We start from the raw sequence: 72,089 nt of genomic DNA, 5'->3' as shown, positions 1-72,089 counted from the left end.
TGTGGCAAGAAATTTGGGAAAATTAGGGTTAGAAAGGAATTTAGGCTTGCGAATCTAACTTGTGGGACCATGATTTTCTAGGGGCCCGAAGTAAGAAGGATCGGAATACTTATAATTAGTAGTCCAGTCATAGACTCAACGACTTCTATCACAAATTTGCAGGGACGAATTAGCTATACCACCATCATCCTGATCTAGATAAGTGAGCAAAGTCAGTCAACTTCATCGAGATTGACCATTCTTATTTTGCAAGATACAGAAACCTAATCCCGTATAGATTCAGCCATGTTTCTTATATTCTTGAATATTCCTACAATATAGGCATTTTGCATACGCCACAAGTAATCACACTCTTAAGATGATGCAATATCTACTCTTAGATATCATTTGGGATTCTTCCTGTTTGATATGGATTCTGTATCCTAAAAGGGCCCTCCTCGACTGGTATAAATACGCCATTCTAAGATTCATCTCTAGTAATGCAATAATTGCATACTCTGTTCTCTTACTTGCTGCTTGAGTTTCATATATTGCTTACAAACTTGAACATCGGAGAGCCTTTGGCCAACACGCCACTGTGCCAAGGTTACTTTACATTTTGTTCATTGTTTCACACTTAGTTGAGTTTGTGCATCTCCTCCCTTTATGGTGGTGCACGAATTTCATTTCAATAATTGATGCTTTCATTGAGAGTGAACCCATATACCTCGGACCAAATCACTTTACCACAATCATGTCTGCATAAGAAAGTTTAGTTAACACTGGCATTAACATCACAACGGAGAACAATCCATTGCCCACCATCTCTACTACTCTCGGCGTGAGCAATTAGGTCCCTGACACCTTGGCCATCTTAGGGAACACCAATGCTCCCAATGCTAGAACCCATCCCACCATGGATCAGATATTGAATACCTCACAGAATATCAAAATTGACGAGTTGTAGAAGACCTACACAACTTCTCTAGCAGATAACCACACTCCATTTGTTTGCAACCTAATAAAACTTAACGTAAGACTGAACTCCAATGGTAAGAACGATTTAGGGTCAGGTTAGGTTGACTAACAAAACTATCAAATTACCAAAGCATGGAGTGTGCACATACACCAATCTATTTTGGCAAAGTTGCAAGTAGTTCAATGAAACTCATAAGCCAGAACTATATCAACTAGGTACTAAGATTACGATACAATTTATTCATACCGAGTGTAATACTATGTATATTAGAAATTAATTATATAAACACCAACTTGTATTTGACACCATGGATGAGATGCAAGTCAGTCTTCTACTCCCACTACTCAATAGCTCCCTTATTGTGTAAATAGGTCTCAGTAATATCTTAGGGTTTTTCACACATGGGAGCAGGGGCTTGATGCGAACTAAGTAAGCACACAAATTAAAACATTCTTGTGACAATTGTAGTATATGAATAAGTAGGGATCGTTCTTAACCGGGGATTAGGAGGGATTGCAAAATCACTTGGAAACTAACTCAAAAACGTAAAATAAAGTTTGAAACACTAAACTAGACTCAAAGAATGCAAAACTAACAATAAAACACTAAAACAAATCAAAAGACTCAAAACAGCCCCCAAACACTCACAACTGCCTTAAAAAAACTTTATGGGCAGTTTTGAGCACTTTGGTGAATTTGGACGAATTTGGGTAATAAAATGAATCAAAACACTTATAAACACAAACTAAGACACTTTCTAACTAAATTGGACACAAAAGTAAAGGGGGATTGAGTTTTTTACGAAATTAATTAAAATGCACAGATTGTAAATTAGGGCAGATTCTAAATATGAATGTAATGAGAATATGGATGAATGCTAGCTAGAAGGTTCTTCTCCACACATGTCACACTTGCATACACTTTGATTTTCAGTTGGTCTTTCGATAAATTATGAAACTCAACACCCCGGGTTAATTAGGTCCGCTTAAATTAACCGTCAAGTTTTCCTTAAGTTAATGAATTGGATGGGTTAGCGCAACGCAATTCAAAACAGTCTCTAAAAGTCCTTTACGTGAAAAGCACAATAAAGATACAATCAAAGATCATTAAGCATCATGAAAACTATAAGTGTTGACGAGGCATTCGTTACTATGATGAGCATGAAACTAGTGCCAAGAATTCATTTAACGCGATTGTTTATAAGCAACCTCCACTACGTGTGAATATAAGTTCATAACTATTAGGTGAAACTCACTTATATTCTAGCGTCATATTCATGCATGAAAATTAAGCGTGCACTCTCAATAAACATACATAAATAAGTTATCAATCAAACAGTTAAACAAATTGAATCCACAACTTATGAAATTCCAACCAAATGTAATCAATTCATATTGCAAGCAATAACATGGTTTTAAATCACCCCCTAGCTAATTAGGGGTTTAGCCTCTCATGTTCACAGAAAGAGAAATACAATTGAATTTAAACATAAAGCACAAAGGATTGATTACACCTAGAACGCCCAACGAATCCACGTGAATTGGTGCGCGTCGAAGCTCCTCTTTCCTCTTCTCCTTGCTGCGGCAGAGATGGTTTTGGATGATTTTGGGTGAATTTCTGGGTTATAGATGGGTTTAGGGTGGTTTAAGGGTGCGGCAATGGTGGTAGAAGGTGGGGGATGGTGTGGAATTGTGTGAGGAGTGGTGGAGATGGTTGGGGCAAGGCTTGGAAGTGGCTGGAATGGAGGGGAAGGTGCACGGGTTTTGGGTTGAATGGGAGAGATTCTGTGATGGTGGCTGCGGATTGAATGTATGAGAGATGTGTGATGCACGGGTTTGAAGGATGAAAATGAATGAAAGGGGGGTGACGGCTTAGGGAATTAATTGGAGAGAGTGGCTGAATAGCTTAGGGTTAATGGGAGTGACGGCTTGTGAATGAATGGGGTGTGAAGGTGGCTGCTTAATAGAATAGATGGATGAGATTCTAGGTTGAATTAAGGGGTGCGGCTGAGATGGATTTAAAAGGCTTAGGGTTAAATGTGAATGATGGTGACTTGCGACTGAAATGGATTTAATCAAATAAATGGATGGGAGTGTGACGGCTAGAGAGGGAATTAGGGTGGTGGCTGAAAATATGAATTAAAGTGAATCAATTAGGTCGGCTAGGGTGAAATAAAAGGGTGAAAATCTGAGATGGTTGTGGGGTGACGGCTAGGGTTAGGTTAGGGTGAGGGAAATAGGGTTTAAGTGAATGATTTTGGACACAAATGCCCCCCTTGCACGGCAAGGGAAGGGGAGAAAATAAAAGGGCACGGAAAAGGGTTACAAAGTGGCTAGGGCCTTCGTTTTGTGTCCTAAAGCGCCTACAAGGACTTCAAAGTGGCTAGAAAATACGGACGTTTAAGATTAGGAAAGGTTACCAAAACGGGAAACTTTGGGTTAACTTTCCTAAAATAGGAAACCTTGTTTGAGTAGGATTCCTCGTTTTGGTAAGAATTCATCGTTGGAGTAGGAATTCGTCGTTTCTTTAAGTCTTCAACTCATTCATTCCTCTTTCGCTCCAAAAGACTCCAATTTGCATCTTCTTGCACACTTTGGCCTTATAATCTGACAATACACAAAAGTGGCCTTAAACACTAAAACAACTAAGTAAACACAACATAAATGCACGAGAACAAGCTAATTAAGTCGCATGAATATGCTCCTATCAGGGCTATAACTTCATATATATACTGCCAAGGTTACACAACCGGCCTATTAACAGTTGTGTATCCTTATCACCTTAATAATGAATGATTTGTATCATGATTCAATATCTTTGCATTCAATCTTTATCAGGATTTCTTTAAGTTAGTTGCATGGAATTAAGACTCCATAGTCCTTACGAAGTAGAGATTAACTATACCACTTGTACCACAAATAACTTAAGAATCAAGTTAGCTGTTATCCAAGTAATATCAACTAACACTCATTGTCATTCACTAGGACTTTACATTCTCCCACTTAAATGTCAATGAGAAATCTCAAATCACAAGGACTCATGGTGATCACTGAGCCTTAAAAATTTGCAACCAACTTCTCTTGACAACGTGTCACTAAAAATTGAATGTCGAACAAAAGAAAACAAAGAACAAGTCGGTTGCACTCTATGATTACATGCACATTTAACTTAAAGCACAATGTTGCCATCAAAGTCATGATATCAAGAACCATTAACCAAAACAATGGTTCACAAAATAAGCACATTAGCTATTAAGATAAAACATGAATGAAAATATCAAAACATATTAGCTGCTAATTGAACAGAAATAACTAGAGTACTGACTAACAAAATAAACATATTCAAGCATGACTATCACAGTTAATCTAGTGCTTACTCCCACTCATTAACTGATTCATAAATCTCTCTAACCCCATTTTGAAAACATGATTCTTGAATACTTCCACTAGTAGGGCTTTAGTCATGGGATCATCCACCATAAGAGTCATGCTTATATGTTGAATGTTTATGGTCCCCTTCTTACTTTCATCTCTCACCTTCAAATACTTCATGTCCATCAGCCTGTTTGCCAAAGATCTCTTGTTGTTTTTCGAGAAAAATACAACTGCTTTATTGTCACAAAATAGCTTCAATGGTTTGTCAATTTTGTCCACAATTTCCCATATGTGGATGCAAATTTCTTCCTCCTTGATCTTGGACAAAATTGCACCTACAAAACAAATAACACCTTAGGTCAAGGCCAAGAGCCTCCACGCGCCCACGATGAATTGGGGGGGGGGGGGGGTGGGCTTTGGCGGAAGAACCTCCGATGCCAAAGTTAGAATTTAGAGAGAAAAGTGTTTGAGAGTTTTGGAGAATTTTAGCAAGAGTGAAGACCTAGCTTTTTAGAGAAAAATGGGGTTCAATATATAGAGCATGGCCGGTCCTCTGTGGAGAAAAGGTGGTCGGCCCTTTGGGGTATTTTTGGTGTGTAATGGGTGATTAATTGGTATAATGGGTGATTTAATTGGTGATTAATGGATTAATTAGGAAATAAATCCATTAATTAACCAATTAACCTAATTTTTATGGAATGTTGTGAAGGTTATGTAATGATTGCTTTGTAGAGAATTGGAATGAGGAAGGATGAAATAATTTTGAATTTGTTTACCTTCTTTGGGCACTTTTGACTTGGTTGAGGGATGATTGCCTGCTGCTCGCGCGTAGGAATCCTATTATGCCTCAAGGGTATTTTTGTCCTCCTTTATCCAAAAATTCATGTGTCACCTTGTGATTATTTTTGGCTCCACAAATGCCCCCGCACCTGTTGGGTTGCTCACAGGAAAGGTTAGCAGCTGTAGAGATCTTCTTGCTTTAGGAAACTTAAGAATGCTTCCTATTTTGATATAGATTCCCTCTTTAATAGGAAATTAGATCCTTCTAGGAAATGGAAATAAATTTGTCTCAAAGCCTATTTAAGTCCACCTTAAGTGGGTTATTAAATCAACTTTGAAGAGCAATTTATTCTACCCTACAAAAGAGAAAGAGCTTAGAGGATATTTGTTCCCCCTCCTCTAGCAATCTTTTACATCTTGCCCGTGCAAATGACCATTTTTCGTTGCTTTCTTCATCTTCTCCATGCTGCACCGATGTAAGAAAAATTTAATTTTTCTTGTCTTCTTCTTGGATAGTGCTGTCGTGAGGCAGCCGTCGGGGTGGTGTGGCACGTCGGCTAGCAGAGGCCAGGATTTGGCTAGGCATGGGCCAAAGAGGTGGTGTGGCAGGGGCCATTGCTTGTGCTGCTCAGCTTGATTGAAGTCAAGGATTGACTCGGCATAGGCTGAAGAAATGGCGTGGCATGGGTTACGATTTGGACTGCTTGCCAAAAATGAGGAAACTGCTTGAGTTTGATTTCTTAGCTGCCATAGATGGAGCAGTCAAGGATGGAACGGCCAAAATCGGAGCTGCTGAAGATGAAGTGTTGGATGAGCAAATTGTTAAATGCAAAAAATGGTTGCTGCCCCCTGACCATTTTGCTTCCTACTGGATCTTCAAGTATTCGATCCTTTAAGCCATGTGGCTTTCTCGCACTGGAGAACTTACCCAGATGGGTGTCAGGGAATTAGTTTACCCTCTCGTACTGGAGAGTAATTAGTTTACCCTCTCGCACTGGAAATCAATTAGTTTATCCTCTCGCACTGGAAAGCAGACCCATATGGGTATCGGGGAATTGGTTTACCCTCTCGCACTAGAAAGCAATTAGTTTATTCTCTCACACTGGAGAGCATACCCTTTTGAGTGTCGGGGAATTGGCTTACCCTCTCGCACTGAAGAGCATGGAAATCATTGTCGTGAGTACAGCTGAGGAAAGCTGGACTGCTGGGACAACCGAAATAATCCTTAGCCTGCCCCCAATTCTTGGTAGTTAGGCTTGGTGTGTCCTTTTGGTACTCGTTTCTCCCCAGCGTGCTATTAGGCTAAACTGCTACATTTTTCGAAACAGAAGTAGTCTTTATATCTAGCAATCTATATGAGGTAGTCCCTTCTGCTCGATCTTGTCATTGAAAGATGACTCGCTCATGTTGGTCATGTCTTATCGGAGCGTCTTGTCAATAGCTTGGTTGCGAGGGAAATTACGTAATCACTCGGTCATGAGCCTTTCTACTTCTTCTTGAATTTGCCTTTGTTGGAAGTGGCAAAGCTCTCGGCTGCCCTAGTCTTGACCTGCTGGTCTAGGCTGCTCTTCTACGTGCTCGGCTTGTCTATGCCGCAGTAGCGGTGCATGTGGTGGATTCTTAACAGGCGAGGGATTTCACAGGCTGCTAGTTGAACATTAGCGGTGCATGGGTGATTAATTGGTATAATGGGTGATTTAATTGGTGATTAATGGATTAATTAGGAAATAAATCCATTAATTAACCAATTAACCTAATTTTTACGGAATGTTGTGAAGGTTATGGAATGATTGCTTTGTAGAGAATATGGAATGAGGAAGGATGAAATAATTTTGAATTTGTTACCTTCTTTAGGCACTTTTGACTTGGTTGAGGGATGATTGCCTGCTGCTCGCGCGTAGGAATCCCAGTATGCCTCAAGGGTATTTTTGTCCTCCTTTATCCAAAAATTCATGTGTCGCCTTGTGATTATTTTTGGCTCCACACCATCCTTTTATCATATTCCTCAACCATACTGCTTGCTTGGTTATTGTGTAACAACCAATGAATTTAGCTTCCATAGTTGACGATACAATCGACTTTTGCCTGGCACTTGAACCACCAGTAAGTAGGAATAGATATCCATTAGTGGATCTCCTATCATTGACACACCCTGCAAAATTTGAATCAGTGTAGGCCACCAATTCCAACTCATCAACTTGATTGCAAATAAGCATAAAATCTCTGGTCCTTTTAAGATATCGCAGCACTTTCTTGGCTGCACTCCAGTGAGCTACCCCAGGATTTGACTAAAATCTTCATAGTACACTCATTGCAAATGCTAAATCCGGGCTCATGCATACTTAAGCATACATTAAACTGCCCACAAGTGATGCATAAGGCTTGTTTTTCATGTTGCCTCTTTCCAAATCATTCTTGGGACTTTGATCATTACTGAACTTGTTTCCCTTCCCAATTGGCAATTCACCACTGGAGCAATTTTCCATATTAAATCTCTTGGCTATTCTGTCAATATATAGTCTTTGAGAAAGTCCAAGACCTTTTTACTTCTGCCTCTAATGATCTCAATTCCCATAACAAACTTGTCTTTTCCCAAATCCTTCATGTCAAAACTGTTAGCTAACATCTCTTTTGGTTGATTGTAGAAGAGCCATATCTGAGCTAGCGATTAAAATATCATCAACGTATAGAACTAAGAATACAACTTTACTTATCTTGAGATACACACATTCATTCGTCTTATTTTCTCGAAAGCCAAATGTTGACATGACCTGATCAAACTTTTTCTTCCATTGTCGAAAGGCTTGTTTCAATCCATAGATGGATTTATTTAATTTGCAAATCATGGACTCCTTCCCCCTTTTAACAAATCCTGGTAGTTCATGCATATAGATATCTTCCTCAAGATTGCCATTGAGAAAAACGGTCTTGACATCCATTTGATGAAGTTCTAGGTCAAAGTGAGCAGTTAAACTAGAATCACTCGCATATAATCTTTTGTGGACATGGGAGAGAAGGTTTCATTGTAATCGATTCCTTCCCTTCGAGCGAAACCTTTAGCCGTTAACCTTGCCTAGTGTTTGTCAATATTGCCTTGTGAGTCTCTTTTGGTCTTAAAGGCCCACTTGCAACCTACTATTTTTGTAATGCCTGCAGGTTTTGGCACAAGGCTCCAAACTTGTTTTTCTTCATTGATTCAATATCTCCATCCATTACTTGGTGCCATAAAGGTGTTCTCATGCTGGTAATGGCTTGGTGATATGTTGCATGATTGTCTTCATCTCCTAAACTATATTTTGCTTCATTTAACTATACAAAATCTGGAAGCATAATAGTTTTTCTAGTTATTTAGGACCTTATAACATTTTCAGCAGCTGGTACTTCAATTGTAGCTTCATTTTTTGCAATGGGAATATCTAATGGATGCACATAAACCTCTTCATTTGTGCCATTGGTTTCAGTGACATCATTTGAAGTTGCCTCTTCAGTGAATGAAACCGGTGATTCAGTATGTTTACTAAGTGGGATTGTTGATACCTGCAATGGGAGAATTGTTGGCGTCTGCAATGTTGTTTCTTGCTGATCAAGCAATGAAGTGTAATTGTTGCTCAATTCTTCGAATTCAAGTGGCTATGAAGTGGTGGCACATAAACTCAACTCCTTAGATTCTTCTATAAACTTTGCATTGTGAGTTTCCATTATTCAAGAGTGACCTTAAGGACAGTAGAATTTAAACCCTTTCAATTTTCCGAGTAACTAATAAACCTGCAACTTCTTGTCCTCAAATCAAATTTCTTTTCATTTGGATTATAAAATCGTGTCTCAGCTTTACAACCTTATATGTGAAAGTAATTAAACCTTGGTTTTCTTCCAGTCCAAGCTTTAAAAGGCACTACTGTCACTGACTCACTTGGTACTCTATTGATGATGTAGTTGGCAGTTTTCAAGGCTTCCCCCCACAGAAATATAGGCAACTTCGATTGTGCAAACATTGATCGAATAATGTCTTTTAGGGTCCTATTCCTCCTCTCCGCCACCCCCATTTTGTTGTGGAGTCCCTAAGGTGGTGTTTTGGGCAACTATGCCATTATCTTAAAGATATGTAGCAAAGGGACCTTTGTGTTGTCCAACTTCAATATACCTGCCAAAATACTCACCACCTTTATTGGATCTTACTATTTTAATGTGTTTTTCCAATTTTTTTCAACCTCTAACTTAAAGACTTTAAAACAATCTAATGCTTCAGACTTCTCAGAAATCAAATAAACAAAAGCAAAGTGTGAAAAGTCATCAATGTAAGTGATGAAATATGACTTTCCATATATAGTTTTGTTTGGAAAAGGTCCACAAATGTTAGTGTGAATGATTTCAAGTAAATGTTGACTACGCGTTGAACCCATTTTTCTTGTGTTGGTAAGCTTCCCTTTAAAACAATCTGTGCAGGTTTGAAAATTGTCAAAATTCAATTGAGGTAATAAGTTTTGTTTGCTCAAAGTGATGATTCTTTCCTTCAAAATGTGCCCCAACCTCTTGTGCCAAAGCATAGAGGATTTTTCAGGAGTGAGCAACCTCTTAGAACCAATGCTTTGAATATTAAAACATTCATACACATATGAACATTCCATTTGCCGCATATTAGTTTGTAAATGAGCAATACCAAGCAAGGAATTCAGATTATTTGATTCGAAAAACCTTACACTTTTATCATCCCCAACAAAAGAAATGCCTAACTGAACTAATTTGGATGCAGAAATTAAACTCCTTCTCATTGAAGGTACATAAAGTACTAGATTCAAATCTAAAATAAAACTAGACGACATAACTAATTTGACACTCCCAATATACTTGACAGCAACCTTGCTCCCATTCCCAACATAGACATTGTAGACTTCATTGTTTACTTCCTTTGTTTTTTAGAAGCCCTGAAGAGAATTAGTTATGTGAATGGAACATCCAGTGTCAAACCACCAACTTGAGGAGGAATAAAAATTAAATCGGACTCTACATAGACAAAAACATTTGTTATTTTACCTTTCTTTGTAAGCCAATTTTTGAAACCAATGTAGTTCTTTCTTAAATGACCTGACTCTTTGCCAAAATAGCATTCCTTTTCCTTTTCTATCCAGTGTTCACTGGTTTAAGTTTGAAAGATCCTTTAGAGGTGTTAGCATTTTAAAAAGAAAAAGAAATTACATTATTCTTCTTCATACCAGCAGTAAACGATTAACCAACCTTGAATGACTTGGTCCCTTTCTCCATTTGCACCAGATTCAATTCACCAGTTTTGTCAGCTTTAAGCCGATCCTCTTCTTGTACACACATTAAGATCAGTTCATTTATACCCCATTTATCTTTTTGTGTGTTATACGAGACCTTTAGCTACCATAGTAATAGGAAGTGAGTTTAAAGCCATATGAACCAAGAATTATCAGTCATAGGTACCTCTAAGTCTTTTAGCTTCAGAGAAAGATCGACCATTCTGAGAATGTGCTCCCTCAACTCCCTGTGCCATCAAACTTCAAACTTCATGGAAGTAAGCTGAGTAAGGAATGTACCTGTCTCAACCTTTTCTGACTCCATGAATTTTTCTCCAACATCAGCCAAAAGTGCCTTGGCATTGTCAAGTTTTGGAATCCCTCCTTTGACAGGTTGTACCATGGCTTTCTTCATGATCATTAGAGACATTCTATTGGCTCTATCCCACTTTTCAAATTATGATATTTCATCAGTTGTGCTCGCATCTGTTAAAGCTGCAGGTTGGTTTTCTCTCAATGCCAATTCAAGGTCCATGAGCCCCAAAACAATCTTTACATCCTTTTCCACTTCTTAAAGTTGGAACCAGTAAGGGTTTCGATATTGTTGAAGTTAAGAGAGGTCACGTGGAGCTACAAAATATAAAAATTTTCTGTGTGTCATTAGTTTCTATCAACATTTTAACAAGCAGTGAGAAAACTTTCACATAATGTTTTCCCTTCTCATCAACAAGCATATGAACACAGCAACATCTTTAGACAGATGTTGTTAATATTAATTTTGCATGGTTGGAAAATAAGATACAAGGTCAATTTACATGTTTTCAATACTTTTGAACAGATGAATAATGTAATCTTGTCAATCTCATGTTCCACTATACATTGAATCATTTAAATAAACTGAATAATAAACACTTTTGAGTAGATTATCATTCAAATACTTTTAAACGAGTCACCATCTCAATATGTTTGATTCACAAGTCAAAACAATAAACTAAACTCTTTTGAGTAGAATAGGTATTGTTTTCTTGTTTTAGTTGTTCATGTGTTATCATGATGATAACATGAACCCTATAGTCTTGCATATCTCCATTAATGTCTTCGAGTAGTCATCTTTGCCATTGTTAGAGAATATGTTCCTGATAAAACTTGAACAAGCATATCATTCTGATATATATATTGATAAGGAATTTAAAACTTTATTAGTTTTGATGAAAAGTTTGCAGCGGAACAATCAAGATCTCAAAAATATATTCAATAGCGTAAGTTTTAGTATGAACCCTAGCAATGTTGAGTGGCTCTAATACCACATGTAAGCAGTTCAATGAAACTCATAAGCTAGAACTATATCAACTAGGTACTAGGATTACAATACAATTTATTCATACCGAGTGTAATACTGTGTATATCAGAAACTGATTATATAAACACCTACTTGTTTTCGACGCCATAGTTGAGATGCGAGTCAGTCTTTTACTCCCACTACTCAATGGCTCCCTTATTGTGTAGATAGGTCTCAGTAATATCTTAGGGTTTTTCACTTATGGGAGCAGGGACTATAACTTCATATATATATATATATATATATATATATATATTGCCAAGGTTACACAACCGGCCTATTAACAGTCGTGTATCTTTATCACCTTAATAATGAATGAGTCCTATCATGATTCAATATCTTTGCATTCAATCCTTATCAGGATTTCTTTAAGTTAGCTGCATGAATTAAGACTCCATAGTCAAAGTAGAGATTAACTATACCACTTATATCACAAATAACTTGAGAATCAAGTTAGCAGTTATCCAAGTAACATCAACTAGCACTCATTGTCATTCACTAGGACTTTGCAAAGGTCTTTCTTCTCCTATATTCTAAAAAATAGCATTCATCCTCATCATGTGATATGATGGATTACGAGGAAAAATATAACAACTCTTGGAGCCGAATATCTATGAACAGGTTCACCGTCATTTCGGTCTAATAATGTAATGCATGTCTAGAGTTTCCCTCTAGACATTATTAACTTTTGTTGTTGTGGAATTTTTAATAGTACTACGATATATCAAATATTACACCTAGACCTTTTAATTTATTGTATCTTCGATCAAAATAAAAAAGGGAGCTTTAATGAAAAGGGCTTGGGCCAACAAATATTAACCAAAAACCATCCAAAATATTATTTAACCAAAAGGGTTTAAAAGTTTAATAAAAAACCAGCCAAAACTATTATCCACGGGTCAAACTTACAAGCTAAACCCACTACAAATCTACACTTTCGTAAATACCCCTAAATGATTTGATATTGTCTTGATTCTTCACCAATCTCAACCCAGCATGAAACCGCCATAATAACTCCCTATCTTCCTATCAAATCGAATTCCCCCATTTCAAAAACAACCAAATCAAAGTTGGAAAGGGAAGCATTCATCGAAACAAAGCCGCTGAAACAAGTTCAAAGAAGTTTAATGGCATAAACCAGAGAAAAAGTGTCTGAAAAAAAAAAAGAACCAAAACATAAAACTGTTTCTGGATAACCCAAAACATAACACTATTTATGAAAAAAAATCAGATATAATGTTTGTTTGTCTGTGCACAAACAAACATTGTATCTGGAAAGAAAAAATCAAAATCCAGAAACAGAAACTTAAATTCCAGAAACATTAACTCAAATTTCAGAAACAGTGACTTAGATTCCAGAAACAGTGACTTAGTTCCAGAAACAATCTATGTTTTAACCTTTGACTGTTTCTTTTCTTTCATGCATCAGTTGATTATATTTAAGAAACAGAGTGCTTATTTTGCTTTGAATTCAAATACAGTGAATTTTATTATTTCTTTTGGATCCAGAAATAGTGATTTAGATTCTAGAAACATTGTTACTTAAAATCCATAAACAATTTATTTTTACAGTCCAGAAACAGTGACCCGTTGTTATTATTAAATATCATGCAAATCTCAAATTTATTTTCTGGAGAAACAAATGACGAACTCCATTAACAATGAAAAATTAAAAACAGTACCTCGAATACACTATGAATAATAACGATGATCACATTTCAATGAAATAATAGAAAATATAAATTAAACAGCATGAGGATCTATATTTTTGTTTCAAAGAAAAAGAAGAAGGTCTGCAAAACAACGATGAACTCCATTAATGACGAAAATCTGGAACTCAACCTAAAAAAGTTAGGGGTAAAATCGACAAATCATAATTTATTATAGTTGGGCCATTTTTAGTTGGACTACTTTAATATGGCCTTGTACTAATTATTAAACAAAACTTATAACATGGTTTTTTTTTATTAAAACTAAAACGTTTCAAACCATTTTCATTAGTTTTCTTATAAATATTTAATATTACTTATTAGGTTCATTGTATCAATTTTATTATTAAAAATTATTTAATATCATTTTATTTAAAATTCTTTATTTAATTAATTATATAAATAAACATATAGAAAATCTGTTTCTCGACAAAAAATTTGCTGCCCGACGAGTTTGGTTACGGAAAAAACAAGTTCGATAATTCTACGATTTCGAATTGGAAAAATTAGAATCCCTTGTACTTTTCTAATACTCTTTAGATTAAACATTGGTTCTATTTTGAAATTTGATTAGGACGTCTAAATAATAGAAATGTCAACATTTTTATATTTATTTAGATTATATGTCATTATTGTGTTTTTTTTTTAATTTAAAATGTTAATTATTATCCTTTAAGGTTGATATATTTTTGTATGTGGCCTTTTTTTTAGGAAGCCAGTTTTATCTCCCACGTTTGAGCCATATGGTCTTCTCCCACGTTAGAATTTTGTGATCCTCATTTTTGAATTTTGAATGGACTTATCCATTTCAATTAGTGGTTGTTTTTACTATTTTATTTTGATATCATGTGAGATAATTAGACGTATTCTCTATTTTCGGAGGCTTGAGGCTGGTACGTTCATATAATATATTTAAACGTACCGAATACGTACCAAGAAGATATATAAAGTAACTTACCAAATATATTTTTTAAAATAAATATAAACGTACCAAAATAATATATAAATGTACCAAATACATACAAAAAAGAAATATGAACGTACTAAATACGTACTAAGAAGATATATAAAGTAACGTAACAAATATGTACCAAGGAGAAATATATATTTAATCAAGAGGAAATATATGTACCAAATATGTTTTTTTTTAAAATAAATATAAACGTACCAAATACATACAAAAAAGAAAACAAACATACCAAATATATAACAAGAAGATATATTAAGTAACGTATCAAATATGTACCAAGAAGAAATCTACGTTTCATGTGTAATTTGAAAGACTTTTTATTAAAATTGAATACTACAATATTTATCTACAAGATTTTAGGAGTTTTGAGATATTATCTAAGAAAATTAAAAGGTATATGAAATATAATGGCAAGCCGCAATCATGGTATTTTGAAAGACTTTTTATTGGAATTAAATTCTACAATATTTATCTACAAGATTTTAGGAGTTTTGATGTATTATTTAGGAATTAAAAAGGTATATTTATATAATGTCAAGTTGGGCAATTTAAATCATAAAAAACGTTACTTCTAATTCATGTGACGCTTAAATTGCAGGAAAATATTTAATCAAAACTCTAAAAGACATAAATATTTAATCTCAAAATTTTAAAGCCTAGGCATATGTATCAAAACCCTCTTTTCGAATTTAACCACATTTGATTCGACCATGGTAAAATTGGAAACCCGAAAAACCCCACACACACACAATTCCGTCCAGCTTCGATGTAACAACAACCAGGTATCAAACTCTGGTTTCGATTTGGTAGATAAACTCCACGCGCCCCACTCCTCCGCCTCAGGCGCGTAACATCTCCCTCTCCACAGTCCCTGTGGTAGGCACGTGAATTTTCGCGTCAGCACGTACGACAAAATCTTAAAAAACACAAAAATTAATAAATAAAATAAATATATATATATATATATATTTCATAGTGCGAAATAAAAAATAAAAAGGAAAGCTGCTTTTGCCTTCTCTTCCTTCACCACTCAAATCCCCAGTCCACCACGCAACTCAACAGCTTATATATCTCTCTCCCTCTCCTCTAACTCTCACTCTCTTAACTCTTAAACCTCTCGAAGCTCCGTCGTCTTGGTTGGTATGACGACGACGACGCCGTTCGGATGTGCGAACACGGCGGTTCTGGGGGAGCCCAAGGTGCAGATTGGGAGGTACCAGGGCCTGCGCTCGACAAACTCGCTTGGCCTCACCAGGAGCCGACACGCGCCTCTCTCCTCCGTTTCTTCCTCTTCGCTCATTCGAGCCGTCACTACGGTGCGTTTTCGAACACCTGATCCTCCCTCTGTTTTGTTTGGCATCTGTTTGTTTGCTCAGAAAATGCGAGAAAATGAATAATTGTAAGAAAGATGATAAATTAATGTACTTTTGTGAGAGGTAAAGCCAAAATGTGGTTCAATTTAAGCACTTTGATTCTATTGTTTGGCCGATTGGGGCGCTCATTATTTGATTTTAATTTTGTAAATTACTGCAGCCGTCACTGTCAAAATTGTTTACCGAGTTATCAAAACATGGGTTGATGTGAATTATTCAATTTAAACTAGAACAAGTAAAGCATTTTTTTTTTTTTGGCTATTTTTATGCTTGATTATTACAAAAATTATTTAAGTTCATCAAATCTCCATCAAATGCATAACTTTCTTTAGTTTTTGTCAATTGGTTGATATGTAAAGCATTTTTTTGTAAATGCATAACTTTCTTTAGTTATCAAAACATGGGTTGATGTGTAAAGCATTTTTTTGGCTATTTTTATGCTTGATTATTACAAAAATTATTTAAGTTCATCAAATCTCAATCAAATGCATAACTTTCTCGAGTTTTTGTCAGTTGGTGGCGAAACATTAGGCTCCGAGGGGAAAATGCGGAACGAATGCTTGTTAGGTTGCTTGTTGTTGGTTGTTTGTAGGAAATGTGCTTGTTTTCATAGGTTCTGTGTTTTGCAGCCGGCAAAGCCTGAGACGAAGCGGAGTAAGGTTGAGATATTCAAAGAACAGAGCAATTTCATAAGATACCCTCTTAATGAAGAGATTTTGACGGATGCCCCGAACATTAATGAGGCTGCTACACAACTCATTAAGTTCCACGGGAGTTATCAACAATATAACCGAGATGAACGTGGTGGAAGGTCCTACTCGTTTATGCTTCGTACCAAAAACCCTTGTGGGAAAGTGTCAAACCAACTGTACTTGACCATGGATGATCTTGCCGATCAGTTTGGAATTGGTACCCTTCGTTTGACCACAAGACAGACGTTTCAGCTCCATGGGGTTCTGAAAAAGGATCTAAAGACTGTAATGAGTAGTATCATTAGAAGCATGGGTTCAACTCTTGGCGCCTGTGGCGATCTTAACAGAAATGTTCTTGCTCCTCCTGCTCCAATACAAAGAAAGGATTACCTTTGCGCACAGCAGACTGCAGAGAACATTGCAGCATTGCTGACTCCACAGTCTGGATTTTACTATGATGTGTGGGTGGATGGAGAGAAGTTCCTGACCGCAGAGCCTCCTGAAGTAACAAAGGCCCGCAATGATAATACTCACGGAACAAACTTCCCTGATTCACCCGAGCCCATTTATGGAACTCAGTTCTTGCCCAGGAAGTTTAAAGTTGCAGTTACGGTGCCAACAGACAACTCGGTGGATATTCTCACAAATGATATTGGGGTTGTGGTTGTTACTGATGATAACGGGGAGCCTCAAGGGTTCAACCTATATGTACGATGAAGTTATGCTCTAACGTTTATATTTGAGCTAATTTTCTCCAGAAAACATGATTTCTGATTATTTCCTCTGCAGGTTGGTGGTGGTATGGGAAGGACACATAGGATGGAATCCACTTTTCCCCGTCTGGCTGAGCCATTGGGTTATGTCCCTAAAGAGGATATCCTATATGCCATTAAGGCTATAGTTGTTACACAACGTGAAAATGGGAGAAGAGATGATCGGAGGTATAGTAGAATGAAATATTTGATCAGCTCATGGGGGATTGAAAAGTTCAGAAGTGTAGTGGAACAGTATTACGGAAAGAAATTTGAGCCTTTCCGTGAGTTGCCGGAGTGGGAATTCAAAAGTCACTTGGGATGGCACAAGCAGGTTCGTTCTTTGGTTTTCACATATAGAATTGAATGTCTTTGATTCCGTCTTATGTTTCATATTGCATAGCGCTGTGTCCTGACTATTTATATCTTTGTTTGAAGGGTGATGGCAGTTATTATTGTGGGCTTCATGTCGATAATGGTCGGATTGGGGGAGTTATGAAGCAGGCATTAAGAGAGGTTATAGAAAAGTATAATTTGAGTATAAGGCTCACACCAAACCAGAACATCATATTATGTGATATTCGCAGTGCATGGAAGCGTCCCATCACCACAGTTCTTGCAAAAGCTGGGCTGCTGGTAAGATGTGTTTTTTTTTTTTTTTTTACTCCTAATCTGTGAAATAAATTTCACTGCCAAGTGAACCTTTACAACTCAGTAGGATGGCGTGTCTGATTCACCTGCTATGCTGTCCATCTGGAATGATGCTGTCCATCGGAGAGTGATCAGGACTTAAGAAAACAATTGTTAGTTTAACTTATTTGTTCTTAGTTTACTTGAACTGTTTGAGACGTATTGTCTCTATTATAAAAATGTTCTTTGGGCATTCTTTTCCCCCAAAAAAAAAATGCACTGAGGTTCTGAGTTTTCATAAATGGGGATAATACTGATCGGTTCCAATTGTGGCAGCATCCTAGGTTTGTAGACCCCCTCAACTTAACTGCCATGGCATGCCCAGCCTTCCCACTATGCCCACTGGCAATAACTGAAGCTGAACGAGGTATACCTGACATTCTTAAGCGGGTTCGAGCAGTATTTGAGAAGGTATTACCATAATAACAAGCACGTTCCACAAAGCACTAACAAAAGGTGGAAAATCAAGATAATTTATTGTTAACGAATTAGATTGCATGTGGTAAATATTACTTTTGGATTTCAGGTTGGTCTGAAGTACAATGAATCAGTAGTTATAAGGATTACTGGATGCCCTAATGGTTGTGCTAGGCCCTACATGGCTGAACTTGGACTAGTTGGTGATGGTCCAAATAGCTATCAGGTAATTCAAATTCCAGCACATCTGTCGCAATATTGATCGTGCTCAAGTCCAGATTATCAAGAAAGCAACTGAGCGTTTTTTTTCATTTCTCTGCTTGTGTTCAAATAGATCTGGCTTGGAGGAACACCCAATCAAACCTCAATCGCAAAATCCTTCATGAACAAGGTCAAGGTTCAAGACCTTGAAAAGGTTTTCGAACCTTTGTTTTATTACTGGAAACGTAGAAGACAATCTAAAGAGTCATTCGGCGACTTCACAAACCGCTTGGTAAGTTGTAAAATAAGATTATAAAATTATATTTAGGCCCTCCAAGGATGAAGGTGGTGGTTTAATCTATCGTTGTGACTCTAATTGGTATTGTTATCAGGGATTTGAGAAACTTCAAGAGTTGGTTGACAAATGGGAAGGTCCAGAGGCGTCACCAGCACGTTACAACTTGAAACTTTTTGCTGATAAGGAGACGTATGAAGCTGTAGATGAGCTTGCAAAGCTGCAGAATAAGAATGCTCACCAGTTAGCAATGGAAGTTATTCGCAATTTTGTTGTTTCCCAGAAAAATGGGAAAAGCCAATGAGTTTGCAACGAACATTGTTCTGCAGTCTTTGATGCTGCCCGGCAAAGTTGCCAAGGGGAATGATGGACAATGTCCCTGATTCTCTCTCCAAGCTGTTACTCTTCGGTAACAAAAGGAACGAATTAGGGTACTGGATTTGGTATTATTTTGTATGAAGGTTTTGCGTCTTGTGATTTTTCTTAGACCCTGAGTTATATAAATAGCTTGGATTGTGTTTCCTGTATTCGGGCTAAAATCCTGATCCTTAGTTATTGTTATGGTTTAATAAAATCTCGGTTTTCGGCTGTTTAGATTGTTCACATGTTTTCGACGGACTCTCAATCCAAAAGAAAAAAAGAAGTTAGAATGTATGTTATGCGAAGCTGTTGGACAACGGAGGATTTGTATGTGTAACCTCACTCCTGGGTTGCACATACCCGCAGTTTGTTTCTTCGCTGAGGTGTTTTGGGCATACCTGGACCTGGTAAAAAACTTGCCTATCACAGTTGTATATCATCGGTATCTCTCTCATCACGTTAAGAATCTTATAAACCTGTGGCATGGAAGTTTTAACTCACTAAGTTCGATCGAAACAAGCGATGCGTGCTTCCAACGCTTCGGTTTGCAACTTGACTGGTGTTGCCGCTTCGGTCTTCTCTACGAGGAGTGGTGGTGGTATAGGTTTCTGAAAGCGAGTCACTGCTCACTAGTATGTAGCAACCAGCAAGTACCACACGACCCCAGGGACTAGCAGCATATTGTACCCATCATTAAGAAAGGTCAGAACTTATCAGAAACTCCCCGTAAAAGATGTAGTTCTTCTATCCATATTGTTGACAATATATCGGTACGTTTTGTTCACTACGTACTATAACATCGTATCAATGACATATTGCTAGAACGAATGTTCGTTCCATAGTCGGACTACAAAATTACCAAGTAAAACAGGAAGCTCTGCCCATGCCTCTGAAAGGTATTAAGTTTGCGGGTTTTAACCTAGATCATAAATTTTCTTGGTAGGATGCCCGTTCTTCTGTTTCCATTACTGCTAATAATATTGATAACATGTCAATATGTTTTGCTGGTTACAGCTATTGATACATTATCGTTGACATATTGGACCTTAATTCCATAGTTGGACGATAGAACTAATTTTTTTTAGTACCTAAAATAGTGAATTTGATTCCAGAACCTCTATATGGTGGTGTTTGTTTAATATAAAAGTGATATTAACACAAGATCTTGGTTTAGAGGCGTTTTAACTACTTGAGCCGCCAGCCCCTCTGTTTCGCACCGGTAGCAACATAGCAAAAGCTAAATAAGTGTGACATAAACATGTAATAAGAGAAGAGGAAGAAGGCATGCAGATTAACAGGGTTGTCCCAACAAAAATTACAAGAGCATCATACAAAGTTGTACAACAATTATAATACAACCACCATGAGTGACTGAATCAAAGAAAATGAAAGTACGTAGTGGTTTCCTCAGTTGCGACAGATACGAGCAGTTGGCATGGTGACGCAAACAGGAGCATACTTCTCCTTGGCTTCTTTGGTCCCCCTCTTTGGCTCATCCGCCAAGGCAGCCTTGGCAAGAGAGCAGGCCGCCGCAGCCGCAGCCGCAAACATCAAGTCCCTCCTTCCACTGCTGTTGCTGCTCCCTTCCTTCTTTGTTTCTCCCTCTGAGGGTCTGGCTACAGCCTTGGCCACGACGAGGCTCCGGCGGCTGGAAGTTGAAGGTTTGGCGACGGTTGAGACTGAGCCTGCAGTCAGGAATGAGGCGGCTGTCATGGTCATGGATGCCATCTCTGCAAATGTTAGCTTTTAGTTTTGGACTCTCTCTATGGTTCTATCTGATTTGCGTATGAGTGAAGTGAAATTCTGAGCTAGTTTAAAGTCCAAAGTGGCAAGAGTATGTGTTTCTTGGAAGACCATCATCCACTTCCTTATCGACATAAATATTATGGCCAACGGGTTGTTGCCACGTGTCTTAATTTATCTTTCTTGAAAATCCTTTGCAGCTAAACAAAGGCAAACGCAGTGGAATCGAGTTCTCAAATTTTAGGATAATCCACCAAATATAGATTTCACTCTATTTGTGATATTTTACCCTATTTACTACTTGAAATGGAAGAATGGTAAGAAATCAACAAATTTTTTACACCTTTGAATTGAATAAATTAAAAAAAAAAAGAATTAAGTGACATGAATAAACACGATTGTGTAGAGATAGAAAAATGGTGTATAAGAAATATTTTTCTTATGTTGCAAATGACACTCAAATCTATGATTGACACGGTTATATCCCAAATCCAACCCAAAACACACATCAATTCATTTTGGCCTGCAAAAGCTCCATCAACCATGGCAGCAACCATGTCAATTTTGAGTCAGAGTCCAAATCGTTGACGCTAACGTCAATTGGGACATTTATTTATTTTGCGTCAGGAGCATGTAGCACAAGCACCTAATATGGAGAGTTGCGCAGCATTTTTTTTACATGGGACCCACCATAAAGTTATGATGGACTATCAATAGCTATTATAACACTATGTTTGGATAAAAAAATTAAATAATGGAATTTTATTTTATAGAATTTATGAATTTTCTTGTTTGACTAACTTAAAAGAACAATAGAATTTGAATACATAATTTATTATTTCTAAACTCTCACTTATAAAAATTTGGAAATTACATATATTTACATAGAATTTAACCTTGGGAATTGGAGGTCCCAAATTTCAAGTTTTTCTTCCACATGGAAATTCTAAATTTTTATATTTATGAATCCAAATAAAGAAATTGGTACATGTTAATTTATAAATTCTAACTTTTGTCAAAATTCTAAGTTAATATTTTCCATATTCAACGTAGTGTAATATGATCGCACTACGAGGAGAATGGCTGTTGCTAGAAGCATTGTCGCAGATATAGATGTCGTGGGATGACCTTTTATTTCACTCTTGAGGCACGTTTGGTGGAACGGAGTGATACTCATTAAACACATCAAACAACAATCTTGGATTTAATTTCATTTTAAAAGCTCATAACATGGCTCATCCAACCTACCAAACGGATCCTTAATGACCCAACTTGCAAGTCCTTCAGCACATTGCAGGAGGGAAAGGGGATTACAAGTGTCGGAGACCACGGGAGGGCGTTAAGTAACCTGTGGAGACGCCACTAGCAAGGAGAAGGAAACTCCGACCGAATCCATGCTTCTCGATCTTCAATCTCAGAAAACTTCACCATATGCTTTGCTCATCTTTAACTTAAATAGGGGTGACGATTATGTAATTTTGATAAAAGGATAAAGCTACAACAAAATTAACGGGAACGAATTGTACTGCACTCTAGTGGTATTTTCAATCACTATCCGTAGGTTCGACTCCCTTAAATTGCATGTTCCAAACCAAAATATTATGTCCTACAGAGTGAGTATGAACCACCACACAAGGTTTACAAGGCAAATGAACACATTAGTAAGAAGGGGCAAATGCTTAAAGAACAAAACAGTAGTATCGGAGCTCTTGTAAGTCCAAAAATTTCAGCAAGGTAACATGATTGAATCCGACATAGATCAAAATTACCACAAAAGAACGACAAATTATAAACGTTAATCATTCTTAGACAAAAAAAAAGACAACATATTAATGTCTTCAAACCTAGAAAACTCGAAACCAAGATTTCATCTTTAAAGGAATACTAGGATCTCTCACACTAGGCTTCTACTTTCTCAACATCTTCGATAAGAAGGGGTTTAGTTGGCTTTCCCAGAAAGTCGGTGAACTCCTGGAACGGAGAACTGGTGAAGCGTGTCTCTTTCCAGAACTCAGGTGTCAAGAAACCATAAGTCTTCAGGAGGCAATCGAAAGTGGCCTGCGACAATTGAAAGAACACTGTGATCAGATATGATGCACACAATATGAAATTAAACAAACACTTCAACCAGTTTTGTCATCACATCAAAAAAAAGAAAAAAATAATAATAATAATTGGGTTTGTACTGAGGGAAACGGCAAATTAAGAATTAGCACAACTATAAAGGAATCAGCAATGTAGCTTTACTCGGTTTTCATGTTAAGGGGTTTGATTATCCTAATACTAAATCACTGATCTCCGCACCATTTGAAAACATAACTTCGGCATCATGCAACCATCACCTATGAGCAAGTAATATCCTCTATATTAATGACTCACGACATAGTATTGACTAGCCGACTTAATAGTCAGAACCATAGACTAAACACGCAAAAACTCGGTAGCAGGGCTTTGAATTTCATCTCATTCATGCATACTATATGCAAAATAACAAAAGAGATCCTCCAAACACATTAATAGTTCAAACCATCACTAGTAAAGGTAAACGAAATTTGTAATCTCATGTCTTGTATCATGACGACATATCGAAAACATATCATCATATCCCATATCAAGATAATGTATCACTTCAACTAAACGTATTGCAGAAAGGGTTTCAACAAAGATTTCAACTTTTAAAAACAAAGCAATCCACATTTTAAACAATACAGGTAGCTTGCTACAACGGGCCGAGATTGCAAATCTTCACAAGTACAATTTTATGGATATAAACACTGTGATCATACACCAGCCAACACACTGCAACAAGCCTAATTCTCAGAGTAAAGAGCTCTTTGTCAACGAAATGAATAAACAGTTTGTCAAACATTTCAAATTAGCACAACGATATATATATCAATCAATGCAAACAATATCAAATAAATAATTGAACACAATATGGTATCAATAATAATCGAAAGTCTCGAAAGATATATACCTTGACGAAATTGCCAAGGGTCTTGGTGGAGCCACGGGATGAAGTGAAGACATCATCAATACCAGCAAACTGCAACACCTTCTTGGGAACACGGGCAGCCACAATCCCGGAACCACGGGGAGCGGGCACCATCCTCACCGTGACAGACCCACACTTCCCGGTCACCTTACACGGCACTGTATGGGGCTTACCAATCTTGTTACCCCAGTAACCTCTCCTCACCGGAATCACAGACAGCTTAGCCAATATAATTGCGCCGCGAATCGCAGTCGCCACCTCCTTGCTGCACTTCACGCCGAGCCCAACATGCCCGTTCGTGTCCCCGACCACCACGAAGGCCTTGAACCGGGTTCGCTGACCGGCCCGGGTCTGCTTCTGCACCGGCATAATCTTCATGACCTCATCCTTCAGACTGCCGGGGGTGACGAGAGTGTCGATGATCTGGTGCTCCTTGATGGGGAGGGAGTGGAGATAGATCTGCTCCAGGCTGCGGATCTTGCCCTCCTTCACAAGGCGGCCTAGCTTCGTCACTGGGACCCACTTCTCTTCCTCTTCGCGTCGGCCGGGTCGGCGTCCGCGCCCGCGTCCACCACGGTCACCGCGTCCTCCGCGGTCACCGAATCCACGACCGAATCCGCCGCGGCCTCTCTCAGCTGGTCTCTCTGCCATTATTGAGGGTTATGGGTTGTGAGAAGAATGGAGGGGAAGGGGAGAGCACACGGCAGGAGTGAGGGTTGGGGGTTGCGGAGAAATGGTTATCTTTGTTTTTATAGATGCTAGGGTTAGGGTTTTGTGGGTTTGTAAATGGAGTTCTTGGTCTGCTCTGGTTTTCTGAGTGGCCCCCTTGGGCTAATTGGGCTTCTGCTTAGTTATGGGCCTTGGGCCATTATTTCAGCCAAAAATGGAACGGTGTATTAGGGAATCGTTTCAGATAAACATTACGCAATCGGATGATGGAATCGGAATGAGCATGAATCGATTAAAAAAAAAATCCAAGTTGTTGTCATTAATAATATTTAGGAATGTAATTGTATAAATTTAGACGTAAAATTTGGGAACGACTCACTTGCAGCACTAGTACAGCAAGGGCAGAAGAATACAGCCCTTGTAGATAGCAGCGGAATTTGTTTAGGGTTTTTGTTCTTTTACGACCTAGCTCTAGATGCCGAGTAGGATTGTACACCCAAAATACTTGTTTATAATTCAATAAGGATTTACAACATATACACATACAAACCTTGTTCTACAAGGAAGGCTATAACACAATATAATTTCTTCCTAATAAAGGACTCCTGCTATAAAGGTGGATAACCCACTTGAAGAAAAAACCATCGACACTCAACAAATATTGAAGTTGTGTTGCCTACTTTCACACTTTTTAACCTTAACAAAGAAGATATAGTTTCTCTATATAAAGGCTTATCAGCTTACATATAGAATAGAAAGGCATAAATACAATGTATTGTTTCCATTACTTTGTAATTTCAGTATGATAATGAGAGAGACTATTGCTACTGCCCCTAAGGACGTAAGCACACTTGTCGAACCTCGTAAATATTGTGTCTTATTTACTTTATCTCCACTGCACACGTATCCCCATTTTCACAACAACTCCTATAATATCTCTAAGGATTCCTACAATAGCTACTCTTAATGATTCATTTTAACACTCCCCCTCAAGTTGGCGCATAAATATCACACATGCCCAACTTGACAACTGAGTTATTAAACACTTACTACCTTCAACATGAATAAGGAAATCTGTAAGATGTTCGCTAGAGTTTTCAAACAGTATAGCACAATCTTCTTCTCCAGATTCTCCTTAATAAAGTGTTTGTTAACATCCACATGTTTTGTTCCATCATGCTATACCGGATTGTCTGTAATGTCCATGGCAGACTTATTATCACAATATAACTTCATTGCATCATTCGGCTTAAACCCAAGTCCCCAAAGTAGTCTCCGTAACCAAAGGATCTCACAAATCCTTTAAGACATACCTCCATACTCGGTCTCAGCAAATGATTGTGACACCATTTTTTGTTTCTTACTGCCCATGTAACCAAAATTCCTCCAACAAACGTATAATATCCAGAAGTAGAGCTCCTATAAGTAACATCGCCTACTCAATACACATATGTAAATCATTCGATTTCTAGATGTCTGAATTTTCCATATAAAATTCCTTTATAAGGTGCATATTTCAAATATGCTAAAAAATGCATAATAGTAGCCCTATGTTCTTTACTTGGTGAATGCATAAATTGACTTACAACACTCACCGCATAGGTAATATCAGGGCGAGTATGAGCTAAATAAATTAATCTCCCTACTAGCCTCTGATATCTACTTTTAATAATAGGCACCTGATCGGATAAACACCCAGATGATGTTTTTCTACAATAGGGTTGTACATAGGTTTACACCTTAGCATAGCAGTTTCTTTTAACAAATCTAATACATATTTCCATTGAGATAAGAAAATACATTTGCACGAGTGAGCAACCTTAACTCCAAGAAGTACTATCTCCAAAGTTTCTCATCTCAAACACTGATGCAAGATTCTCCTGCAATCTAATTATCTTATTTGAGTCATCCCCTGTAATAATCATGTCATCTACATAGATAATCAGTGTAGTTACTTTGTTCAATCTACGCTTCACAAATAATGTATGATTTGAATTACTCTGATAATATCCATTTTTCTTTATTGCCTGAGTGAACCTATCGAGCCACACACGGGGTGATTGCTTAAGCCCATAGAGAGACTTATGCAATCTACACACTCATTCTTCCCATTCACATCATATCCAAGAAGAAAACTATATATACTTCTTCTTCTAGATTTCCATGAAGGAAAGCATTCTTTGTGACATCCTACATCGCCCAGGGGAGTGATCCTTAAATGTATATTCTCATCCCTACCTAACACGAGGCCTTTTGGGAGCTCAATGGCTTCGGGTTTCATAGGAACTCTGAAGTTAAGCGAGAAGGGGGCTAGAGCAATCCCATGATAGGTGACCCACTGGGAAGTTTCTTGTGAGTTCCCAAAAACAAAACCGTGAGGGAATGGTAAGCCCAAAGCGGAAAATATCGTGCTACGGTGGTGGAGTGGGCCCGGGAAGTGATCCGCCCCGGGCCAAGATGTGATAATTAGTATCAAAGCCTAACCCTGGTCGCGAGTGTGCCGACGAGGACGTTGGTCCCCTAAGGGGAGTGAATTGTGACATCCCACATCGCCCAGGGGAGTGATCCTTAAATGTATATTCCCATCCCTACCTAGCACGAGGCCTTTTGGGAGCTCACTGACTTCGAGTTCTGTAAGAACTCCGAAGTTAAGTGAGAAGGGGGCTAGAGCAATCCCATGATGGGTGACCCACTGGGAAGTTGCTCGTGAGTTCTCAAAAACAAAACCGTGAAGGAATGGTAAGCCCAAAGCGGACAATATCGTGCTACGGTGGTGGAGCGGGCCTGGGAAGTGATCCGCCCCAGGCCGGGATGTGACATTCTTCACATCAAAGTATTTTAGTGGCCAATCCATGTTTGCAGCTAAAGAGATTCAAACACGTACCGTATTTATCTTAGCTATTGGTGAAATGTTTCACAGTAATCCACCTAATACTTTTGAGTATAACCTTCACCACCAACCTTGTTTTGCACCTGTCAATTGATCTGTCAACCTTGTATTTGATTGTGACATGTTGTCATAGTAGGTAATCGTTGGTCCCTTTTGGTTGTTACCAAGTACTTCAAACATATTTTCTGAGCCACACAGCTCAACATGAGCTTGCAGCTGCTGCCACAAACTTAGCTTTTGTTGAGAAAGTGTCACTATTTATTGCTTCTTGGAGGACCACGATATTGCACCATGATTAAGCATGAACACATAGTTATAAGTGCTTTTACGATCATCTATATCACCTACATAGTCACTGTCTGTGTACCCAACAAAACCAACATCATTTGCCCTTTTATAAAACACATCATAATCAATTGTCCCCTTCACATATCTGAGGATTCTTCTAGCTGCATTGAGATGCATTTTACTTGGTTTTTCCATATATTGACTTACCAGAGTCACTGCATATATGATCCCAAGCCTCATGGAGGATAAGCACATAAGTTTGCCAATGAGTTTCTTATAGAAAGTATCGTCAACCTCTTTCCCATATTTATCTTTTGTACAACTTTAAACCGAGTTCAGTCACAGTTCCAAATGATGTTGTGGAAGATGTTGTTGATGGCCGTGTTCAAGTCCATATACTGCCTCGGTCTCAACAGATTTGGTTTATCTTTTCGTCTCATTTTGTCATTCTAACGGGGTGACTGAGGCAAACTGTTGCGGTATTCCCTTTTGTGTTCAAGCTTCTTGCTGCATTCTTAATCAAGAACCTTCTTTCTTGTTTTTTCGTCCTAGTCAGTGAGGTCGTCTACTATATCGAAACATTCCGCCAGGGTGACATTGTCATATTTCCTCTTGTTCAGCTTTTGATATAGGGGCAAGTGGACATACAGTCCCGCTTTAAGGCTATAGTGGCAAGTCGTCTAGCCTCTCTACCTTAATCAATTCTGCGTGAAATCGCTTTAGGTAAACCCTAAGACTTTTGCCCTTGCTTTAAGCTACCATGTTGAATATTGCCTCGTGTCATTTCCGAACATCGCGGTACACCAGATAGGTATTAGTGAATATGTCAACCAAGCTTTAAAAACAGTTGATCGAGCGAGCTGATAATTTGGGTCTGAGTTGCTACAGAAGTATTTGAATCTAGACTTAGAAAACTTATCTAGCAGAGGCGCATATTTGATTGTTGAGAAGAATGGGCTTCTGACTTTCATGCCGACCCGACTAGGGGTACGAGGTGGAGTTTTCCTTAGGGCATCCCTAGTCATGTTGTGATTTTGGAGCTAGTGTCCCTCTGGCTTCTCTAATGACTCTGGTTCGTCAAAGCTCAAATGTTATGGTTCCATCTTGGGAACTTTTGCAGTGTCCAAGGGACTAGGGTTGCGTGGAATCTATATCCCGTTTGCAATGGTGCAGTTGGCAGTTTGATCATTATGAAGAAGTTTTGTACTAAGATCAACGATGTCTGCTGGAGTTTGAGTAGAAGTTGATTCGGTGAGTTGTCCATTTAGAGTTATGGTACTTATATTGTCGTAATCGAAGACATGAATTTGAGTCCGTGGAATGGTTCTGCTAGAGCTTTCTAGAGCTTTCATTCTTTTCTTGACATCCATGAAGTTTGTGTGACTCTTAGAAAAGCAGTATAGGCATGCTACAACTTATCAATAGAAACGTTGATCTTTATTAAAGTATCCCATACTTTCTACATAGTAGGAGGTAATTCAGCAATCGAAGCACCAAGGTAGAGTTGTCCTGAGGTGGTTGCAGCATCCGAAATTTGATTGCTTGCCCCTGGAGTTGTGGTAGAGTCAGGAACATGATTATTCTCGACGGGTGCGATGGAAACATCAGGGCAGAGTTATCCTTCATCGCCTTGTTAACGTTAGAGTTAACAGAGCTTTCTTCTATGTTCATGGTTGTGGTAGAGTGATTTGGTCTGAAGGAATATGAGTTCACTCTCAATGAAAGCACCAATTATTGGAACCAAATTCGCACACCGCGTAGGAGGTGGAGATGCACAAATCTAAGTAACCTGTAAAAGAACAAACAATTGTGAGCAAGCCTAAGACCGGAGGAGGATGTGCTAGTCAAATGCTTTCCGACGGTCAAGTTAGTAAACACTACAAGACTTAAGCGATGGGCAAGAGAATGAGTACGTGATAATTGCTTTACCAGAGATAAACCTTAGAAAGATATATATACTAGTTGAGGAGAGGAACTTTTAGGATAGTAGAATCCTTATTAAACTAGGAGAATCCCAGAGGATATCTCGCCAATCCTTAGATGGTAGAACTCCAAGATTATAGGAAGCCTATTGATTCCTTGCTGGATTAGGTTTCCGTATATTGCGGAATAAGCATAGTCAATCTCAGCGTAGTCATCAGATTTCGCCCATGATTTCAAAACAGGATGACTAGTGGCACTGCTACTCTGTTTATTTATCTCCTTATCGGCCGATGTTAAGTCCATTACCTGACTACTAAAGTATGCATATTCCGATCTGTTTTACTCCAGTCCTGAAAAATCATGGTCCCATAAATTAGAACGATCTTCTCTTCATCTTTCAAATAATCAACGGATCGATTATATCATTTTTTGTCTTTGGTGCTTATAGAAGACTTTGCTGGTGTTCTATGAGCGGGTGCAACAACGTGAAGACCTTGCGAGTGTCCATGTACGAGTAGCATATGAAGGGAGCTTGCGGACACATCTTTTCTGCGAATTTTTCTCCGTCTGTGACGACAATAACTACACCTTCTTATATGCACTTTGCACAGCAGAGTTCTTCGTCGGCATCTTGGACAACTCATGCACCATTTTTTGTGGACTTTGCACATGAGTGCAACCTTTCTTATCCAACGACTAGCAGCAACGCCTTTTTGATGAATCACTTTTTCATCCTTATTTCCTTTTGAAAGCAAAGTACTTTATCAACAACTTGTTTTTGAAGGAAAATGAATTTGATCAGTACGCTTTTCTGTCTTTTCTTCTCAAACCATGCTTCTTACATACGCAATCAGATAATAGCGGTTGGGAAAGCACCACTATACTTACGTTATGCTGCGTACTGTGGAAGGCTGTGAAAGTGTGGGTAAGAAACCACCTCCACATAGATGCTTCAAGAAGTGTGGGTTTCTGATTGCAGAGATGTGGGAGAGAGTCCCACGTTTCCTTTATTTTTATCTCAACTCCTACCACTATGTTATGAAGACTAAATTTTAAAATAAATGACGTATTACCAATAAGAAATAACTACTTTAATCAACACTCTATGTAATCATCCAATCATCAACAACCACATCATTTAGTTTATAAAATTTAGTCGTCCTAACCTCACAGTTTAACGTCAATTATCATGCCAACAATATAGAACATTGTACCACAAATATGAAGTGCAGAGAGTCAGTAAAGAATCTCACTTTTAATAGAGTCCCTAATTTCTCTTTATTTAATTAGAAGAACATTTCTTTGTAAACATGGATCATGGATTGACCAATAGCCCACACGGCCACATTCAAACTGGCTTTTTATTTTTAATTGATAACCAACCCAAATTTGAGTAAAGCCCAATCTCTTCTTTGTAAAAATTTATGGCTCAACAAAATTTTTGTTAATAATTTCGTGAATAATTCAACCCTATGCCTATCATGATCTTTTTAGAATAAGTAGATCTAAACTTAAAAACAACTTAGTTCCCACAAAAAAAAAAAAACAAAAAAAAAACACTTAAAATCAACTTTGACCTGATGATTCAATTGTGAAAATAATCCATGTCATGAATAAACATACTCCCCCAAAACTCAATGGATGGTAAATAAAATCAATGTTCAACAATAAAAACTAACTTGAATGTTGACTTCCCATACCCAAAATTCACTGTCATGGACTTCAACCCAAAAACGAAAGACAACAAACCATGGTTACTTAACATTAAGGTAAGAAAAACTAAAAATATGACTTTAGCCCTGAAATTTAATTTTCTTCACATAAAACCCGTCATAAGTTTTTACTCAAATAAAACTCATTAACTAGATTCCACATCAGCAAATTCATTAATTATATTTGACTTTACACATTTAAAAATTTTCGATGTCCAAAACACCCCAATTTGAATGTTTGATGTACACAATTAGTAAGAGAGAATTAATGATTTTACGAAAAATAATAAATAATAAATTTATTGCCTAATATGTAATAACAACAAAACATGCCTAATATATGTAATAATACATGCTTTGTTAAGTCAACAAATTATATTTTACATATAAACGTAGGTAAATTATTTCACACACATATATATAACAAAAAAAAAAAAAAGCTTGGTATACGTAAAAATTCATGCAAAATAATTTACCTACAAAAAATGTTATTTGATTCAGTGCACCTATTATTCGAATTTTAAAATGTTAGATTGCTTAAAAAAAAAAAGCAAAATAATTTCCCCATTATATGTCAAATATATACAAAATAATTTACCTACATAATAAAGCAAACCTAATGTAAGCAAAATAGATGCAAAATAATGTACCAACATAAAAAATAAAAAATAAAAATATTATTTTATTCAATACTATTTTACCTATTCTTTTGTCCACATAATAATGAAATGTGCCCAATATATATGATGATACCTAAATATATGTTATTTGCTCATCATAAATTTACATATAGGTAGATTAATTAGTATAATATGTTTGATCATATATGTAGTACTGTGCATATACATATACATATACATATATATATATATATTTGAACGTATAGTAGTACTATATATAGGTAAATATATATATATATATGTATATATTGAGCTTGTGGTAGTACTATATACATTTGAACGTATATATATATATGTGTGTGTGTGTGTGTGTGTGTGTGTGTGTTAGGGGTAATAATATGGGTAATAATATGCAATAAATTATTTATTCATTGTAATTAAGGTGAGTAATAATATTTATTGATTTATTTTGAATATTGTGGTACAAGTTGTAAATATTTTGTATTAATAGGTCAATTACTTTCCTACATGGCAATCACTTCTAAATTTGACCTTTATTTGTATGTTTATAATTATGTGGGTTTTTATATAGGAAATAAGAGTTGTAAGGGTCTATATCTAAAGAACCCTAAGAAAAATGATTCTCTAAGATTAAACTCTTCTCACTGCTTTGATTCTCGACTGTTTTTCTCATAAGAAACAAATATTTTCATTTAATGGGATAAGAAATTGCAAAAGAGGGAGAGTTCAATACTATTATAATAATTTAGAAGATAAGGAGTTTCGAACTTAGGATGCATGGGTAACCCTCAAATTTCTGTGAACATTCATATAGAACTATTGAATTGACGGGCATCAAGCTTTGGCACTCCATTCAGATAAATTTTGGGCAAATACAACTTATTCTTTTGAACCTTTCACTCTCTACAATGATCTCTCTCTTTTCTTAATATCTTGTGTGGATAACATCTACTTATCATAATTCTATCTCAAGTACAATGAAAATTAGGTTCCTCCATGATTTTCTTGTATCCCAACACGCGTGCCATTTTGGAAAAAGGACAGTCAACCAGTGAATGAAAACATGATTTCTTGGTTATTTATAGTAGGAAAGCCACCCGATCGAAATTCAGATCTATAGTCAAATCCAGAAGCATAGATTGGATTGTTCCTCAAACGCAATGAATTAGTAGAACTAACCAAAGGGTTGATGGTAGGAGTGGGCACAAAAACATACTGATTAGCCTGACGAAAATGTACTTTATGGTTACCTAAGGAACAACCTTCGGACGGAGAAACTGTCGTAACAGAGTTGGTGAGTGAAAACACGATTTCCAAGAGTGGAAACGAATCCAATCCATTTCCAGCACAAGACGAGCAGGTCATCTCGGATTCGTAGAAGTTTTCATATATGTCAGGCTGCTGGTCTTCAAAGAAAACCAAGTTGTTGCAGTCACTCCATCGTAGGTTGATGGGAGTAGAAACAATGGGGAGTTGGAACTCTTTCCCGCAAAGATCGACCACGTCAAACCATGTTTGATCAAATGGTTGAGTTCCATTCTCTTGTGGGTTATCCATAGAAGAAGAGAAGGCTCGTTGATCACTCGCAGAAAAAAGAACGAAATTCTCACGAAGCCTTACATCTCTCTTATAATATTAAACAGCGATGGCTCATTTATTTTTACATCTACCTAAATATGGCCACAATGAAGTCACATACCAAAATTGAGAAAAAAAAAATTATATATATAATATATGCACCGTCAAACGTTTGAGTTGTCCAAATCAAAGAATCTAGTCAATTTCGTTTAACGTCATTTATTCCTAAACCAAACAACCCTTGACAAATGCTTAATATCATCTCTAGGCTTGAATCTCAATGATTAGATATGAATTTTTCATGACATCCATATAAAGATACAACTTCCATACAAAGATATGATTTTCTTGTACAGATATTGTGTGTGTGTGTGTTCTTGATTTGTACGTATGTACCTGGAGTTTTTAAATTTTGAATAGAGGCATATAGTTTACGTAAACTTGTAATGAGCTCCCATCTGTCAGATCGGTCAATGAGGGCCGAAATGTTGACGTGAGTAGGTGCCAAGCGCATGCAATGATAATATAGACGTTTTAGTTACTAGTAAAGCACATCCTTGTGCTAAATATGTTACTCTTTTGTTCACTTTTTGACAGATTTCCGCTTAAGTTTGTCAAAAGAGTGAATAATAGAGTTATTGCAAAATTAAGTAACATCTCTACCTCTTTTTTACCTCTGTCTCTCGTACACACACACACAAATGAAAATATAATTACACACCAATAAAGGATTGAACAAAAACTCGCTATATACAACATTTTTAATAGGGAGGAGCAGTGGTGGATTCAGGAAAAATATTTCGAGGGGTCATGTGTAAAAGTTTACAAACATTTCTTAGACATATACTAACCTTAAAAATTAAACCATAGTTCCATCATTCATAACTTATAGAACAAATAGCAATACAGGTTACAATAATCTCATACGCGTTTTTATATTTTGGAAATGTTGCATTATAGCTTCATTGTCAATGGAAGAAAAAACGTTGTTCTCAATATAAATCACCATACTATCACTCAACCATTGATCTCTCATTCGGTTACGCAATGGAGTCTTCACAATATTCATAGCAGAAAAAAACTCTCTCCACTGAAGCAGGAGCAACTGGTAGAACTAAAGCCAATGTAATTAGCAAATACACATGATTATATACTCTATTCCTCCCCGTCTCCACCATTTTTTTGCAAGGCTACCAAATCCTTTCAATTGAGGAAATTCACTACTCGAACACATATAAAAAATATAATGCCCAAGTTGATCTTCAAGTGCCAAGAGTTGACAAGTAGTAAATTCATTCGGATAAAATTGAGCAAAAAAAACAATAGTTTTTGTTCAACAAAAGCAAAGAATGATTCATCCAGGCTCAAACTTGCCAAACAAAGAAGCAAGTTTGTATTTACCTCATCAAAGTGACTATTTATTTCCACAAGTTGCTTATCAACGATAGCAATAAAGAGTTCCACATGATAATGATGGAAGTTTGTGATTCTTTGAGCTCCACTCCGTGATCTCCCTGGAGTAACATATCCATCATCCATGTGTTTATTTTTTTGGCTCTTGGTGTTTATTCTTTTTAATTAAACTAAGGGTCCAAAACCATGTCGTTTTGACAAAGTAATATTTATTAAAAAAAATAATAAGAAGAGCCACTCTTACAGTTGGAGGGCATGTATAAAGCCAACTCCAATCTTCAAAGGGGTACCACCCAAGTTATCCATGGAAATTCACCGATGTTCAGGGGGTTAGCACCCAAGTTATCCATGGACATTCACCGAAATTCCGGGGGTCAGCTGACCCCCTGCCCCTCAATGCATCTGCCTATAGGGATGAGGTCTTACTCGCCTCAAAGTTGTTGGTGCTCACTAAGACAATCTACAACTTGGGTTAAAACTTAAGATTTTTAACCCATAAAATTTAGGTTTTAACCTAGAAACAGTTTTTCTCCTCCAATCTTTCTGGGTTCGAGATTATTAAAGAATGAATTTAGGATAATTTTTTTCTTAAAGTAACTTTTAAAATAAATAAATAAGTTATGTAGCTATCATAATTTAATTATATGAACATTTTAACCTAAAAATATTTAGATTCTGATAAATATTAAAAAAAAAAAAACTAAATTGACACCATGAAACTTATGGAACACTATGAAAGAACATGAAACACATAAAATAATATTTTTTTATTACTTTTAGCTGTTTGATTTAAATTTGGACCGTTAGATCCTTTTTTTATCTTTGGATTTAATCATATTAGATCTTAGCCGTTGGATTCAAAGAATTTATAAATATAAAACTAAAAAATATACACATATATGGTGCCAGCCCTACTAACCCAAGGGGAATCCTGACCTAAATTTGCCCCATAGATGAGTTTTGGTTAAAACTCATGCCCCATGTGTTGGAGCAAGTTGGGATAATAAGTTTAGAATCTAAAATTGAGTTTTACTCCAAAGGTTAGAGTAGGTCTAACAAGGTTAATTATGTTGAAGTATGCTCGAAAAACATTTGACATGCCAACATGCAATTAGTTAGATAAGTCCAAGTGAGAACATCCGTCAATCGAACATGTGACCTAATAGCAAATTTGGAAGGTTCGTTGTTTATTAGGGTGAGTTAAGGAATACACTAAGTTGTAAGGACATGATTGAAAAGAAGTTCGAGATATGTACCGTACGTATCTCAAGTCCTAAATTAGGTTCTTAGCCTAGGATGATCGAATAGACTATTGAATATCTATACAAGCTGGTTTATGTTGTATTCATTTGTATGTCTAAGACTTAGGTATGTAGTAACATGGAATGACATAAACGTGCTCATTTCTGAGATCAAGTTCATTGAATATTAATCAACCATAAAATGTAAAAATAAAAAATTACCTTGTTAATTGTACCATCACTTCTGAGTTATGTATGCAATTATTTCTTTGACCTGAGACATTACAGCTTCTCATGTTCATGAATGTGATTTTTGGCTTTGCCTCGAAACTCTCAATCAATAGTGGAGCTTCATAGTCTGAGGTACAGGATCACGTGCATTATATGGAGATACGTAAATGCACAGGAAGGAATCTATCACCTTCTGGGTAATCACGTAGGCAGATACTCCTAGATCCCCTTGATGATCTATCTCTAGTAATCATTGGCCAATGCAACATAGAGAAGATACAATTAGTTCCATGCTCTAAAATATATGATCAGAATATAACAGACAGAAGCACCAAATTGCGTTGTAACCATAAATAAGGTTCTAAAAATGTGTTATATGAATTCAAACATATTCTGACTAATGTGGGTAGTCGATAATCATTATTACTATTCGGTTTGTGGATCTTCCTATAAGGTTAAATTAGAATGGTTTCTAATTATGTATTCACTACTTAGTTCGACTTTACAAGGTCACACACAATGGAAGGATATCGAAAGATAAAATTGGTGAAGAGTAAATTTCATATAATCTTTTTATATTGAAACGACAGTTTTGTCTATTTGAGAAGAGAACCGAATAGAATAAATAAGGGTGTTTAGGATTCGGTGTTTGTTTGGGAAATGCGACAAAGGCCAAAGGGTTTAGTTGTTTAGGATTTAATGTCTGGCAATCTGGAGAGTGCAGCAAAAGAAGTAAATAGGTATTTTTTCAAGTCAATAAAATCATGTTTGAGTTGTTTGACATTTCAGCTTTCACGTTTCACCTTTCTCCTATCACGGACTTTCCTTGTCATAAGGTCTTTCTACAATTTGGATACCGATGCAATTTATAGTGTGTAGCAAGGGTATACTTCGGAGTCATAGAGTGAATATATCCACTCGAAGCACATTGATTTGAACCTTGTCCAAGCTATCATCCGACATCAAGAAAACAAAAGTTTATCCTTCATCAATAGGTTTTTTAGCCAAAATGGTTCTTGAGATTGTCCACCATTCGTTATTTTGGTCATTCTGTTAAAAACTCCGTTAAGTGTTCCGGAGCTCTTGGCCGAAAGTTTGGGCAATTTCAAGTTTCGTAACTCAATCGTTTCTTAACCAAATTTGACCCATAATATATCAAAATGAAGATATGAAAGTGTAGAACAAGATTATACCTATTTAGAAGCCCAATGGTTGCCTGAGATGGCCTGAAAATAGCCTGAAAAGTGACTGGTCCACAGGAAAACTGTAAAACTTGCTGAAAACTGGGTAAATTTTAAACAGTTCATAACTTCTTCAATACTCAACGAAATTGAGTGATTAAAAAACAAAAATCATACTTCTCAACGAGACAAAGAGAATGGTACCTTTCTTGACTGCTAAATAGCCATTGTTTGGCCGAAAAATGGCTCGAAAGTGGTTAACTTGAGATTAAGACAGCCACTTTCAAGCCATTTTCTGGCCAAACCACGGCGATTTAGCCGTCAAGAAAGGTATCATTCTCTTTTTCTCATCAAGACGTATGATTTTCATTTTTGAATCACTCGATTTCGTTGAGTATTGAAGAAGTTATGAACGTTTAAAGTTTACTCAGTTTCCGGCGAGTTTTCCAGTTTTCCCACGGATGAGTCACCTTTCAGGCTATTTTCCGGCTATCTCCAGTAATGATTGGGCTTCCAAATAGGTATAATCTTGTTCTACACTTTCCTATCTTCATTTTAATATATTATGGGTCAAATTTGGTTAAGAACGATTGAGTTACGAATCTTTGAAAATTGCCCAAACTTTCGGCCAAGAGCTCCAGGACACATAACGGAGTTTTTAACAGAATGACCAAAATAATGGATGACGGACAATCTCACGGACAATTTCTATTGATTTTCAATCTCAGAGACCAAAGTGATGTGTTATACAAATCTCAATGACCATTTTGATTAAAAAACCTCATCAGTATATCCTTATGTCGAATTACTACATCTCATAACCATAATCAGATCTCGAATTCGTTACACTTTATTTGAGATGATTCTTATTGGACGGTTTAGTAAATAGTTATATCTTTTCCCAAAAAAAAAAAAATTGTAGTAGGTGCAATCCAATTATAAACCAACAAAAAAGAAACAAAAATGTACACATAAAAAATTTGTAGGCAATCCGAGGGAATCAGTACTATTTTTTCTGACGGTTGAGTTGAGTGTTGCGGAATCTGCAGTGCAGAGAAAGAAGCCTTTGGAATAATGTTGTCAGTGTCTGTGTCTCAGCAGCTTTGAAAAAATAAACCCAGCCAGCTCCCCCACGAAAGTAGCCATTTTTCATTAATTTCGGTCATTTATTTAAGCCTATATATAACAGCTTCAACGGCACGGGCCACTGACCACTTCATTCATTAATCATTTAATTTCAGACGGTGATAGTGTGTGTATGAGTATGTGTGTCAACCTTCCTTGGTATGTGCGACTCCAATCCAACGTTTACTTATACGTTAAAGCGGAGAAATGGTTCTCGTAGTCGTAAATATTTAGAAGATTATTTTTATGGTAAAAAAATTTGAATTTAAATATTTATGATGAAGTTTATTAGGATTTATACTTCAAACTAAAATTTTTATCGTAACTCTATTAGTGTGAGACTAAGATGGTCATTTCATCAATCAGTTTAGAGTTCATAACTAAAACCGCATTCCCAATTCTAAGGCAATGAAATCACAAACATAATTCTTTGACTGAAATCAGAAAGGTTTAATTAGTTCGTGTTTTAATAGCCACATAAATGGCTAATAGAATAGTGGATGGACATGTAACTTGCAAAACCTAAAATGGGAAAAAAAAAAAATTTAATTAATTAAATGACCCAAATTTCAAAAACCCAAATTGAGAGAAAAAGTACACTAGGGAGTGACGAGGATGAGATTCTGAAGGCTGATGTTGAGATTGTGGAGGGCTATTTTCGCCGAAGACGAGCGGTGAATTCAAAACACGGTGCGTTGGTTGGGACCTATTTGGAGGCCTTGGAGATGAGAATTCAAATCAGAGAAGTGAGAGCGATTTGCTGCCAAAAGAGGAAGACCTTTTTGCAGAACATGTTCGTGGGCTGGGAAAGGTGGTTCAAAAGCCTCAATTAGTCAGAGTGATAAACCAAATTTGAAATCAAAGCTTCCCACCACAATACTCACTGGAGATCAAAACGGAATCAGTCAACATGAAGGCTTAGCTAAAACTTCTCAATAGTCCAATCCTTTGGTTGTTGAATGATTTTGAATTCAAATAGATTATTTGTTAATTGTATTATCTATACATTATCTTTGGTTTGTTTTTGAAGAGTTTGTTCTTCACTCAAACTTTACTTGTAATCTCTATATAAACATAATACAATACGGTCAAACTATTGACCATAATTCTTATATGGTATCAACCTCTTAATAGTCTAACGACAACATTTCTTTCTCAAACGCAATGGCCTCTTCCGCTGCCACTCCTCTCACTAATGTTTCTGCATTCCTTCCTTTGAAACTTGATTGTCAGAACTACCCTTTGTGGCGAGCACAGTTTGTTCCCTTACTTCGAAGTCGAAGTCTGATGCCTTTTGTTGACGGAATGTCAAAATGTCCACCTGCTTTTCTACTGGATGATGAAGGTCAACTTATTGACAATATCAACCCTCTTTTTAAACCCTTGTATGAAAATACTGTGGCATCCATACAAGCCTGAGAAACCCCTATTTCTTATGCAGCTTTGGAAGCACTGCTCCTTAGTGTTGAAACTCACCATCTCACATTCACTTTGTCTAGAGATACTCCCGTTACTACCATGACTGCCATGGTTGCCAACCAAGGACGCAGGGTTCATGCACCTGCTGGTTTTGCATGCGGTAGAGGACAAGTTGGTGTCCTTCCTCTTAGTGGTTTGCTCCTTGTCCTAATGGAAATGTTGCAAGTCCTTATCAAAACGTCCAGGTGTTCTCGGTGCAGGTCCCTCCTTTGCTGACCATCCATCACTCAAATACCAAATATGCGGTCGAAATGGGCATTTTGCGATCGACTGCTACAATCGCATGAGCATTTCATATGAAGGTTGTGTTCATAGTGCTCGCCTCACGACTTTTGCTGCTCAGTCCCACTGTGTATCCCAAACACCCACTGCTCCAACAAGCTGGCTTCTAGATTCCGGAGCCAATGCCCACATAACCAACGATCCTGGTCAATTCACAAATGCACAGTAGTACACAGGCACAAATAATATCAATGGTGTTAATGATGGCCAAGGCTTGCAAATCTTTCACATATGAACATCCTACATACACTCTCCCACTAAATCTTATACTCACTCTAATACCTTATAATGTCCAAATGCTTCTCAAAATATCCTACCTATCAATCAATTTTCTTATGATAATAACTGCTTCTTCGTACTTTACCCAAATTTATTTTGTGTTTAGGATATCTGATTGGGGAAGATCCTTTTATCAGGCTGAAGTAACATTGGGCTATATCCATATGCAAGTTTGAATTCAAATAAAAGCTATGGATTTTTTGCGTGCATGGGATTTAGAGTCCATGATGGTGTTTGGCATTCCAGACTTGGTCATCCATTGTCATTTATTTTGAAGCATTTAGTGTCCACTAGTAAAGTGCCTCTTACTAGGCACAATTTGAATTATGTATGTCATTCATACCCTCTGGGCAAAAGCAAGAAATTGCCATTTCCTTTATCAAATTCAATTTCGCATTTTCCTTTACAACTTATTCATTCAAATGTATGGACATCCTCAACATTTTCAATTTCAGGATTTCGTTATTGTGTGATTTTCATTGATGACTATTCGCGATATACTTGGCTATATCCCTTAAAATTAAAATCCGATGTGTTGCCCACTTTTATTAAATTTAAAACTGAAATGAAGAATAAATTTCAATGGAAAATTCAAACTTTTCAAATTCAAATGGATGGCGGATGAGAATATATCAATAAAATTTTCAAAACCTACTTGGAAAAACATGGAATTCATCATCAATATACATGTCCTCACCATCCTGAACAAAACAGTATGGCAGAACGAAAACACCGACATTTGGTTGAAACAAGACTCATTCTTCTTGCTCATGCATCTATGTCTCAAAATTATTGGGTTGAGGCTCTTCATACAACCAATTTTCTAATAAACCAACTGCCAAGCAAAGTTTCAAACTTAATTTCTCCATACACAAAATTATTTCAACGGGAACTGTCATATGAATTTTTCAAAATTTTTGGGTGTGCCTGCTTTCCCTATTTATGTCCATACATGTCTAATAAGCTACAATTTCATTCCAAGAAATGCATATTTTAGGTTATTCTCAAAATAAACTTGGGTATAGGTGTCTTTATCCGTCAACGGGTTGTGTTTTCATGTCTAAGCATGTTATTTTTTATGAAACTTGTTTTCCATTTCATGAAACGTCCAGTGTTACTTCTCACGCATCCTACCTGCATAATAGTACTCCCATTGCACTTGGGACTTCTGAATTAATTTTCCCTTCACCATCCCCACCAAACTCGGTCCCTATCCAACCCCACAACCAACCCTCTCCATCCACCACTTCCTATATACAATCAAACATTATCCATGACTCAAACTCCTATATTTCAGCACCCTTATCTCCTCCCTCACCTATCCTACCCCACCCATCACCCCTTAGTTCGCCTATAGCCCTTCCCAACCCTATTCTGTAACCTTTGGTATCCACCCAAATACATCCCATGGTAACCTGTGCCAAAGATGGTATTCACAAGTCGAATCCTAAGTATGCCCATACATCCACCACTAACGCTTTGCCTAAGCCTACTTGTTATAGTCAGGCACATAAATTTCAGGAATGGAGAACTGCAATGGCAGATGAATTTAACGCCCTCCAGCGGGCTGGCACCTGGTTTTTGTTCCCCTACCATCCTTCAATGAATGTGCTTCCCAACAAATGGGTTTTCAAAATTAAACGAAAACCGAATGGGTCCATTGACAGATTTAAGGCTTGGCTTGTTGTGAATAGATATCATCAATAACCTGGACTTGATTATGGAGAAACGTTTAGTCTCGTGGTTACTCATTCCACCATTTGCATGATCATTGCGCTTGTAGTTTAGTTTTCTTGGCCCATACGACAACTGGATGTACAAAATACCTTTCTCAATGGCTCTTTGTCTGATGAAGTATTTATGAAACAACCAACAGGCTTCATTAATTCTCAATTTCGAACACATGTCTGCAAATTGAAACATTCTTTATATGGTCTTAAACAAGCTCCAAGGGCGTGGTTTCAATGTTTTTCCAACCACCTGGAACATCTCGGTTTTGTGCCTTCTCAGGCAGATTCGTCTTTCTTTGTTTATTGTCATGGTTTAGTTCACATTTATTTACTAATCTATGTTAACGACATCCTTATCACAGGCAATAACATCCAGTGCATTAATACTTTGATCAAGAACATGGGCACAACTTTCTCCATGAAGGATCTTGGTCCTTTGAATTATTTTATGGGCATGGAAGTTCACTATTCTAGCAATGGGGTTGTCACATTTCGGCCCGGGGTCCACCATATCCTAGGCCCGCTTCACCACCATAGCACAATATTGTCCGCTTTGGGCCCCGACCACGACCTCACAATTTTCTTTCTGGGAACTCACACGAGAACTTCCCAGTAGGTCACCCATCATGGGAGTGCTCTCGCGCGCTACTCGCTTAACTTCGGAGTAACGATGGAATCCGAAACCAGTGAGCTCCCAAAAGGCCTTGTGCTAGGTAGAGATGAGAATATACATATAAGGACCACTCCCTTGGGCGATGTCGGATGTTACAGGGGTTCATTTATCTCAGTCCAAGTACATCATGGACTTACTGAAATGAACAAATATGGTTGATTGCAAACCAGTTTCCACATTTGAAATCAGTGGCAAACTACCTAGTCTTTACAATGGCGAACCATTGTCAAACATCACTAAATTTAGAAGTATGGTAGGTGCTCTTCAATATCTTACAGTCACATGTCCAGATATTGCGTTCGCTATTAACAAGGTTTGCCAGTTCATGCACAAACCTACCATTACACATTGGATTGCTGTCAAGAGAATTTTTTGTTATTTAAAATCCACACCTGATCATGGTCTTGTGTATAAATCTGGACGTCTCACTCTTACTGCCTTTGCTGATTCTGATTATGTTGGAGACCCCGATGAATGCATATCAACAAAAGGATATTGCATTTTTCTTGGTTCTAATCTTGTGTCCTGGAGTTTCAAGAAATAAAAAGGTGTTTCTCGTTCAAGCATAGAGTCTGAGTATTGCCAACTTGCCATTACTACCGTTATAATTTCATGGTTTCGAAAGTTATTCAATGATCTTCATCTCCAACTTTCTCCTCCAAAGGTGTGGTGTGACAATATTTATGCAATCTTCATGGCTTCCAACCTAGTTTTCCATGCCTGGACACGAGACATGACATGTTGAAGTGGACCACCATTATATTAGAGAAAAGGTAACTCGATGTGAAATTCAAGTGGGCTACGTAGCTACCCAAGATCAAGTTGCATATTTTTTAACAAAAGGCCTGTCCACTTATCGGTTCAACTATCTTCTGTCCAAGCTTCCTGTTTGCCGGCGACTTCTTAGCTTATGGGGGTGTGATAAACCAAGTTTGAAATAAAAGCTTCCCGCCACAAAACTCACTGGAGATCAAAACGGAATCAGTCAACATGAAGGCTTAGCTAAAACTTCTTAACAGTCTAATCATTTGGCTGTTGAATGATTTTGAATTCAAATAGATTATTTGTTAATTGTATTATCTGTAAATTATCTTTGATTTGTTTTTGAAGAGTTTGATCTTCACTCAAACTCTACTTGTAATCTCTATATAAACATTAATACAATACGCTCAAACTATCAAGCACAATTCTTATATAGAGAAGATGGCTATGGGTTTTGGGTAGAGAGAGTGGAAAGAGTAGCTTCCACAATTTCCACTTAAGATGGGGGAATCGAATCGACTAATCAAGAAGATGAAATTGTTGTGTTTGTTTTGGTTCTGGTTCGGCAAGTTGTTGAGATAAAAGAAAGAAGGGAATAGGGAAAAGAGAGAGAAAGAGAGAGAAAGAGAGAGAGAAAGGTCGTGTTTGCTTTTAACAGATGAATGACAAAATTTTAATTTTGCGCATAAATCTTAGCAGACTTCACCACAAAGGGTCTAAATTCAATCTCAGAATTTGCCTTGTTCAGCCATAACTCTATGTTTAAACGTTTTTAGCTCTCTTAAAAAATAACAATAATAAAAACTAAAAATAGAACGTGAAACCCGGAAGCCCAACCCCCCTGCCACTCACACTCTTACACTCAATGCCACCACCAACAAAGCATGGGAAGTTGTTGCAGATTATGTGACCTCTGAGGAAATGAGGCTTAAAGTGGAAGGGGCTATACGCGATCCAAGTCGTCGAAGAAATGGATATCGTTCAATTTGGATAGGAACGGGTTCATCAAACTGAGGTGCAGAGCCAATACAGAGTCATTGAGAAGGTCGCAGATTGACGGAGGAGTTTGGGGCAGGAACAGTCGGCGGTGGTTGGATTGCCGGAGAAGCTCTCTCTCTTCCTTTCTTTCTCTTCCCCCCGTCGCCTGAGATTCAAGAATTTCGCGTCCCTGCGAAACTAACTCCAAATTGGAAAGAGAAACAAAAACGAAATCTCAATTCCTAATCCCTCAAATTCATCGCTCTGTTATGTTTGAGGACATGTGTCAAACTCTAAGAGATATGCCACATAGGAATTTGGGTGCAGAAGATTTGAACTTGACATTTAGTTGCCGTTTATTGAAAGAAGTACTGAGTTAAAAGTTCTAAATGACAGTCATTGATTGATCCAAAAGAGAAACGAGAAACAATGAGAACTGAGTTTTTGACTATGAACATTTGAATAAAAACAAAAATAGTAGATTAAGCGATGAACAGTGCTTGGTACATACTTTTGATACTTCGGAAATGCGAACAAAATCTTTTTCTCAAAACTTGTTCTTGATTATCAAAATAAAATTACTGTATCTCATCGGTTTAAAATCCCCATTCTAAAGCATGGAAATCTCGTTCGATCAACCAATGCTAACTACTTGAGTCTCTATTGGAATCTAGAAATATAAAATATGAATTTTTTATTCATAAATAACTAATAATTTACCTTAGTTCCTAATCTACTTACTTCTCACTTAATCATTCCATTTTTGGTTTACAAGCATTTACACCGCGGAGAATGAGGCCAGATTCGTCACAGCAACTATTTACAATATTTTCAAAATTTAAGCATGTTTTGCACGTCTAATCCTACTATTTGTATATTTGAAGGTAAGGGGGTTCCTAAACCTACCTTAAATTAAAATATTTTCAAACTTTAAGCATGTTTTGCACGTCTAATCCTACTATTTGTATATTTGAAGGTAAGGGGGTAGGTTCCTAAACCTACCTTAAGTTACCAACTGCAACGTCTCTCTCTCTCTCTCTCTCTCTCTCTCTCTCTCTCTCTCTACAAGGCTGTTTTACGTACTATTCAAATTAATTTTTTAATGCTCAATTAAAATATGATATATTCAATCTAAACTGAAAGATGGGACATGTTTAAACTTAAAATGCAATAGGTTATATGACAAGAACGATTCATCACTTACAATTCAAGTGCACTGTTAATAAACATATGAATCAGTTCAGACATTAGACTAAAATACAAAAACACTTCAAATTAACAAATATTTTAGGCATAAAATCTGTTGACTTTGCAATAAGAGAATAGCACCAAAGAGGATTCAAAACTAAAAATCAGTTAGAATATGACAACCAACCAACTTAAAAGAAAATCTTGCTAACACCCTGCAATTTGAATTTTGCTTTAGTGATTCAAAACTTTAAAAGACGTTTTAGTGGAAATGTTCAATTTCAAAGATCATTTAAAAATGCAGTTTTACTAGCATTCTATAATTTGCTGATGACTTTTTTTTTTTTCGGTTGAAAAACGAGACTAAAAGCAAGGATCCAAACAAACCAACATAATAATAAATCTAGACCGGGACATCATTTTCAAATTTTAATATTGAGTTAATTTTTTATTTTGTCTGATAATATATTAACACTTCGTATTATTATTTAAAAAAATAATAGATATGTTATTTAATTTTTCTTGAACTTAAAAAAATAAAACATGTAGTATTTTTTTATTGAATTAAATCAGAAAGCAAATACATGGAATACTTATCAGTGAATGCCTGGGTATTACCAAGATCAAAATGGTCATACATAAGGCACAAACGTTAAGATATCTACCACCGGATCCTTTTCTTATAGATTCTAAGGATTCTTTGATCGTAATCGTTCATCATATATCGTGTAGTCAGAAATCATTTTAAAATTAAATATAAATAGTACCTAACGAAAACTGACCGTACGATATACGATAAATAGTCAGGATCACAGAATCCCTCAGAAAAGGGATGATCCCTTTCCCTCTTTTCTCTCTGGGTTCATAAAATATGCCTAAAGCCAAAAATTACTATTAAACTAAGACCATGAAATACACCATTCAGTACTACGATCTGGTGGTATTCCTCTTCACTTGTAAATGAGAGGTCTGATAAGTAGATTTTATATTTTATCATATTTGATTTTAATTAAAATTCGTTTTTAATATTACCTAAATTCAAAATCACCTTTCTCAATTTTTAGTTTTAAGTAGTTAATTAGGAATTGTTTCTACATAAATTAGTAAAATAGTCTTTGAGGAGAACGACCTTGCATAAACATCTATACTACAACATCCTTGTATTCTTGCAAGTATTTTTAAGTGTTTTTATCCCTATTTATGTAGACAGTAAAAATCTCATCAAGGTCTTAGGTTCGAATCTTGTGAATAGCGAATTCGATACCAAATTAGATTGCCTATTGTGTGGCTTAACCGAACTCTCCTCTCATCTTCGAACTCTCTCCTTTCCTTAATGTAAAATATATTGTTATACTCAACCAAAAAAACCATGAAATACTATTCAAATTCCAATAAAACCAAAAAATAAAAGACAAAGGGACCAAAGTAGATACCAATAAATTTGCCCAAACAAAATTAACATCAAGCGCAGCTTTCATTTGAAATCCCTGCAAGAGGTTGCACGCTCTCTCACTCACTCTCTCTCTCTCTCTCTCTCTCTCTCTCTCTCTCTCAACTCAGATGTTAAGCTACAGCCTCCACTATACAAACAAACAAGATGAAGCCTAACGTCTAGCTTCTTTCTTCCTTTCATTTTCAAACCCAAAAAGAAACACAAAGTTCGTGTCTTTTTTAATCGACTCGACTGCAAATGTCATCCTCCCCTGCAACTGCAGTTACCGCACCAAGAAGATTTAAATGGCAGTACCCACCACCCCAACCAACACCAAGAATCCTCCACCTCCCGCGGAGGCCTCGCCGGAGAGCTACCAAGAACGTTCATGGCGGAAAACACAATTCAGGGGAGGCCAGGAAGGACCACAAGGGAAAGCTGGAGGCTCTGTTTGATCAAGAGAGAGCTTTTTCGAGAACCGGTTCGCCGGTTGTGCTTCTTGAGTGTGGGGATGGGGAGGAGAGAGAGAGGAGGAGAGAGAGGGTTAGAGAGGAGGAGGAGGAGGAGGGGGAGGGTGGTGGAGTGGTGGAGGAGGAGAGGTGGAGGTTTCAGGCTGAGATGTTGAAGGCGGAGTGTAATTTGTTGAGGATGGAGAGGGAGATTGCTGAAAGGAAAATGGAGAGGACGAAGGTTAAGATGGAGAGGACTCTTAAATCAGCCGTGCACACTCTTGTTTCTGTAAGTTCTCTCTCTCGCTCTCTCTCATTTTGTATTTGCTTACGTAGGTTTTGAATTGCCTGTTTGGTTGATGAGAAAATGCTAGAAGGAGAAGGAAAACCCCAACAGGGTTTTTCTGTTTGGTTGCTGAGAAATTTGATAGGAATAAGTGGAGGATTTTTCAAGTTCGTTTCGTGGTGATAGTTATTGACCAAAATGTAGGATTACAAAGAAAATTGAAGTTTTTAAACACATGGGGAAATTATAATAACCTCGAATTGAAATTGCCGCTTGCTCAAGTTTTGAATGATAGATTATATTTGGTTTTGAAAGCAGAACTATTCTATCGTTTCTCATGTTTTATCGGGAGAGAGAGAGAGAGAGAGAGAGAGAGAGAGAGAGAGAGAGTATTTATCTGGTTTGAATATTGCAGTTTCTTTTTTTGAAAAATATGCCTTTAGACCGTCTCCCACGAGGGTGGAATAAAAAAAAAAAGAAGAATTTTGAGTTTGGAGTGGGTATTTGAGTCTCCAATGGCCCCCGGACGGATAAGGAAGCGATTGGAAGGCCCCAGCAAGCACCACATGAAAGGGAAGGAAAGGGCGGAGCCGCTCGTCAAGCGCAAGTGGACCGAGGGATTCCCTGCTGCCAGGGTCACAACAAGTCCATTTTTTACGGCTCAGATGCGCTAGCCGTTGTCATTTCATCGGCTGTCGCGCGCTCTTAGGTCATGTGATCCAGTGAGACGTGCTCAGATTTTCCAACAGTAACTGTGTTGTGCGGCCTAGATTTCTTTACCGTTTCAATCCAACTATCAGTTTGAAAATTTTTCGACTGTAACTTTTATATTTCAACGGTTTAAATCTAATTTAATCAATTTTGACAGTAATAAAATAATGTAGCGGCCTAATATTTGAAATTCAACGATCAAAATAATATTATTAATTAATCCAATTCTTCTATATTGAATTCTTCTAGTATTTGAATTCACTTATTACGACTTGAACGCATTGAAAAATGAAAGTGTTTAAGCAAAAATATAAGATTTAAGAAGGTGGAAAACTGACCTCATACGTAGACGAATAGTTGAAAATACGGGGCTAAATTTTTGGATTTCCCACCCTTGAGTTGGAGATAGTCTTACTGCTCAAATCTGAAACTTTGTTTCTGTTTCGGTTTCTTGGATTGCTCGGTAAATTCTTCCATTTGCTTAAGAAGAAATTACATTGAACTAAAATCAAGGAAAAGTTCGAATCTTAGGCCGTGCTTCTTCTGCATTCTTACTTGTATTCCAGCAAGTTTTTCTTCAGAATAATTGACAACGGCTTTGTGTGAGACAAATTTTGATGTTGTGACTGGTTTTCAGCGGCAAAAGAAGATTTGCAACGGAAAGGTTTTGGAGGAAGAGATTCAACACTTGGCAGAGAAACTACAGAGGTTGCAAAGAAATTTACGAGTTAAGGATTCGGAGGTTGGGAAGAACTCTAGTAATTTTGATAAACAAGCCCATCTTCTCCAAAGACGGCTTCAGAAGTTTAGGACGACATCAGATGAGATACGTGTGAAGGAGATCCAAGGGATGGCAGAAGCAAGCTTGTCGATCAAATCAAGCTCTCGAGTAAATGAGAACTTGGTTTCGGGTGGGAAAAGCAATGTGAGCATTATCTTCCTTTCGTGCAAACTAGTGTCATCGATCTTGCTTTGATACTTCAATTTGAAGACACGGATGATCTTGACTCTTACGATTTATATTGTTATAATGTGTGTGTGTCACCTCTCAACTGAATCATGTTAGTTTTGACTTTAAAATTGATAAAGTGAGGAGACTCTCGATAACCAGGCGTGCATTGTTTTACTTCATGATTTGCATGATTGCCTTATCGGTTCTATAAAAAATACTACGCAGGCGGAGATTCTGAGAAGGAAAATGGAGGGATTGTCGAACGGGATGTTATTAGAGAGGATGAAGGAAGAGTATGGTTCAATGCTGTCTACATCCAATAGTTCGGTTGCCAGTTCTGCCTCTTCTTTCAAGAGAATTGAAGCTGAAAATCTGTCTTCTTCCTTGATACAACAATTTTACAAGGTATATTCTTGCAAAAGGGTGACTTATTTATGGAATAAAGAAAACATTGTTACTAGAAGGAATATTAAGTTTGGACAATTTGCTCCGCAGGAGAAAGAGTCTCGTGAAGAGGACGTGTGCTCAGGACGTTGCAAGGCAATAGTTCGAAGAATTGTAGAGCAAGTACGAGTTGAGACAGAGCAATGGTCTCAGATGCAGGAGATGCTGGGGCAGGTGAGGGAGGAGATGGAAGAATTGCAGGCTTCTAGGGACTTTTGGGAAGATCGAGCTCTAGATTCTGATCATCAGATTCAATCCTTACGCTCAGCTGTAAGATATTTCGTCCTTTACTATCCTATGCTTAGTTATTGTTTACAAATTTATCTAGACCAAGCTGCTACTGGGAAGAGGGATATCCTCAGCTCTTTTTGGCTGGGCTACATTGCTCTCTTTGATGTTTTAGGAGAATCTAATATCCATCGAAAAGCAATATGTTTGGAATAGCTGGAATATCCTTGATTTTCTGCATGATTTTGTAACAGGATTGACAGGTTTCTTATGATGCTTAGAAGTTAGAAGGCACTCTAAAGAAAGTCTCATTTCTTCTGCAGGTGCAAGAATGGAGGCAGAAAGCCATTTCATCTGAAAGCAAAGGAAGGGAGTTACAAGTGCAAGCGTCAACGCTCCACGGAGAGCTTGATAGGTTGAGGAAGGAAGAAAGCACAAGACTAATGAAGGCCAACGGTTCGCCACTTATTCCCCAGAATCCACATAATGAAATGGAAAAGCGGGTACTGATTTGTCACTTGAAGGAAAATCAGCGTACCAAAGAAGACGGCCGCAAGCAAAGGGAGGATTTAACCGATGGAAGTAAAAAACCAGACACATACATCAACAGAACACCTAATGCTCCGAAGCGAACGCCGTTTCAAAACATCGGAAACTCCTCATTTTCGGCGAGGCAGAATGGCAAAGCAGTCTTCCCGTATCATTACCCTCAACCTTCCAAGACATAGAAAAGTTTTGAGATTCAGTACATGGATTCAGCGTAGGAATTTTCATCTACTTTACCCATATTAACTGTAGGAAATTCTTCCCCTTTTCTAATCATGTTAACTGTACGGCCCATTGTTCTAATTCAAGAGGGTTGGTGAGTTGGAATCTAAGTTCTAAGGAGTCGGTATCAATTTATGCTTAATTGCTCCGCATATAGTCCCTCTAACCATATTTTCTAAACGAACTAGAGCCCATCAGAATTGATCTTTTTCATGTTTGTTGTGGATTTTGACTTATTGCATCAATTATATGCCAACAAGTATGATCAGTTATATTTACTTGCTCTCATATTAACTTGAGTTGTTCTTGAGGGTCTCATGAAATGATTTCTCGTCGAGAGTCTTGAGAAATGAGAGTTTAGATAAACATAGAGTTTGAATGAAACTAAAATCATAAGGTCATTTAAATATTTTTCACATTTACCAATTTATTCATTTATATATTGTAACCTGTATATTAGTAACGCAACACAAATAAAAAAATGCGCATACAATTAAATTCTAGAAGAACGAAGATTAAATAATTAATGTTCAACTAGCATGTATGGTTTGGTGGTCAAGTTGGGTGGCCAGAACTCCAGTAGTGTGAAACGTAAAATGTAGATCCTCCATGCTTTGTTGGGTTTGCTGAGTTCTAGTATTGACATCAAAATGGATGAAATTTTTTTCTATCTTAAGGTGATGGAAGTAGAGGTGTTAAAAAACTGAAAACCGAAAAAAAGGGATCGAACACCAAATCGAAAAAAAATCGAACCGAACCGAACCTTATTGGTTTGATTTCAATTTTGGAGGTTCGAAAACCAAACCGAACCGAATCCCTTTATACTTTATGAATGTATGCCCATGATGTTTTCTTTTGTGAAACTTTGTTGTCAAGTTTGAAACTAAGCATAAGACTTTTTCAAGGAGCATACTTGTTTTAATTAGGGAGAATATTTCATTGGTAATGGAGTTTCAGATGGCATTGGAACTTGGAAGAGCTTATCTGTTTGTTTGTTTTTTGAATGGAATATGATGATCATTTTTCATTGCAATTGAGGTTAATGATAGAATATGATTGATTTATATGATCTTGCATATACATAACTATCTTCCCACTTTTCACTTTCCCCTTTTTCTTATTATTAGTTGATAAATGCAAGCCTCTTTACTAAATTCTATATTAAAAAAGATTAAGTTTTATAAAATAAAATAAAATAAATCTAAAACCATACCGAAATCAAACAGGACAAAACCAAACTGAAAAAAAAAAAAACCAAACCGAATGAAACCGAGCGCACTTCTAAATAGATGACGAAGCATTTCCTCTGTTTCTCCTAAAAACGCATCACAGCCGCTGGTTTAAAGTTACAAAAATGAGAGGTCGAGATTAAGTTTAACCGGGTCATGCGCATCTCACGCGCACAACCCACCATATGCGCAGGAGAGAACTACTCCTATAAATTCAGATGCGGCACAATTTGTGCCTCCGTTACCTGAGTCCCATCCTACCGTTTGCATCGCTCTGCTCTCAACGCCGTCTTCTAATCTCTCCCCATTGCAATTCATCTGTGAGTTCTCGTTTCATCAGTTTTTATATCCGCAATGTCGCGCTCTGAATTACATATCTGCTGATAGATCTAGGGTTTCGTTTATTATGCTTGGGATTTTCTCAGATTCGTACAATTTACCAAATGAATTACTTTTATTGATTTTATATTTGTATATTATGTTTGGTTTCTGAGAAAATGTGGGATCATAGACTTGACAAATTGGATTCCAGGTTGATGTTTTAGCAGATTTTCATTTGTTGATTGAGAAATCTAGAAACTTTATACATTGAAAGAACTTACATTTTACATTGGAAACGACCCTGTCTAGCCGCTATTTGGTTATGCGAATCTCCGCCATTTTTTTGCTCTTTCATATGGTCGTGCGTTTGGTATATTAGTTGCTGTATTTTGTTACGCTGTGACATGATTTAGGTTCTTACTAGCCTTGCCGAGTCACCGTATTATTTTTTACTTTGAACAATGCTCCCGTGTTTATGTTGGACAATACGGAAACTGAGTTGCTATATATTTGGTTCAAGATTTTTGGTCATCTCTTATATGCATGGTATATACGCACTGCACGAACGTGCTCCTTTATCAATATTAGTTTTCAACTGTACCTTGTAGTTCTCTTTGGTTGTTAATTTGTTCTGTTCGGTGTCAGCCTTGTTGTTGCGGTGGGGATGATGGGGACTATAGAGTGATAAGCTTTAGGATTAATTCCTCTAGTTCTCCCTGAAACTAGTGTTAAATCCCACATTTCCACCGGATTACAAATTTGTATTCCCCATCTCTTCTTTACTCCATCCCCAGCCCTAGCCATGACCACTTTTCCTCCACCCCAGCCGTGACTCCTTTCCCACCATCCCCTCCCCAGCCGTTAAACAGACCTCCCCGACCTAGTCTCAGATACTAAACCTATCGTTACATCTTCTTAATTCTATAATTCCCTACCTCCCAAAACAAACCAAAGCATCAACTCTATCTTCACCCAAAGCAACAATGACATAATACAAGTCTCTTTTTGGGCAATTGAGTCTCTTATGTGAATTATTTTGGGTGTGGGTTTTGAACTTGGGCAGAAAAACTTGGAACTTCATGGAGTTGGGTATGAATTTATTTGTTCCTCCCTGCCCTCTACTGCCATAAGCACACCCACCTGTGTGTGTGTGTCTTTCTAGACAAGCTCAACTAGGCATGAATGCGGTCAACGTGACTTCCAGGAAGGTGTAGAAAAAAGCTTCCCTAGCCCTATACCACAAAATAAAAAAGAAGTTCGCAGCTTTTCTTTACCCCAGCCCCAGCAGTGACCCCTTCCTCGGCTGTTCACCATCATTACATCTTCTTAATTCTATAATCCCTACCTCCCAAAACAAACCCAAAGCCAAAGATTCAACTGTACTTCACCCCAAGCAGCAACGACTGAATGTAATTATCTTTTCAAACAATGGGCCTCGTATTTTGATAATTTTTTGTTTGGGTTTTGCATTGGGATTGAACAACTTGTCTTCATGGGTTTTGGCTAAGAATTTGTGTATTTGTTGGCTGTGAATTTGTGGGTTCCTCTCTCAGCTGAAGATATGTGGGTAGAGCCAATGGTCTCTTGGGTTGTTACCTTGTAAATCACCATTATCTTATGGTTTTACTGTTTCAACTAGGTTTTAATTTTTCAAGCCTTACTCCATTATCCGATTGAAAGAAAACTATATTCTAGGGTGTATTGAATGAGATTCACACATTCCTTCATCCCTGAAAAATTGAACCATAGGTTTATTTGTGAAAGAGTGCTTTAGCTGATTTGAACCCTTTGAAGTTTATGTACATAGGCTCAAATTAGTACTTGTTAGAAATGTTATTTTAACTTAGATTTGTCATATTTTAGTTTTCAGTATTTTTCTTCATTTATGGTAATATTCTCAGAAGCTTGGTTTGACCAGTGTTTGTAGATTCATTAACTTCTTAAAAATTGTAAAAAATTGTAAGTGATGCTACTCCTTGTGACCTTGTGCTTGTGTACGTTAAAGGCTAATGAGTGACATGTAGAACCTTCACTTCCAGTTTTGTTGTATGCATCTGTTTTCTACTTTCTATCTTCATTGAGTTAACTCATTCCAAAACGATTCACAATGAGATAACTGGCTCTTCTCGTTGCGCATTTCTCCATTTGCTTATTGTTTGACTTTATGTTCGTACTTATTGCAGTTGAAAAATGGCAGCAAAGTACATTTTAGGATCTATTGTGGGGACCTTTGGGCTTGCGTATGTTTTCGACACTATGATATCTGACAAAAAGATATTTGGAGGTACTTTTGATGACAAAACTGCTTGATGAAGTCGTTTAGCGTAGTAAATTTCTGTGCAATTTAACACTATTAAATTATAACCAGGTAGTACTCCCTGGTACCGTTTCAAACAAAAAATGGGGGGAAGAAACTGACAAGAAGTTCCAGGCTTGGCCACGAACTGCAGGACCTCCGGTCGTGATGAACCCCATTAGTCGCCAGAATTTTATTGTCAAATCAGGTTTGGAGTAGTGAAATGTTTTGTCTTAGACTCATAGCTTGAGCTGTTATTGTTTCTGCTTTGGTGGAAGATGCATTAAACTCCCACAGGCATTTTTTTTGAAGAAATTCCGTTCAGTTACGGGTTCTTTTGCATTTGAAATAAGAATTGCGCACTTATGCAAAATGAAAGGTATAGTATACTGATTGCATGATCTTGCTTTTTGGGGCAGTTTTCTGTGTACCGATTGTGTTAATGGAAGTTATTTACTGATTTGAAATTTCAGGCCATAGTTACAACCTTCCTGACAATCCATCGTTATACCTGTAGGGATGAGTGATCAGGAAGGGAGGACGATTCTCTTTACTTATTCATTGTTTCTTGCACATAAAGAAATGGGTTTTTGTTACAAACAGTCTCTGAAATTAACCTATTTCATCACTTTGGTCCCTCAATTTGAAAATCAATCAACGTCGTCTCTAAATTTGACTACTGCACATTAATGTAGTGCCTGCTGTACGAATCCGGTAAATTTTCCGTTGGTTTGCTAACATGTCACGTAGAAAAGTCACACAACCAATATTTTGATGCCATGTGGATGATACCTAAAATAATTCACTTTTTAGTAGTTTAAAAAACAATTAGAAACCAAATAAATAATAAAAACAAAAAAAAAGCCCAACGACATCTGCCTCGCCGCCTCCGCCCATTTGCCACACCATCCCGCCCAAGCCCAGTCACACTCCGTCGACGAAACTGGCGAGTAGGGAGCGAGGAGCAAATACCGAGCAACCCATAATTGGTTGGTGGGTATTTATTTATTTATTTAATTTTTTTTTTTTTGAAGGAAGCGATAGTATTTTCATTAAGGTAAATAAAACATTACAGTGGAACAAAGGAAAAACATATTAGGATGAGGCACAATCCTCCAAAAGTACATCAGCTATGATACGAGGAGGGAGGTTCATCCATTCACAAGAATGTTTCACTGATAGTCCCAACTCCCAAGTGAGCAAGCCTGTGGGCTGCCGTGTGGCTTGACAGCAAATGTGGGTAAAAGGCACTTTAGTGACTGAGGGCGCTAGAATCTTGATGTCTTCCACCACTTGACCAATCTAGGATAAGTTAGTCAAAGAATCACGTAAAGCTTCCACAATCTGAAGCGAGTCACTCTCACAGGGTAAGTTTGTAAAACCCCTACTCATTGCCCAAATCAAACCAGATGCCACAACGTCAGCCTGTAAGGGAGTGAAAATATCCAGAGCATTTCCACAAGAAGTTGCCACAAAAATTCGAGAGTCATCTCTGATAATGAAATCGAAGCCCCCTAACTTTGCTCTCGCAATTCCAGGCACCATCAATGTTTCATTTTAGCCGACCCGAGGGTGGAGTTGCCCATTTTGGCGCGATACGCAGGGATGGGTTGGATTGCCAGATGTCCCCATTAACAGTAATAAAACTTAGCCACCAATGAAGTGTTTGCACCATCACCACATCAGGTAATTCCCCTTGTTCGTTCCGAAGTTTCCCATTCCGGGCTCTCCAGATTGCCCAACAAATAATCATGACCGATTTAAAGTGAGCAGTATGGAGCAAAGCAGCAACCTCCATAACCTAATCAAGGAAGGAAACAGGGGATGAACCCCGTAGTAGAATCCCCAAGTGAGAAGCCGTACATGCATACTTGGCAAATGGACAATCCGTTAAGAGGTAGAGAATGGATTTCGTCTGATAGTTACACATCACACAGGCCAAGTCCATAGAAACATGGCGCTTCCTCATGTTTTCCTCTGTAGGGACGATGTTTTTATAAAGTCTTCAGAAGCAAACTCTCACCTTAAAGGGTGCATTAGCCTGCTAAACTTTAGCCCAAAATTTGGAGTTGATTCCCAAGGAAGCAGAGGAGGACGCCCTATTGTTTATTGGATTCAACTATTCCCGGTGATATGATAAGCACTTTTTACCGATAATTTGTCATTTTTTTGAAAATTCCAGATTAAATGGTCAAGAGTACGTTGGAAACTCAATTGTATAACACAAATAGCTTCCACTTCGGTCCCCCAAAAAAAAAAAGACACTAATAGGTCCACATCCCAAGCCCTCACTAAAGCGGGATAAAAGTTGGCTGACCTTTTGGAGGCTACAATCTACAGGTTTTGGAGAGAAGATCCGGAAGGTGGACAGGAGAGGGATCTAGGGATCCTCCCAAACGTTGATAGATTCACCGCATCCCACTTGCCATCTTGAACCCAAATCGATAATCTTAGGAGCAGTGTGCATACTTTTCCTGTAGTACGAAGAGTCCGGGGAAGCCATTGCATTAAGAAAATTAGAGTTGGGGAAGTACTTTGCTTTGAAAACTCAAGCCACCAAGGATTGTGGATCCAAAATAAGCCTCCATCCCTGTTTAGCAAGTAAATCGAGATAAAGGCATAAAGGTTCTTGAAATCCAAGCCACCATCATATTTGGGGAGGCATATTTTATCCCAGAAATACCAATGGATGCGCTTCCTACCCTTGCAGTTATTCCACCAAAAGGAGGCCACCAACCGATTCAAGCTGGCACAAAAATATTTTGGTAGAAGAAAACAGTTCATCACATATGTAGGGATAGCCTGGGCAACAGCTTGGACCAGAATTTCCTTCCCAGTCGCACTCAAAAGCTTCCCCTTCCAGCTTTGTAACCGTTTCCAAAGACGCTTCTTTATGTAAGCAAAGCATGCAATCTTATTTTTCCCTACCAAGGTTGGCATTCCCATATATCTTTCATGTTAATCCACCTTTTGAACCCCCAATGAACTTGCAAGCCTCAATTACATAGGTCTTTTTACATTTTTGCTGAAACACACTTCACTTTTTGGGAGGTTTACTTTCTCCCTCGAAGCAAGCTCGTAGATGAGGAGAAGCTCGGAGATATGATGACACTCAGCCTCGGTTGCACGACAGAAGAGAAGACTGTTGTCAGCAAACAGGAGATGGTTTATGCTTGGAGCACTAAAGCAAATAGAGATCCCTTGCAATTGTCCTTCTCGCTCCTGTTTTGCAATAAGACTAGACAAGCCCTTAGCGCAGAGAAGGAAGAGATAAGGACAAATGATCTCCTTGTCTGAGACCTCGAGTAGGGTGGATATAACCTTTTTGGCTGACCATTTACAATAAAATAGTAAGAGACTGTTGTCACAAACTTGCATCACCAGATTCACCCATCTCAAAGAGAACCCCATGGTGATAAGAATGCTCCTAAGGTAGTGCCATTCAATACGATCATAAGCCTTGCTTGTGTTAAGCTTCAAAGATAAGAAACAATTTCCCCTTGGCTGTTTGGACAAGCAAGTGGCAATCTCTATCGCAAGTAGAATGTTGTCTGATATGTGTTTTCCTGGAACAAAGGCGGTTTGGTTAAGGGATATGATTTGGTTGAGAATACGTTTTAACCTATTGGCCAAAACCTTTAAGGCAATTTTGAAGATCACATTCCACCTCCTTAGGCAAATTGACTTTCGGTATCAGAGAGACATGAGTATAATTCCTTGTTTGAGCATCTTCCCAGATTGGAAAAGAACAATGATGGCCCTGGTGACGTCCTTCCCAAAAATCCCCCATAATTTTTGAAAAAAGAAAAGTGCATTCCATCAGGCCCAGGGGCTTTGGAGGGGTGCATTTGGGATAGGGTAGCCTTAACCTCCTCAGCAGAGATGGGAAAATCAAGTCTTCTATTCATATCATCCGAAACTCTAGAACCAACAAATAAGAGAACCTCTTCACCGCCAGGCTGAGGGAGGAAAGAAACATGTCCCTGAAGTACTTCAAAACTACATCCTCAATGCCATTATCCTCCAATACCCATGCACTGTTAGTATCAGTTAGCCTTTTTATGTGATTTTTTTACTATTGAATATTGGCCCATTGGTGAAAGAACCTGGCATTCCTATTGCCCTGGTGCATCTAGAGGATACAGGATCTCTGTCGCCAAAAGGTCTTTTCTTGGCCCAATAGCCTGTTATGTTGGTCAAGCAAATTTGCCCTCTTGACAATGGACTTATCAGACAAAGGTTGGGCATGAATAAGGCCAAGTTTAGATCTCACCCTTGTGATATCATTTTGTCGCCTTTTGAACACCACTTTTTGCCATTTTAATAAAGCCACCCTTGTGGCCTTAATCTTATGGACCACTTGGTAAATAGGAACCCTTACCACAGGACGCTCCCAGGCTTCCCTGATGACACTCTCACAGTTGTCATGGTTAGCCCAATACTCTTCAAAGAGAAATCCGTGACGACATTTCTTCCTCGGTGTTGACCCTTCATCCAAGGAGATAATAATGGGTACATGATCAGAAGTGCTAGGATCCAAATGAGTGACCCTAGCATTTCCAAACAAATTCTTCCAGCTCAAGGATGCTAGAACATAATCTAGGCGTTCCTTTATTCCACCTGAGCAAGTCGTGACCCAGGTGTGCTGATTCCTTGAAAAGCCCAGAGAAAAAAAAAAATTGCAATCATTTACTGCAGTTTTGAACACAAGTATCTAATTAATGGGACGGACAGGGCCTTATTCCTTTTCATGAACATGTAAGAGCTTATTGAAGTCTCCTCTTACGACCCAAGGGACCGAGCAGCGATAAGTTAAATCGCGAAGCAGGTTCCATGAATGAAAACGTATTTGGATATCTGTAAAAGCTTGTGAACCTCCAATGAACAGGATCCCCTATACCTCAAATCTCTGAATCAATGAATCTGTCCGAAGAAGAGAAGATTTGAAGATTCATCTCATTATTCCAAAAAAGGCAAAGCCTTATAAAATTACCTTGAGAGCTTACCCTGAAAACTCTATCAAACCCTAACTTAACTTTCAAAGAGGTAACAGAAGAGCATGAGGACTTGGTTTCACTGAGAAAAACCAAATCGGGATCTTGCTGCTTGATTATGCCTTGCAGTGCTTGAACTCATTGAGGGTTCCCCAGCCCCCGACAGTTCCAGAGTAAGATTTTCATGGTTGGCGGCGTGACTGAGCCTTGTCAGCAGCCACCAATTTGAGTTTCTTTGACCCTCTGTTTCAACCAAGTAATCCGCATACTTCTGCTTCTACCACATCCTTAGAGGGAGTGATAATGACATCACTAAGAAATTAATCCTCACTTGTAGTACCTCTAGAATTTGATCGAGCAGTGGAGTTGCTATATCCCCACGCCCCTTGGCTTTTGTTCCCTAAATTTTGAGATTTGGCAGATGAAGTGGACGTCCACTTTTGGGGTTAAGGGCAAGCCTGGCTCTTTTGTTAGGAGGAGAAACAAAATTAGTTGCTTCATAGCTGTTGAATTGGTTAACCATCTGTGATGCTTGACTTAAAGAGGCCTCATCCACCTCAAGAATATTGGTGCGAGGGGGGGGGAGCAAAATCCATTATAGAAAACTTTGTTAGGTTAGCCCTTACCATGTCAGAGGCCTGAAGAAGCCCATTTACATTTTTAAAAGCCTAATGTGGAAGTTTATTGGGGTCGCACTAGTCTTTGTCCAGGGAAAGACCATTAACGGCTATGGTAAGTGTTCCATTTGAAAATTGCATGCCAAAACTATTTGGGTATCATGGATGACCATAATCTGGAAGGAGGTTAGAACGTGAGAACATGTGTTGGTCAACAACCTCGTTTATCCCGACAGGGGTGATAAGGGAGGTCATCATGTTAGTAGGCATAAAAGTGCTAGGTGTAGTGGTGGCAGGAAAGATAGCAGGAGCTTTGTCTCTTCTTGCAGTAATTGCCTTTTGGTCCCTAGCCTTCTGGCGAGCCAAGAAATTATTTGCCGATAAGTCATTTTCTTCATCTGGTGAGCCGTAAAACCCTCCCACACCCAACTCCCCTTTTTTTGCGCCAATGGCGTTCATTGTTATTGAATTTTGTAGGTGGTCTTTGATAACACAATATTTAAACATTTATAATGCCCTTATTTCCTAAGTTTTATGCTATGTTTTCTTGTGAAGTTGGTTGTTTGATGTGTCTAGTGCATATTTTATAGATAAAGGACCGTAGCGAAGACTTTGGAGTCTTTTGGTGATTTTAAGGCTAAAAAGGATCAAAGCTGGGAAGAACTGAAGTCAAGAAGTATTCCAACGATCATCAGATGCAAATTTGTTCAATCCGCAATTTAATGGTTGCTGGTTGGAAATTGTAACTAGAGTTGGAAGGTGCTGTGCAAAACTGTCATTTTTGTTGGGTCGTTAGAAATTCATCAGGACAAAGTGGGTGTTGTGCCATACACATACGGAAAGCTTTGGATGTCTAGTTTCGGTAAAATTTTACAAATCATGATTTTGATACTTCTAGGATAAATTATACCTGTTTTAGTGCAAGAAGGTCAGTTCAGGAAGTCCTGCGCGATTTTGAATAATTGGAGTTCAGGTTGAGTTAGGAAACTGAAGTCTAATAATATTGGGACTCCTATTTGGGCTGGAATTCAACAATGCGGCAAGGGTGGACCAAGACTCTATTTTTTTCCTTTGATATTTATTTAAAAGGAGGATGACCAGCAGCATGGAGGAGAGAACTCATGTCATCAAATTGTTTTGAGCCAATTAACCTAAGGAGGAAGCCAAATGCCAAAGGTTCTCTAAGGGTTTTTCAATATCTTTTTCAGACTTTGTATTTATGATTTTCATAATTATGACTTTCTGGAATTTCATGGCTATGAGTAACTAAATGTAGCCTTCATGTTGATTCTATGTCTTAGTTAACTTTATTCTTTTATCAAGTCAAAGGTTCCTAGTTTCATTCATTGTGCCTAAATCATTCTTTATGTTCATGTTATTGATTAGCTACCTTTAATACGAATTTTTAGATGTATGAGACAAGGTTATAGTAGACGCCATATGCTTAACCTTGAGATAGCTCTCTTGGATGAATGAATTGTTGTTGACGCCATGCTACGACACTTTTTGGTTTTCTTTGTTCTTCTTGTGCTTAATGAATTGGCTTAGACTAGACACCATGGTTAAGTTGATGATTAAAAGTACTTGGTTGCACTCGGACGTCTAATGGACAATCATAATAAAGAAAGAACGAACCCTAGAACCTGAATTGAATTGTTCTTACTAATTATCTAATGACATAGAATTGGATTGATATGGTGAAATCGGGTACCTAGTGTTTTAATCATTGTTTTCAAAAATTATTTACACAAAATCTATTTTTAATTCACTGCACTTTAGAATACTTAATCTTAAATCAACTTTTCTTTGGTTAATTATTTGAATTTCATAGTTTAGTTGTTTTCGTTATTTTTATTCTTGTGGGTACTGCATAATTGGACTTAACTAGGTGACTTTACAAATCTCTGTGGGTACGACACTCGTATTTGCTTGCTATACTATCATATCAATTCGTGCGAGAAATATAATTTGTTCATCAAGTTTCTGGCGCCGTTGCTGGGGATTTATGTTAAAGTCCTATCTAATTATTTCTAGTTGTGTGTCCTCCGAATTTGTTTATTTTATTTGTTCTAAATTTACTTGTTTTTGTATGTAGTGAATGCAAGGTCGTCGATCGCAAGACGGAGAAATATTGCCGATTGACAATAATATTGATTGAATAAGAAGAAAGACAAAAAAGGGCCAAGAAGAAGAAAAGTTGGATCGTGAATTTGATTCCAATCATAGTGAAACGTCCACATCAGAATTAGAAGAGAGAGAAGAGGACGTAAAGGACATCCATAAGAAGATGGCAGACGCAAATCCACGTCCCATGAAAGAATTTGCCCTCCCAGTTGTAGAAACATCACCATCGTGTATCTTATTAGATGCTATTGCTATAAACTATGAGCTGAAAAATACCTATTATAATATGCTTCCATCTTTTTATGGTGTTGCTAGTGAAGATCCTTTGTCATTCATTCGTGATTTTTATTCTACAATTCAAACTTTTCCTTTGCAGGGATTAAGGGAATATCAATTGCGGATGAGGTGTTTCCCATATACTATGAAGGACAAAGCTAGGCAATGGCTTACGTCTTTGACACCCAGATTACTTGCAACATGGGAAGCAATTTACAATAAGTTTGTTGGAAAATTTTATTCGCATCAGAAGACGACTGAACTCAGGAGCAAGATCGCCACTTTTATTGAAATAGAGGGTGAGCCACTCCATAAAGCATAGGAACGCTTTAAAATGCTTCTAACTCAATGTCTTCACCATCATTATCCTTTAGAATTACAAAATCAATTTTTCTATGATGGATTAACCCAAGCCTATCAGGCTACTGTTGATAACGCTGCAGGTGGTGCTAAGGGGTGAAAAGACTGCACAACAAACTTATGAGCTATATGAGATGCTTGGTGTAAATTCTCAGTAGAAAAGTGTTAGGGGTAAGCATTCAATCATTTATGAAATTAGTCCTCATAATGAGCAATTTAGTCATGAATAATGGGTCTGCTCCTAGTGAGGTATGTGCAATATGTGGTATTTTTGGTCATGTTTCTAATGTTTGTCTGTCTAGTCAGGCTTTTCCAGAATATTTACAAAAGCAAGCTAATATGAAGACCACCTACAATCAAAAATATAAATTTATCCCTTTTTCAAATACTTATAATCTGGGTTGGAGGTCTCATCCTAATATTTCATGGAATAATAATCAAAATCAAGCTAGCTCTTCTTTCTAACAAAGAAAGCCCTCATTAGAAGACACGTTGAATACTTTCATGCAAATGTGCCAAAATAGCCAACAAAGCAATGAACACAAATTTCAACAACAAGAGGCATCCTTAAGGAAGTTGGAGGTACAAGTTGGACAGATTGTAAATGTTATGCGAAGTCATGTTCTTGGAAAATTTCCAAGCCAACCAGAGCAAGCCAAGGCGATAACAATATTCGAAGTGGTAAGGTAATTAATACTGAACTAAATTCTAAATCCACTGTTGTATTGCTTAATGATGCAGGTGAAAGGTTGAAGAAAAAGAGATAGAGAATGAGCCACCAAAGAAGCTCACGGGTAACAACCCAAAATTGGACATGAATGGACTTGTTCTCATTGCTGGGGCAGCTCCTCAAGTTAACGAGCAACCCCCTTTAGCTGTACCTAATCTCCACAAGGCACCCAAGCCTTACGTTCCACTTGTTCCCTTTTTGAGCCGACTAAATAAAATCAAATGGGATAAGTCTTTCGCTGAAATTTATGATATATTATCTAAAGTTAATGTGAACTTACCTTTGCTTGATATGATTAGGAACATACTGGCCAATGCAAAATTTTTCAAGGAACTTAATATTTATAAGCATAAGTATGAACCACATGAAAAGGTAATGTTGTCTTAAACAGTGAGTACAGTGCTTCAAAGGAAATTGCCTCCTAAGTTGAAGGATCCTGGAAGTTTTAATAACAATATTATTGTTGGTGATACAAAGCTTGAAAAAGCCATGCTAGATTTAGGGCAAGCATAAATTTAATGCCTTACTCAATATACATTCAATTGGGATTAGGGGATTTGAAGCCTACAACAATGTCTTTACAACTCGCTAACCGTTTAGTTAAATATCCAAGAGGTATTGTAGAGGATGTTTTAGTGCAAGTTGATAAGTTAATCATTCCTGCAGATTTTGTTGTCTTAGATATGGAGGATGCACCAATTCATGATCGGGAATTGCCTATTTTGCTTGGATGTCCATTCATGGCAACTGCCAAGACAATCATCGATGTTCAGAATGGCAAGCTCACTATGATAGTCCTTGATGAGACTGTGGAATTTAAAGTGTTTGATTCTCTATCTTATCCTTCTGATTCATATGATTGTTTCTCGATTGATACCTTGGATTCGGTTGTTTTCTCTAATTTTATGCAGTATAAAGTGGAAGACAAATTGGAAGCAGTTTTAACATTGGGAGGAGAAGATTGGTATGACGATAAAGATACAAGGGAGTTCACGGCAACATTAAATCGTGCACTGCCATACCCTCCTAATGTTAGCCTAAATGAGCCTCTCGAGCCTTCCAAATCCAAGTTAGTCCCTTCCATTATATCCCCACCTAAGTTGGAATTAAAACAACTTCTATCCACCCTCAAAAGCACCTTGGAGATCATGAGACTCTTCTTGTGATCATAGCCTCTGATCTTACTTCATTGGAAGAGGAGAAATTACTTCGAGTCTTAAAGGAGCATAGAACTGCCATTGGATGGACTATTGCTGATATTAAAGGAATTAGTCCAACCATGTGCATGCATGAAATTTTAGTGGAAGAAAGTGCCAAGCCAACAATAGAAGCTCAAAGAAGATTGAATCCCAATATGAAGGAGGTGGTGCGGACAGAGGTTCTTAAACTACTGGATGTTGGAATTATTTATCCCATTTTAGATAGCAAGTGGGTGAGCCCGGTGCAAGTGGTACCAAATAAAATCTGGAATTACGGTTGTTAAGAATGACAATAATGAGCTTGTGCCAACAAGAGTGACTACGGGTTGGATAGTTTGCATAGATTATAGAAAGCTTAACCTTGTCACTAGAAAAGATCACTTTCCTTTACCTTTTATTGATCAAATGCTTGAACGCTTAGCCGGTCATTCTTACTATTGTTTTCTTGATGGATTTTCAGGGTATAATCAAATACCAATTGCACTTGAAGATCAAGAGAAGATAACATTTACATGCCCATTTGGTACATTTGCATATCGCAGGATGCACTTTGGCCTAAGTAATGCCCCTGCCACCTTCCAAAGATGTATGATGTCAATTTTCTTCGACATGATTGAAAGATGTATCGAGGTATTTATGGATGATTTTTCTGTTTTTGGCACTTCATTTGATAATTGCCTTGATAATTTAACCTTAGCGCTTAAAAGATGAGTTGAGACAAATCTAACCTTAAGCTGGGAACATAGCAACTTCATGGTAAGGCAAGGCAATGTTCTAGGCCATGTTATTTCTAATAAAGGTATTGAAGTAGACAAGGCAAAAATTGATTTAATTGCTAAGTTGCTGCCTCCCACTTTTGTTAAGGGTGTGCGAAGCTTTCTTGGTCATGCAAGTTTCTATAGGCATTTCATCCAAGATTTCTCAAAAATTAGTCATCCCCTATGTAATCTTTTAGCTAAGGATGCTGTTTTTAATTTTGATAAAAGCCGCCATAATGCTTTTGATACTTTGAAAAAGAAATTAACATCGGCTCCTATTATTATGTCACCCAATTGGTCTCTTCCTTTCAAATTAATGTGTGATGCATTTGATTACGCTATTGGTGCGGTTCTTGGACAACGTGCAAGTAACTTGCCTCTTGTTATTTATTATGCTAGTCGCACATTGAATGATGCTCAGTTAAATTATTCCACTACGGAAAAAGAACTATTGCCAGTTGTCTTCGCAAAGTTTCGCTCTTATTTAATTGAGTCAAAGGTTATTGTTTATTCCGATCATACTGCTCTTAAGTATTTGGTAACCAAAAAGGATGCCAAGCCTCGATTGATTAGGTGGATTTTATTGTTGCAAGAGTTTGATTTAGAAATCAGGGACAAAAAAGGGAGCGAAAATGTGGTGGCGGACCACCTCTCTCAGCTAGTGGAGGTAGATGGCCAGGAAGTGCAAAATCAAGATGGTGTCACACCCATTCATGAAGTTTTTCCTAATGAGCAACTCTTCTCAGTCCATGGAGAAGAGCCCTGGTATGCAGATATTGTTAATTACTTAGCTAGTGATATTATCCGTCCTGATCTAACCTCACAGGAAAAGAAGAAATTTATATCTATGGTTAAACATTATTATTGGGATGACCCTTATTTATTTAGACATTGTCTTGATCAAATAATCAGGCGTTGTGCTCCAGAAAGTGAGCAGCAGAGTATCCTACAATTCAGCCATGAATTAAATTGCGGAGGGCACCTTGTTGCCAAAAAGACAGCTCTTAGGGTTTTTCAAACCAGTTTCTTTTGGCCTACGTTATTCAAGGATTCATATAATTTTTGTGTTAAGTGTGACAGGTGCCAACGATCAGGAAATATAAGCAAGAGGAATGAGATGCCTCTCACCAACAATTTGGTGGTAGAATTATTTGATGTGTGGGGTGTAGATTTTATGGGTCTCTTTCCTACATCTTTTGGTTATAATTTTATACTTGTTGCTGTGGACTACGTGTCTAAATGGATTGAGACAATTGCAACTAAAACTAATGATAGTAAGGTTGTGCTTGGGTTTTTGCAGGACATGATATTTACTAGATTTGGTACCCCCAGAGCCATAATTAGTGATGGGGGAAGTCACTTTTGTAACAAAGCTTTTGCAGCATTGTTGAAGAAGTACAACATCACTCATCGGATAACAACACCATATCAGCCTCAAACTTCAGGACAAGTCAAGGTCAGTAATCGGCAAATTAAGTACATTTTGGAAAGGACCATGAAAACTAGAAGGAAAGATTGGGCCTTAAATTGAATGACGCCCTTTGGGCATATTAAACAACATACAAAACTCCAATTGGAATGAGCCCCTATAGGCTTGTTTTCGAAAAAGCTTACCACCTGCCAATGGAATTGGAGCATAGAGCATACTTGGCAATTAAGCAAATAAATTTTGACATGAGTAAAGCCGGAGATGCTAGGAAGTTGCAACGAAATGAGTTGGACGAGCTCCAGAACGAGGCTTATGAGAATGCAAAAATTTACAAAGAAAAGACCAAGCTGTACTATGACAAAATGCTGCAAAGGAAGGAGTTCAAACAAGGTATGCAAGTTTTACTTTACGACTCACGTTTACATCTTTTTCCAGGAAAATTGAAATCTCGGTGGCTTGGACCTTTTAAAGTAAGACAAGTATTCCCTCATGGAGCCATTGAAATTGAGAATACAAAGACTGGGAATACTTTCAAGGTGAACGGGCATCGATTGAAACCATATTTAGCTAGCATTCCTACAACTGAGGTGGATGATTTCCTTGACATGATCAAGCCTTAGATCGTGCATTCCGTCTTGCCTAGACGTTAACTAAAGTGCTTGGTAGGAGGCAACCCACCTCGGTAGCTTCATTTTTTTTTTTTTTTGTTTTTGTATTTGTTTGTGTTTCGATACTGTCAATACCTTCTATACTCATTGCATAATTTTCCTGTCATAAACATTGAGGACGATGTTTAGTTTAGGTTTGGGGGTGGAAAACTTTTGTTTTTCTTAATTTTTATTTTTAGTTAGAGAACAAAGGAATAAAATTGAATTAACCATGGGTGGGGTTTAAAGAAAAGCACAAACAAACAAAAAAATGAATTGTTCTGAAACATGAGATGTTAAAGGTGTCACTTTAATTTATTAATGGCGACGTATATGATGTGCTAAATCATTCTACCTTTACTAAATGGTTGCCTAGGAGGTTTGTGCATCACACTTTTACTCATTCATTTTGCCATATCTCAAGTGTTTTGGCGGATAAAGTGTTTATGTTCGGATGATGTGGAGAAATAGTGGCGACTACCCTTGTGAGATTTTGAGCCTATACTTTTGTTGAGAGTGTTTTATTGTTTCTACTCTTAAACACTTTTTCAAATTCTTTCTTTGATTTTATGATCTCATAAATACTGATTTACATTGGATACTAAAGAACTTTTCTCTATGTTGGATATTTTTGCCATTGGGTTAGAGGGAACTATAGAGATGAAGTTAGCTATGAATGTTTCCACCACTAAATGGCCTTATTCCTTCCCTTTTGTGTGCAAATCCCATTTGAAGCCAAACACTTAGCCAATTCTTTCATCTCATCACCCACATCATACTCTACCTATTTTGCGCTATTGTAGCCATACCCTATAGCTTGGGAGAATACTAAGATGATGAAAACGAAAATAAGGGTTGAGCTCTACACCAAGGAAGTGGCGTGTACCGAGGTACCATGTGTCAAATCATTTTTTCGCAGTTTCTAAAAAAAACGTTTGTGGGTAACCTAATTGGCTTTTAAAGGCATAAATTTAGTTTTGGTAGGGTGATTGGCATACGTTGGTTTTCATTAATTTATGGAAGTGATGTCTTTAACAACTCTGTTTTGTAGTAAAACGTTTGTGGGTAACGTAACTGGTAAACCCTCAGGAGACACAACTCCTCCAACTAGGGACACTTGGGGGTTTAAAGGCTTGTGGCACATGTTGAGTGCCATCGTGATTCCCTATGAAAGTGGCTTAGATTAATGTTTTAATTTTTGCTCGAGGACTAGCAAAAGATAGATTTGGGGGTATTTCATAACACAATATTTATACACTTATACTGCCCTTATTTCCTAAGTTTTAGGCTATGTTTTCTTGTGAAACTGGTTGTTTGATGTGTCTAGTGCGTATTTTATAGATAAAGGACCGTAGAGAAGATTTTGGAGTGTTTTGGTGATTTTAAGGCTAAAAAGGATCAAAGCTGGGAAGAACTGAAGTCAAGAAATATTTCAACGATCATCAGATGCAAATTTGTTCAAGCCGCAATTTAATGGTTGCTGTTTGGAAATTGTAACTGGAGCTGGAAGGTGCTGCGCAGAACTGTCATTTTCATTGGGTCGTCAGAAATTCATCAGAACGAACTGGGTGTTGTGCCATATACGTATGGAAAGCTCTAGATGTCTAGTTTTGGCAAAATTTTACAGATCATGATTCTGATGCTTCTAGAATAAATTATACCTGTTTTAGTGCGAGAAGGTCAGTTCAGGAATTCCAGCGCGATTCTGAATAATTGGAGTTCAGGTTGAGGTAGGAAACTGAAGTCTAATAATATTGGGACTCCTATTTGGGATGGAATTCAACAATTTGGCAAGGGTGGACCAAGACTCTATTTTTTTCCTTCGATGTTTATTTAAAAGGAGGAGGAGCAGCAGCGTGGAGGAGAGAACTCACGTCATCAGATTGTTTTGAGCCGATTAACCTAAGGAGGAAGCCAAACGCCAAGGGTTCTCTAAGGGTTTTTCAATATCTTTTTCAGACTTTGTATTTATGATTTTTTGGAATTTGATGGCTATGAGTAACTAAATTCTTTACTAGGGATCCGATGTAGCCTTCATGATGATTCTATGTCTTAGTTAACTTTATTCTTTTATCAATTCAAAGGTTTCTAGTTTCATTCATTGTGCCTAAATCATTCTTTATGTTCATGTTATGGACTAGCTACCTTTAATATGAAGTTTTAGATGTATGAGACAAGGTTATAGTAGACGCCATATGCTTAGCCTTGAGATAGCTCTCTTGGATGAATGAATTGTTGTTGATGAAGATGCCATGCTAAGACACTTTTTGGTTTTCTTTGCTCTTCTTGTGTTTAATGGATTTTTGATTATTGGCTTAGACCAGACACCATGGTTTGATGATTAAAAGTACTTGGCTGCACCCGAATGCCTAACGGACAATCATAATAAAGAAAGAATGAACACTAGAACTTGAATTGAATTGTTCTTACTAAGTTATCTAATGACATAGAATTGGATTGATAAGGTGAAATTGGGTACCTAGTGTTTTAACCATTGTTTTTAGAAATTATTTACACAAATTCTATTTTTAATTCACTACACTTTAGAATACTTGATCTTAAATCAACTTTTCTTTGGTTAATTATTTGAATTTCGTAGTTTAGTTGTTTTTGTTATTTTTATTCTTGTGGGTATTGCATAATTGGACTTAATTAGGTGACTTCACAAATCTTTGTGGGTACGACACTCGTATTTGCTTGCTATACTATCATATCGATTCGTGCACTTGCGAGAAATATAATTTGTTCATGAGCCTTGACATCGGAAACAGGAGCAAGCTCGCTCTCAACGGACATGGCGCTCGCAAGTTTGTGCTGAAACGTCTTTCCCCAGATGGAAGCGGTGGTGCTGGTCGAGAGCAGCCACTATAATGGCCCAGATGACCACACTGTAACAAAAGATCTGAGTCCCTCATATCGGAGACGAATCGTGTAAGAACCAAGCTTGGAACATGGCACAGAGAAGTATGTCAACAAGGGCTTGGATGCATCGAAGTCGACCCTCATCCGGAGAAAGCCACAAAACCCAGCTTCCACGGGGTCTTCCACTCTCCGATTTTCAACCCCAAACACCGCGCATTCTTCAAAGTACAAAAAGTTATTAGAATCCCATGAACCTGGACCCAATAAATTGCCCTAATAAACCAGGGATTGCCTTCCAATAGCTTCTTGACAACAGCCTCCTCTCCTATGGTGATTGCATAAATATTGTCCTTAGCCTTAGAAATTCTCACGATTCCCATTTTGTTCCAGGCCGACCTCAGAACCTCCTTCACCATGATGTATGGCGGTTCGTTGTCTGCAATAAGCCTGCCAACAAGATGGATGGTGCTTTCAAACCTTTCGTTTAGGTCAAGACTGTCCTCCAAGGTGATGCTCAGGCCATCCAAAATTTCCTCCTCATGGTCCATCAGTTAATTTCTGAACATACCCCAACGCACTACATAGCTAGGTAGTAACAACCCAAATTACGACATCAGCACAGAGAGAAGGTTGCACAAATTAGCAAGCATGAGAGCTTAAAAAGGGAGAGTCCTCACCGGAGCATTTCATTTTGCCTCCAAATGAAGATCTCCAATTGTTATTGCTTATACAAATGATGACGAGGGATGGGCTGTTTTGGTTTTTTATTGGGGGGGGGGGGGGTAGTGTAGGTGTTATGAATTTGATTTAG

General features: G+C 37.7%; 4 protein-coding genes and 1 non-coding gene across 5 annotated transcripts; 3 read left to right on the top strand and 2 right to left on the bottom strand.

The window, feature by feature from the left end:
- Positions 1 to 15,389: 15,389 nt before the first annotated feature.
- LOC103959078 (sulfite reductase [ferredoxin], chloroplastic-like) lies at positions 15,390 to 19,399 on the top strand. The gene is made up of 8 exons (XM_009371422.3): positions 15,390 to 15,701; positions 16,388 to 17,158; positions 17,240 to 17,536; positions 17,641 to 17,838; positions 18,169 to 18,303; positions 18,419 to 18,535; positions 18,644 to 18,802; positions 18,903 to 19,399. Exons 1-8 carry the CDS (start codon positions 15,528 to 15,530, stop codon positions 19,107 to 19,109), a joined length of 2,058 nt encoding a protein of 685 aa, XP_009369697.2. The 5' UTR covers positions 15,390 to 15,527; the 3' UTR covers positions 19,110 to 19,399.
- Positions 19,400 to 20,429: 1,030 nt separating this feature from the next.
- Positions 20,430 to 20,973, bottom strand: LOC103959077 (photosystem II 5 kDa protein, chloroplastic-like). The gene has a single exon (XM_009371421.3). It carries the CDS (start codon positions 20,891 to 20,893, stop codon positions 20,573 to 20,575), a length of 321 nt encoding a protein of 106 aa, XP_009369696.1. The 5' UTR covers positions 20,894 to 20,973; the 3' UTR covers positions 20,430 to 20,572.
- Positions 20,974 to 22,615: 1,642 nt separating this feature from the next.
- Positions 22,616 to 24,627, bottom strand: LOC103959076 (40S ribosomal protein S2-4). Its single transcript, XM_009371419.3, has 2 exons — positions 23,886 to 24,627; positions 22,616 to 22,966 (listed from the first exon to the last, which is right to left on the bottom strand). Exons 1-2 carry the CDS (start codon positions 24,552 to 24,554, stop codon positions 22,808 to 22,810), a joined length of 828 nt encoding a protein of 275 aa, XP_009369694.1. The 5' UTR covers positions 24,555 to 24,627; the 3' UTR covers positions 22,616 to 22,807.
- Positions 24,628 to 47,650: 23,023 nt separating this feature from the next.
- LOC103963825 (eukaryotic translation initiation factor 3 subunit A-like) lies at positions 47,651 to 51,645 on the top strand. Its single transcript, XM_048590318.1, has 5 exons — positions 47,651 to 48,336; positions 49,682 to 49,969; positions 50,222 to 50,401; positions 50,492 to 50,710; positions 50,992 to 51,645. The coding sequence occupies exons 1-5, from the start codon at positions 47,857 to 47,859 to the stop codon at positions 51,394 to 51,396; spliced, it is 1,572 nt and encodes a 523-aa protein (XP_048446275.1). The 5' UTR covers positions 47,651 to 47,856; the 3' UTR covers positions 51,397 to 51,645.
- Positions 51,646 to 52,835: 1,190 nt separating this feature from the next.
- On the top strand, positions 52,836 to 55,683 carry LOC103959075. Its single transcript, XR_001954142.2, has 3 exons — positions 52,836 to 52,985; positions 55,170 to 55,270; positions 55,355 to 55,683. It is a non-coding gene; the product is annotated as an uncharacterized LOC103959075 (transcript).
- Positions 55,684 to 72,089: the final 16,406 nt, after the last annotated feature.

Source organism: the organism of the source record quoted next, unplaced genomic scaffold (assembly GCF_019419815.1).
Source record: "Pyrus x bretschneideri cultivar Hongxiangsu unplaced genomic scaffold, Pyrus_bretschneideri_v1 Contig31, whole genome shotgun sequence".
Lineage (NCBI taxonomy): Eukaryota > Viridiplantae > Streptophyta > Magnoliopsida > Rosales > Rosaceae > Pyrus > Pyrus x bretschneideri.
This window is presented reverse-complemented; position numbering and strand designations above follow the sequence as displayed.

What these genes read in the sequence shown, in the direction of transcription:
- LOC103959076 (XM_009371419.3), bottom strand. Translation starts at nt 24,554, where the DNA reads ATGGCAGAGAGACCAGCTGAGAGAGGCCGCGGCGGATTCGGTCGTGGA. An exon ending in CCCTTGGCAATTTCGTCAAG is followed by an intron (nt 22,967 to 23,885) that starts GTATATATCTTT and finishes CAATTGTCGCAG; the next exon opens with GCCACTTTCGATTGCCTCCT.
- LOC103959078 (XM_009371422.3), top strand. Translation starts at nt 15,528, where the DNA reads ATGACGACGACGACGCCGTTCGGATGTGCGAACACGGCGGTTCTGGGG. An exon ending in CTCAAGGGTTCAACCTATAT is followed by an intron (nt 17,159 to 17,239) that starts GTACGATGAAGT and finishes TTTCCTCTGCAG; the next exon opens with GTTGGTGGTGGTATGGGAAG. An exon ending in TTCGAGCAGTATTTGAGAAG is followed by an intron (nt 18,304 to 18,418) that starts GTATTACCATAA and finishes TTTGGATTTCAG; the next exon opens with GTTGGTCTGAAGTACAATGA.
- LOC103963825 (XM_048590318.1), top strand. Translation starts at nt 47,857, where the DNA reads ATGTCATCCTCCCCTGCAACTGCAGTTACCGCACCAAGAAGATTTAAA. An exon ending in TTTCGGGTGGGAAAAGCAAT is followed by an intron (nt 49,970 to 50,221) that starts GTGAGCATTATC and finishes AATACTACGCAG; the next exon opens with GCGGAGATTCTGAGAAGGAA. An exon ending in TTCAATCCTTACGCTCAGCT is followed by an intron (nt 50,711 to 50,991) that starts GTAAGATATTTC and finishes TTTCTTCTGCAG; the next exon opens with GTGCAAGAATGGAGGCAGAA.
- LOC103959077 (XM_009371421.3), bottom strand. Translation starts at nt 20,893, where the DNA reads ATGGCATCCATGACCATGACAGCCGCCTCATTCCTGACTGCAGGCTCA.